Genomic DNA, 71,832 nt, shown 5'->3' with positions numbered 1-71,832 from the left:
TCAGGCATCATTTGTGTCTCGTTCACTTTTTGTCTGTTTATTTTGAACTTTAAGGAATACTAACTTCTTAACTACCTTCACTCTCAAACTCTTCCAGAAAACGTACTGTTGATGTTTCCACATGACAAGCAATACACACTTTCATAGCTCATCAGTTGGAAAGTAGTTTTCCATACACTTATCACCTGAACATAACACAGCACCTTAAAACACAGATTCTTTTCTACACTTAAATCCCCATATTCCTTATTCCAGTCCTTTCCTTCCTATTGCCAGTCCTTATCACATCTCTGCGGTATTTTACAAAAACTTCGAGGCCTTTCAGTTTCCACACCTCTATCGGTCCTCCACAGACAGTTCACATTTCACTATGTCAAGACAGATTTTTTTTCGGGGGGGAACTTAAAAGCTCAAGTGACTTACAAGATTCAATAGGAGGCTAAATAAGAGATATTCCACACACATGGAAATACAAACTACTTTAGCTCACTACGTTTTGCAAATTCTATGGGTTATTGAAAAAGCCTCCGGAAGACAAGACAGGTTCAGGTATCTCTTCAAATAGCACTGCTTTCTCCACGGAGTCTCAGAAGGAAGATATTCTACGTAGCTCACTATTCCTGGGCGTTACACATGCTGACCAACTCGGGCCATCAAACAGAACCCTTACCCTATGCCACAAACCAGTACAGCCAGCCACTTCAATGGGCACACAAAGCCTATTGCATTAACTGTAGCACACATGTTCTCCTGCAAACAAAGTTTCATGGTTGCTTCTTCCAGCGTGCACTAATAACCTATTTTCCTTACGGCATAGGAGGTTACAGCTAGTTCTGAAGACCAGAGTCTGGGAGCAACACAAAGTTATTAAAGGGAAACGCTTATAAATAATACCATTTATACAAATTGTACTTCTGTGGAGAAAGGTTATGCTCTAAAGCCTGGGCATTGGAATCTACTACATTTCAGGTCACAAGCACTCTATCTGAGAACACGTTCCAGTATCTTCTGCCAGCATGAAAACAACGAGCGCGTGAAACACAGGCAGTGTAAGCCAGGGTCCCGCACTAAGCGCAAGTCAACCTTTGGAAAAAAAGGTTGCCGATGGCAAAGCCAGTATTGCAGGACGCTGCTGCTGCAGCCAGCCAGCCTGACCACCCTGCCAGCATTCACAACTAGCACAGGTCAAGTTCCAAGTGGGACAACTCATTTGCAGTAGTTTTCTCGCGTTTGCTTTTTGGTACTTGTCAGCCTTTCACAGTGACAGCGGGATGAACTTTTGCACTGCATCCAGAGGCTCCAGAGAGTAAAAAGCCCCACAATTTGACCAGCCTTCCGGCTCAGTTTAATTGCAATGATTTAATCAATACGTTTTATGAGTAACCCATAATACCAAATACAAATACAGATCGATTGGGTCGGTGAATAGCATCTTTCAAAGGCCTTCAACGTCCAACTGTTTTGATAGGTGCCTTCAGCAATACCGTGACGCTGAATAAGAAAGGAGGAATGACCCGAGAAGATTATCACGAGAAGAAATTTCAGAGGAGGAAGAACAAGAGTCACCCTGCGTCACCCTGCCCTTGCCACTGCCTACCGGGACAGGCCAAGAGCACAGAACTTTGCGTGGCCAAATCGCACATCAAATTTTAAGATACTCTGCTGGGGAGAGTTGAGTGTAAAAACAAACCACTCACCACCCCAAACTCCCCACCAAATCAGAAAGAATTCTTCTCTGGTGGAAAGCTCACACCTTGACACAGGGTACTCCTGCCTACAGCACACATCAAATGTGCTTATCAGTCCCATACCACCGCTAAGAACCATCAAATACGTAACACTCCAACGCCCGGACCATTCATGGAACTTCAAATTTAATTCCGCTGCAGTTATTAACTGCGTATAAAAGCACGTGAAAACGCTAGACCATCAGCCATGCCCAGGTTTCCTCCAGTACGCCAATGGGCATTTGAAACATTTTGTTCCTAGACATCTGGCTTGGCAATACGGAACTAGGAAGATAAACTCCATAATAAAGCCTGAACTGTATATACGGTGACCTGGCTATTAAGATGTTTTACTCGCATCATTCTGCTAAGTCAAACCAAGGATTACTGGCAAATCCACACAGTGGGAAAATAGTTAGGTAGAACTAGCTTAAAGGCATGAAGCCTCTCCTTTAAGAGAGATATCCAACACTAACTGCATTTCTGCTCTCTTTGAAAACAACAACTACAGTCACATTCCTCCTTCTGCCTGGTAGAAAACAGATCAGTGCAAAACGCCACAGGCCTACTCCATCTTCAGGAGAAAGCCAGAATCCAACCTCCCAGCTGTATCCTACACCAAAGTGGTCTGCGTACAAGTTGCCAAAATTACCATTCTTCTTCACCCTTGCTACTTATGACCTCTAAACATCATGAACTGTTTCCAAAGAAAGGAACACGCCACAAGTCATAGACTGATGACAGATTTCTGGATTAAAAATCCCCAGGAAAAAGAAAAAAAAAAATTGAGAAATTACATGTTCAAGCGGAATCACATACAGCCAAGCTGAGTTCTGCGATGTCAGTTCTGACTGGTGGTAGTACAGGAAAATCAAAGGCCAACAATGTTACAGGCTTACTGAAGAAAAAGCTAAAAATACGCTCAGTCACAGAGGAAGATACGGTTTCACAAAACACGTTGCCTTCACTGCCACCAGGAGAGAGGCCTTGCTGCCGCCTCCCATCTCTCCATCTGCTCCTTTGTTCTACTGCTGTATTCCTGTGGCTTACCTTGCACTGACTTGAGCACTTTTTAGAGCACTTGCCTAAGCAGACGGGAAACGAACCCAGAAAAGTAGATAGTTTTCCAGCAGCTCAGAGAGTTAAACTGGCTTGCAGAGAGAACTAGCAAGCATGAAAGTTGGCACAAGGAAGGAGGCAGGACAGTGCATTGGGAAGAAGGAGAAGGAATTTGTCCGTCTCCATTTTGTGGCAGTAAGCCGTTATGCTAGCTCACACACGTGTGAAACTACACACGCAGTTTGCAAGGAGAGCTAAAGAACCCTTTCCTTTTAGAAAGGACACCCCCCGAGACACAGTCAGTCAACTTTTAACTCCCTCGTGCACGTAGAGACTCACTGTCTCACTGAGAAAGGCTGCAGCTGACAGGCGTCATTCTTTCATTCAGCCAGATGTGGAAGCTAAAGCGATTTCAGGGAAGTGCGACCTGAAATGGTGATCAGAGAACGGACAACAGTGTGCGACACGATTCAGGTCACATTTTCCAAGGAAACAGGACAAAGAGTGGGAAGAAGCCAAAGAAGAAGAAATGGAAGAAAAACTAAGTTCTTCTGAGAAAAACAGCATCCACTTTGTTGAATAACAGGTAACGATGACAATGACAGAATTCTTTGAATTATTATTAACGACTGGTTCAATGACATTTTCCCCAGAAAAGCAGGAGGCAGCTCACAAGCGCTGGAGGAGCAGTAGATGGAAAAGACACTTTCTGCACCTTAGCAGTCGGGTTCAGTGAATTTGCACTTTGCCATATTTTACTCCTGCCGAAAGAGGATTTAGTGAGTGAGTTAGCAGGTGATTTTGTGAGTACCACCGGGTCATTCCTTTCCCACTTAGGCAGAAACACACCCCCCCCGCCCCGATGCTTTAGGCAACAACCCTACATTTAATCCAAAGCCTAAGTTCTAGTCTAAAAAGCCACTAGCATAACAGAGACGGTCTGTATCGGAACTCCACAACCAGGCTCATTTCACTCAAGTGCAGCCTACAGATTCTCTTGCAGAGTTTGTACGGATGCTCCACAAGCCCAAATCTACAGCAGAAGGCGAGAAGAAGGAAGAATTTCAGCTCTCTGTCCCAACAACCCCCAACAGCTAAGACCACAGATTTGACTTCCCTTCAAATGAAAACACAAACAAAACCAACACAGCTCAGAATTTGACACTGGAGCCAGTTTACCCAGCCACCTCCTATGGTTATTCTCTAACACGACCATACTTTCATTCGAGAGTTGCAGCCCCTGTCTAACGTGCCTAAGCTAGCAAAAGTTCCTAAAGTCCCTTCTGAACTTATGCTCTTTTTACATCGCTTGGCGTACCTGGACAGACAGATGTAGGTGCTAAGTGTCTCAGTACAGAACACACACGCAGCCTTCCTAAGAGAGGGAGACAGCAGCTGACATTTCCAGCGTACTACACCGGTGTGCCATCGCACCGGTGCTTGCCCCTCCCAGCACAAATTCTAGAATCACAGAATCACAAGGAAGAGAACTTCCAGAAGTTCTCTTCTGGAAGAAGAAGGCCTTCCAGAATCACTGGAGGTCATCTGGTCCAACCCCCTGCTCAAGCAGGGTCACCTAGAGCAGCCTGCCCAGCACCACGTCCAGACGGCTTCTGAGTATCTAGCTCTGAAACATACTTGGACAAACCGCAACCTGACAAGCCGAACCGCAAAAACATTGGCAACACGTGCAACAGGCCCAGGCTTTTGGTGACTCTCTCCCACCAATTTAACTAATTCTCTCCACCACACAGGTGAAAAAATACCACACCAGCAAAGGCTTGTCACCATTACTTCTCTAAAACGGTATCCAACAGCTTGCTAGGGAGAAGACACAAAACTAATAGAAGCCCGATTAAGTTCATTTCACCGTCTTAAAAAAGCAAACCCCAGGCAAATCAATGCAGGAAAACGAGCTGACGCAGTAAGTGGATGAGGAGCTGTCCTCAGCAGAACAGGATACAGTCCTGTGTGCCCAAACACCTGTGACAGCTGCCAGCCAAGACTGATACCATCATCCAGACCGATGGGCCTAAGGCGGCACTTCAACTACCACCTTTAGCCGTACACCCTACACGCGGTTCAGCATTCCCGACAGAATTCAGCCCCTGAATTTCCCCTAGTTTTACCAAACACGATCAGCAAGCAATTACTAGAGCTGAAGGACTGACTCCACGCTTCCTTCTATTGGCAGAAGCTCCAGACCTCGAGTCAGGAAGAAATCAAGCACTTTTGTTTAAGTCAGCAACTTTGCTGCGTGATGCATGCTTCATGCAAAAATCAAGAGACCCCCACAAAACGCGCTGGATTCCTGTAAAGCTCTGCTCTCCCCATTAAACCCAGCCCTCTTCCCACGATCAATCGCCGCTCCATGCAGAGAGCCAATTTCCCGCCTCCTCCTGGAAAACGACACCGAAAAGGGGGGGAGGGGGTAAGAAAATCACTATAGAGAAAAGAAAAACCCTCCGAAAAAGTGACCGAAGGAGCGAGAGGCGGGGGCGTCCGCCGGCCGGGCGGCGGGTGTCCGGGCAGAAGAGAAGGCTCCCGGCGGCTGCCGCCCCATCTCCCACGCCCCCCAGCCTCTGACGGCCGCCTCCCGGCTGCGGAGCCTCGCACGCCGCCTCCGCCACCGCCGCCTCCCATGTGCGCTGCCCAGGCCGCGCCGCCGGCCGCCCCCGCCGCTGCCGGGCCACGTGCGGCGGGGCAAGGCGCCACCGGCCAGGGGGTCACTTACATAAGGGGCCGGCCGACGGCGGCCGGGCCCGCCCAGGGGCCCCACCGGGCCCGCGCTGCGCCAGCGGCGGCCGAGCCGGCCTAGCCGCCTCAGGAGCGGCCGGTATCTGCTGGTAGGGCGGGGGGGAAGGCAGGCAGGCCGGCCCGGAGGCCGGCCCGCCGGCCGGCCGGGGTCGCCACCGCCACCTCCGCCGCCTTCTCTCCGCGCCGCTCCCTCCTGCCCGCCCCCCCCCCAGCCCGTTTTTTCCCCCGTACGTGCCGATGAGGGCGGCGGCATCTCCCGCAGCGGCTGCGGTAGCCTCCGCCTGCCCGGCCGCGCCACACGGGGCTCCTGCGCCACAGAGTGCGCCCCGTTCCGCGCTCGGTTCCTGCTCTGCCGCGCGCGCGCCCCGTTCCGTGCCGCGCCGCTCCCCTCCCCCCACGCGCGGCACCCACCTCGCTCGCTCACCCGCCGCGCGGGGGGCGGGGCGGCGGAGTTCTCGCGAGACCTGCCGCGGCCACCGCGGGAATTTTCAAATTCTCGGGACACGGCCCCGGGCGGTGGCCGCCCCCGGACTACGTGTCCCAGCGTGCCGCCAGCCGCTTCCCGCCCCGGCTCCTTCCGGTGCGGGCCGGCCTCGCGCGGTGCACGCCGGGAACTGTAGTTTCTGGCCTAGTGGGGCGCCCGTCTCTTTAGCGGGTTGTAGCGGGGGCAGCAGTCTGCCTCGGGTCCCAGCGGCCACCTCAGCCGCCGGGGAGCCTGGAAGGGGGGCGATCCCACGGCCCACAGGGAGCACTCCCACCCACAGCAAAACCACATGCCCTGCAGAGCCCGCTCTCGGCCCCCAGCACCTCACCCTGTGGGGCCGGGCCCTGTCCCACTAAGAGGGAACTTACCATGGCAGGGAGATGGCCTGGTCGGGCCAGCCCTGCCTACGGGTGTCCCTCTCATCGCAGGGAGCACCTGTCCCCCTTGGGGCACTTGGTTGCTGCTGAAAATGGGTTTCAGAGGAGCTCGGTCTTCCCCAGGCATGAGGCCCTGCTGGCAGGGCAGCATCCCTCGCCACTGGGCTCCACTCTCGGCAAGCTTAGCCTGGAAATTGAACTCTTCACTAGTAGTTTGCAGGCTTCATTTGTGGTTTTTTACACCTCATTACACACTCTTGCCAGCACAGCTGTTTCAGCAACAACTACAATCTTGGCAGTGTCAGTGAAAACTCGGGAGAAGATGCAGCCATATTGCAGTGAAGCTTAAGCCTGGTACCAGCGTGTGAGGTGTCTGTAAAGGTGGTGGTTCTGTATTAACATCCTTCAGCAGTCTGAATGGGGTTTACACCAGAAGTATTTGCTCGTAGAACATGCTAAGTGCCAATGAGAAGAGGACTTTGTACATCTTGTAAATAAGCAGGTTTCCAGGCATGCTGGATTCCTGGTCTCCAGTGTATTTCAGTTGTTCCTACTTGATTGTAAAGGTCTAAACAGCAAGGAAGCAGAAACATAGCTAGACACTAATGAAATAATACTGGCAATTAAAAATACTTGAGGTAGTTTAGCTCTAGACATTAGACAAAATTTTAGCTAAAAAAATACCCATATGGCAGCATAAATAAGCATTTCTCTGCAAATAGAAACCATGATTATCTCATGCATTCACCACTGAAGAGAGGGCAGCAGGAGGTACTTACCTGTACAAAACTATTTACAACTGTCATGATGATAGTTCTTTGTGTCAATTTGCCAAGCTGAGTTGTGACCTTCTTTCCATTTACTTTGCAGCACAAGGTACATGTCACCATCACCTTGGCAAGATACTTACCCTTTCGGGTTTTGCCTCTTGGAGGTAGAACATCAGCGAGAGAGAAGTATCACTGTACTTGTGAATTACTGTTCACTGAATCCTAGTTCATGACTTTTGATGTTCTGGATGTTGTTTCAGTTAGGGTGAGACAGTGACAACAGGCTGATGTATCTCTTGAGCAACATTGTTTATGTACAAAGAAGGAGCAAAGTCGCACTTTCTTGTACTGAGCAAGAATTAGGTGACAGAAGATATTTCCAACCCCCTTTCCACCTAACAATTGCTGCTAAGACCACATCTTTTTCTCCAGGTAGCCAAGAACAAGGCATTTTGTTCTTTTTTATCATGTGTATTAAAATCTCCATCAACATGCAGAAGACAGTTTTTAATCAATCTGCACACGCCTGTTTAGAATATGGTACTCCTTTTTTTTCAGCTACCAAAAGAGCTCAATTTCTTTTATACTATCTTAAATCAAAGAAATCCAATAGCCATCCTAGCTTCAACAGAGCATAACGCAGCCACTAACACACTTAAATGGCAGCCACCTAATTTCTTTTACGTGAATGTTTTGCTGTTGTCACAAGTTAAGTAAAGCTCACTGAAGTGACAGTATTGCCTGCAGCATAATTTCTCTTCATCCCTCAGTTTAAACTAAGGAACTAAGTCTTCTGTTTTCAACTTTAAAAACAAAAGGAGAGAATTTTGGTGTTTGGCATTTTAACAGAATTTTCACTTCATGCTATTTTTTCTCCAACCCACATAGTATCCTTCACAAAGAGATTCATTGCACATCACATTCAAGATAATTTTCATTACAATTTACAAATTGTCCAGAAAATACCAGAGCTATTAAGTCTCACTCCAGCAGTTTAATACCTACCTTTTCTCTCACACTCCCACATGTATGTCCTAAAATACCCTACAAATGGTAAGAGTGAAAATCAGAATACAAGCCAGTTCTTGCATTCCAGACCTCTTCAGTGCATCCATAATGAGTTTAATTGATTTTAGAGCAAAGCAGCTAAACTTTGAGATGAATGTTTAAACCTGCAACACAGTAATACATGCTCAAAAAAGTTTACTGAAAAAAAAACAAACCAGGTAATAACACTAAATGATCCTACTTGAGATTCCTGTATACTCTTTCAGCACAATAGCTTCTTGTAAGTAAGGACTAATCTGTTTCCCATTACGGCAAGGACTCCCTGTTAGACTCAGAGTTTATTTAAGGACACAAATTTATTCAACACAAAATTCAGAAGAAAAAACCCTCAATATAAAACATTTCCACTGAACACTCTAGAATATAGTCTACATAAACCATCTAAGGTGCATGGTTCAAAGATGACTAGCAGACACCCACCTCTTTCTTCACCTCCCCTTTCCCAGACGAGGAAGCCCCTGCCAATATCCCAAATTTGTCTGATAACAGCTTGCCCTCCCCCCGCCAGTGCCTCTGGATTTTAAAGGGATAGGCTATTTAGCTGCAGTTTTCCTCTTATTTTTAATAAGAAAGCATACGTAAAAAACCAACACAGTTAACATAAAATTAAGGTTACACCGTTAGTCACTGAAAGAAGAGAAAGTAAATATGAAGCGAAAAGTGCAAGTCTAACGATACCCCTTTGAGTGTATGTATTGTAACATGGTCAAAACACTCTTGACTTTAAAACAGACATTTTCAGATATTAATAAACAAATCTGCAATGCTTCTAAGAAGTGGCAAGACCATCAAAGGAGTGACAAATAATGTTCAATTTCTCCCAGCACTATTAACAGTATACATTATCTTTACATTACACCTGTGCCTCTTAAGGTTAAGTCTACCATTCTTTATATTATTATGCAAATGCTGATCGTGACTCAGTGGCTGCTGTTTAGATCTATTAATTTGTAGCATATAATAGCACCAGTGTAGGACAAGTAGCCCACCGTGCCAAGGCAGTGAAGTTGCATGGAACAGCCCGGCTCCTGACCTAACAGGGGAGGCTGTGCACAGTCACAAGGCATTGGTGAGACAGCACAAAAGGAAGCCTAACCCTTGTCAAGTGTTTCTTGTGAGGAAAAGGGGCATTCTGAAGGTGCATTAGTTTTGCAACTGTGTGCAGGCAGCTCCTCCCAGACAAGCTGGGCAGCATGACACCCGTGGCACTGCGTATGAGAACGTACTGAGCCGGTGATACCACTGGCTGATGGGTGATGGCAGGGCTGACTCTGTTATGTGTGAGAGGCTGTGCCTGAGACAGGCAGAGTTGGGGTGGACTATGGAAGGTCTTGAAAGTGAGGACAAGTGGCTCTTATCTGATGTGACAGACAGTAGGGAGCTAGGGGAGAAATGCAAAGATAGGCACGGCAGCACTGGAGGACCAGTTAGAACCATAGCCTCTGCTGAGGCATTTAGAATGATTATGTGCAGGACAGGGCTGCATTTATTAAGGGCAGGACAAGCACTTTGGCAGTAAGCACGATTCAAAGTGGCAACGGCTTGGGTGAGAGCCTTATCTGTATGGATGAGACAGAAAGGCTTCATGTCAGGAATTATTTATAGAACAAACCTTGCAAGGCTCAGACATGGCCTGAATAAGGACACAAGGAGAGATCTGGACCAAATATGTCCCCCAGTTGTAGGCATACATGAACATTGGCCTAAACAGCGACTGAGGAGCAGCCTGATGAAGTGGTCTGGTTCAGTTGAGCTTGAGCTTGAGCTGACAGCGAGGCTTATCTGAGCAGGCATCAGAGAGGCAGGCAAGGCTGTGTTTGGAAAGAAGGTCTGCGATTCATCTTGCCCAGTTTTAAGTGTCTACGGTGCAGTCATCAGCATCAGCATCAGAGCCCCTCAGCTGGGCTCCCTTTTTAGGTAGAGTAGGGAAAAAGGTTTTTCCTGGGTGCCATTCATCTGACCTGCTTTAGATACCTCCTATAGGATTAGCTGTAAAGGGAGTCTAGACAGCGTTGCAGGTGGAGACACCTACACTGTACCCTTTATTTTTGGTCAGGTTAATCTCACCTTGAGAGACTGATCTGAATAGAGCACTGGATCTTTAAGTTGCTCAGCAGCTGGATTTATGTTTTCCGTTGGAATTACCCAGAGATAAGGCATAGGAGAGAAAGAGGACAAGGACAGAGCTTTATACCACCCGTGCTGGAGTCTGGCAAGCAACATAAAGAGGAACCTCCAAAATCCATGCTGGTTGAGTGAGGGAAGGAAAAGGGGAGGGCGGAGCTGTGAAAGACAGAGGGAATAACCTCTCAGCGAGAGAAGCTCAGTTGACTTGTGGCAAGTGCCTGACAGGTGAACAGAGATGTAGGGGAGAGCTGGAGCTACCTAAGAGGAGGTCATTCAAGGCTCCCACAAAAGCAATGCTGACTGAATGCAGGGGCAGAGGCCAGGTGAGGGAGAAGAAGCCGCAGTAGGAGGACTCCAGGCTTTCACTGAGCTTAAAAAGCAAAGAGAACTGAGTTGCATGTTTGTATTGGGTCTGCGTGGCCAGGTTTTGGCAGCAGGGGGGCTACAGGGGTGGCTTCTGTGAGAGGGTGCTAGAAGCTTCCACTATGTCTGGCAGAGCCAATGCCAGCAGCTCCAAGATGGACCCGCTGCTGGCCAAGGCTGAGCCCATCAGCGATGGTGGTAGCGCCGCTGTGATAACAGATTTAAGAAGGGAAAATAAACTGGTGCAGCTGGAGAGAGGAGTGAGAACATGTGAGAGAAACAACCCTGCAGACCCCCAGGTCGGTGAAGAAGGAGGGGGAGGAGGTGCTCCAGGTGCCGGAGCAGAGATTCCCCTGCAGCCCGTGGGGAAGACCGTGGTGAGGCAGGCTGTCCCCCTGCAGCCCATGGAGGTCCACGGTGGAGCAGATATCCACCTGCAGCCCGTGGAGGACCCCACGCTGGAGCAGGTGGATGCCCAAAGGAGGCTGTGACCCTGTGGGAAGCCCACGCTGGAGCAGGCTCCTGGCAGGACCTGTGGCCCCATGGAGAGAGGAGCCCACGCTGGAGCAGGTTTGCTGGCAGGGCTTGTGACCCCGTGGGGGACCCACGCTGGAGCAGTGTGTTCCTAAAGGACTGCAGCCCGTGGAAGGGACCCATGCTGGAGCAGTCCGTGAAGAACTGCAGCCCGAGGGAAGGACCCATGTTGGAGAAGTTCATGGAGGGCTGTCTCCCATTGGAGGGACCCCAGGCTGGAGCAGGGGAAGTGTGTGAGGAGTCCTGCCCCTGAGGAGGAAGGAGCAGCAGAGACAATGTGTGATACACTGACTACAACCCCCATTGCCCGTCCCTCTGTGCCGCTGGACAGGGAGGAGGTACAGAAAATCGGGAGTAAAGTTAAGCCTGGGAAGAAGGGAGGGGTGGGGGGAAGGTATTTTAAGATTCGCTTTTATTTCTCCTTATCCTACTCTGATTTGATTAGTAATAAATTAAATTAATTTTTCCCGAGTCAAGTCTGTTTTGCCTGTGACGGTAATTGGCGAGTGATCTCTCCCTGCCCTTACCTCGACCCACGAGCCTTTCATTATATTTTCTCTCCCCTGTCCAGTTGAGGAGGGGGAGTAATAGAGCAGCTTGGTGGGCACCTGGCGTCCGGCCAGGGTCAACCCACCACAATGTTGTTTAAAAGAAAGGGAAATGTATAAAGAGTAGTTACTGGGGGCAGGGGGGAGAGAGGGGAGAAGGTTGATTGGTTGTAAACAATAAGAGGATTAACAGATGCATTTATTGAAATGATAAAGAGCCAGAGAAGGGTGAGCAATTAAAGAGAGTGAGGCAATTAAGGAGATGAGAGAAAGTGGAACAGGAGCAAGCAGAGGAGCGGGAGGACAAAAACAAGGAAGAGAGCTCTGTGGCACCAGTAAAGAATTAGAGACAGATAAGTGGATGTGAGACAGTGTGGGGGGATCCAAAGTCAAAACACTGGAGGAAAGCAGTGAGATCTTGTGCAAACAGAGAAGGAAGGCAGGAACATGCAGTGAGGAGGGGAGATGCTGCAACTGAAATTGTATGCAAATTGTATGCAGATTGAAAATGTTCAGCTAAGATGGAAAAATCAGGCTGTTTGGCGTACAAAATGTCATTAGGCTTCATGCAGTTAAGATTGTTGAAAACCTAGTGGACAAGCTATATTTGAAAGCTAATGTTCCTATTTAGTTCAGTTAATGATTGCCAAATCTAAGTGTTGGGGCTGTGTAAGGAACAAGTGGAGTCAGAGCTGCAGCAGTACAGCAGCTCTGAAGCGGGGCCCCCGAGACCTGGGCACTAACTCAGCCGCTCACCGCCTGCTGCTGTACAGCTGCGGGTGCCTGAGCACCCGGTGCTGATGCAGCCCTCGGGGGTACCTGGCCCTGGCGATACCCCCTCCCCAGAGGACTGGGAAGCCTGGAGCACAGCGCTGGGTGCGGGGAAGGGCTCCAGCACTGCTGCCTTCCCCACTGAGACAGACCCTCTCCTTTGGGAGAGCTGGGGGAAGAGCCCAAAAGCAGTTTATGAGTTACAGGGAGCCAGAGGTGGGGCTCAGGCACCCCAGTGGTTCCTTCCAAGTCAATAAGTCGATATCTAATTATGGGTGAGACTCACTAGCACAGTCTGCTGCTTTGTGTCGTCCTGGCACTGCCTTGCGGCTGTCGCTCCGGTATAACCAGTCGGCATCTACTTTGCTTTTGTGTTGTATTCAAGTTTCTGCAAATCTACCTCAAAAAGCTAAAATGGAAAGTGGTGCAGGTTTGATAATACATTTTTCAAATCATTGTGAAGAGCATACAGTAGCATCCTCTACAAGCACTTCTTAGCTGGTGCTCACACTTTGGAATTTTCAGTAGGCTGTACCAAAATTAAGCCAATTGTCAGATGAAGAAAGCCCTGTGTTAAATGAAGTTCAGACTGTAAGCGTATATCAGGGACATAAAGGTGAAACAAAAAAAAAATGCTGCAGTGGTGTAATAATTATTTTCAAGCACCCAATTGTTTATAAACACAAGATGCTGAGAGATGTGGTTATACTTATCCAAATATGTAATTACAAGGATAGACGTTTAAAAACAAGAGTTAATGCTGCCTTTCAGTAATTACATAGGAGGAATCTATTTGGAAAACATATCCTGTGTCTTTAAAGAGAAATATTAAAAAGCCTAAGACACAACAGACAGGAGTTTGGGCTGTTTGAGAGGTTTCATTGTGAACTGTTTCAACTGAAATTATTTATTTAGTCTGTTTTTTGGTTTTTAAAAGACTAATCTTAATTTAATTTTCTGGATTCAGAAAGATGGGTTATGATATACTAGCAATTAGTTCTATATATTTTTTACTCATAAGTAATTTATAAATATTCTCAGCCTTTAATTCTACTATATATTTCATTGGGGATAAATATTTTCTATTTTTCCTTTAAAATTATATTAATTCAATTGTAGGGCATTACTAATATTACACATTAAAAGCATTAATTAGTGCTTTTCAATATCAAAACCAAAGTAATTAGAAACTTAATGAACCAAAAATGGTATAACGGGATCTCTTTTATTCTCCACTAGAGCAGCAATAATTTAATATAAAGAGAGGCACTCTGGAATTACCCAGAGAAAGAGAAAATTAAATGGTGGTTGGAACTGCAGTTGCTAAAGAGTCGTGCAGCCATTAAAAAAAAAGAGAGAGAAAAAAGTGTCTGCATTTCAGTTCAAGCAGAAAAAGGGACCTTACAAGACCTTGAAAACTGCTTTCTTAAGCAGCACACTGTGTATTGGTTGCACCTTGGTTTCATCTGTAAAAAATGTTACAGCTTGATTGTCAGAGCTACTCCCAGCTGCATTTTATGCATTACAAAGTTATGTATTACGAAGTTTTGATTTTTTTTTTTTCCCATTGGGAGCAATTGTTTGAAACCTAGACATCTTCCTCTTGCTGATTTAAAATGTGGCTTTTCTGTCCTTAAATCAAGTTGGGACAGGAAGGTGCTTTCTATATCTGATCCTCTGTCACTCCTCTGCTGTGCATGGCAATTGGGGAAGTACTGTCGTTAGCAGGTTTGGTGTGAGCTGTGGCACTGAGTCTTTGCTCTAACACTTAGTTTGCATACATGTGTTCCTAACTGAGCTAGTGCCATTCAGGCTTTTAATTTCATAATTTAGGGACACCATGTCATCTACTTAAAATCTACAAAAAGCTTTTGTAGTAGCTTAAAAGTGAGGAAATGAGGGATTTCAAATGTTTTGCATTGCCCACATAAGCAGGTTTTTTTTTCTCCTGAAGTACATGCATTTATTCACAATGCAATAACCTTCCTGTTAACCCAAAATTAATACTGTTGTGTCAACCACAAGGCTGAGAAGGAATGCAGATGTACCTTCAAGGGTTATGATTGCTTCTAGAAACAAACTGGTCATTATGACAGGACTGATCTCATGTAACTTTAGCCATATGAAAGATGACTATCTAGTTTAAGTGTGCCCAAAAGACTGTTTTTCTTCAGCTATGCTGACTGATCCGTAAGTCAGATTTCCCTCACTTACAACCCTGCAGTGCCCTGGACCTTACACCCTCCCACATACAGCACCACTGCCAATAAAATAAAAGAAGTCGTCTGGGTTCCCTCTGTAGCTGGAGGCAAGAGTATGCACTTCAGAAGACCTTGTTTGTCCCATTGCAGGAGCAGCTCCTGGGTCAGTCAGCATGAATGTCCCTCTGGGGTACCTGGGTACCTCTAACATCAGAGGGAACCTGGACAAGTTGCAGGGAAGGCTGCTTCCCTTTTAGATAGCTACGGATGGCTGGGAGGAATTGCTCTGTTCATCAAGGGTTGGGAAGCTGCTGCTGCTACACCTTGCTTAGTGCATAGCCAATTAAGTCTTAAAGCAAGCTTCTCCCATATGTTGTGCTTGTTAGACTGCTCTAAGACCTTCCAATTATCCATACTGGTGATGAAATGAAAGGCAAAATAAATCCCCAGATGCAGGAGTCTCTAATTATATATCGCAGTTCTTTATAGGGAAGTTCATGGCCCACATTTGTTTACCCTTCCTTTTATGTTTCTTTTTAGGTTCTTGCAGGTAAAGGTAGGTGGTTGCTTCAATGTGTCTAAAATGACCAACGTATCAAAACAAACTAACAGTAAGCTGTACTAATGTGGATATACCTTATACCAGTTAATTCAGAGCAGGCAGTTTCTTTCCTTTCAGTTTTTTTGTTACCTGACCACACAAGAAATTCCCAAGTTCTCCAGCAGCTTTACACTTGCCCAGCCTTTTTGATAATTGATGTCCCTCATTGTGCAACATGAAGGTCACACAATTAAAGTACCCACCAGTCAACGAAGTGGGACGTTCGCATTCCAGTAGTAGCACTTCGTTTGCATTGCACTTCTTGAGAAAACTGGGGTTTATACTTGATGGTGTGAACAACAGATACTCCTTTACATAGGAGAGGAATAGAAGTCCCTGCATAGCACGTGTGCAATGTGGCTGAATTAATTGTAGTGTTTGAGCGTGATGGGTTTTATCCCTACAATTCTACTGATAAATCTCAATGGTCATTAGTCCAAAATCAAACTTTTCCCACAAAATAAAAAAGAGAACTTATTCAGATCTGAGGTTGCATTTCTGGTGTCTCTTATGACTCTGACAAATCCTCATCACCTTCATATTGAAATGAAGGAATAATGAGTTTGCACATTGGGAAAAAAGTAAATTAATCCTAAAGAGTAAGATCTTAAAATCTAACTCCGACATACAGTCTCCCTGTGGTTTCTGGTGCAGAGGGATTTTTGAACTCAGTTTATGCAGCACAATAGCAACAGGCACTGCACTGGAACTGAGAAGTGGGTTGCTATGCTGAGGTGCTGCAAACTAGCCTGCAGATGCTTTCTGACTCTAAAGTAAAAATATTCCAATAACTAAGAGAGGGGTTGTTTCATTGGCACCAAAATCACTCTGCTGCCTTCAGTTCATTACCACTGTGCAAATACTGCATGTGTAAGGTGGTTTATACCATGTTCAAATTTGGAATGCCCTAATTTAACATAACGAGCTGGGGAGAGATCAATTTGAGATTGTTGGTATTAGGCATTTTCTTTGGTGGTTATAGTCTCCGTGTGACCTTAGGTCAAAATACCAAGAGGTGTAAACTAGAAAACTTGGAGGCACTCAAATCCAAACTTATGTAGTGAAAACCCGTATACTGGAATATACAACCTGAAAAAGGAAAATGAATCAGTCTGGCTTCTTTTGATAAGGAATGTGGTCATATATGTTGAAATGACTGTCAAGTACAGATTTTTAAAAAGCGTGCAGTAACCGGCAGTTCCTCTCTAAGCAGACAAAGCAAATTATAGAAGTTCCTCATGGCTGTGTGCAGGGGAGCGCAGGATATCTGTGCTTCCTCTGCAACAGACTGACTCTTGAAAGTATTTGAGAGAAAGAGTCATTTGCCTATGCAGGTAAGGTTTAATGTCAGTGTGCCCAGCTGTGCAGGAAGCGGTGCTGAGTGCAAGCAACTAATACATTTGCCAGCACACCAACTGCGATGTCTAATTTATTGCTGTGTGGGCTGTCTGTGTAGCTCAGCCCTGCAGCCTTTTATTCTGCCAGATGCTGATCACCTCCTGAGAGGTGCTAAGACATCTCATTTGTCAATGGGTGCTTGGCGCCTTGCAGAAAGTGATCAGCGTCTTGTTGGGTTTGACCCATGAGTACTGAAAAATAAAGGTTATCCATCCTCTTGCATACTGAGACAGCTAACACAAAGCCGGTGCCCTTGAAAGAGCCACTGTGACCTCTGGTGTGAGCAATTTAGAGGATGAGACATCACTCAGTCTGCTGAATCTGCTCATTAGCTGCTGGAACAAAGAATCACTGTGAATAAATAGTCCTTTTAGCTTCTCGTACTCCACCATTTTAAAGCTAGAAAATATTTTTCTGAAAGTGGCATAATGGAAATGAACTGAGTGCCACCAGCTTGAGGGTCTCCCTGGGTAGCCTCAGGCATGGGGCAATGCCCAGGTGGGCTCCAAGGGAGGCTGTGGAGATTCACCCTCATGCTTTGCCCTCCTGCCTGCCTGCATGCATGGGTTGGTTTGTGCTGGGGAGGGCTCTTTTTCCTGCCAGAGAGCCCCAGGTTGTATGTAGCACCAGCTCCATTGGAACACACCACCTGAGGCAGGGATCAGCTGGATAGTCTCCCCATCTTCACTAGAAACTACACCAGCAGCTTGTACCATGCTAATTAAACAAGTCAGTGCAGCTTTCAGGAAAAAAAACGGATGCTGATGTCCTACAAGGAGCATTTAAAATGACTTCATTTGCCAACCTGTGTTGCTGTTCCTTTGCTGATTGTAAGAAAAGTGCTTCTTTTAAGTGAACAAACAAACAAGTATATTTACTATTTTCTCCCTTCTGCTAGCAAACATTTCTGCTGCAGGTCGTATGGCTTTCAGCATCAGCCAGTGGGAAAACCATGGGGTTCCCTGAAAAAATGCTGACAAAGCAGCAATTTATTTTCTTGTTTCTTCGCCCTCTCCTTGCACTGTGAGCCTTAAACAGTGGATGAATCTAGAAATTATTTCCGTAGCTCAACAGGGACGCAGGGCAGGGTGCTGCCTCCCTGCCGTCAGCACCTCCAGCAGAGCCAGCTCCTCCTTCTGGGTGCCACCGCATGCAGCACATTTGCACGGGACCTGCCATGCTGCAGCACCATAGCTGGCACCCTGGTGCTGGGTGACTACATAGTATTTATCTTCTTCCCGTGGAGGGTTATTTCCACCCAGAATTTCATAGGACTTGGAAAGGGACTGAACATTTAAAGGATAGCAGGGGTTTCCAGAGCAAGGAAGAAAAGCCTGTACATGTGTGCTGTTAGATACATCACCAGTTGTGTGATCCACAACTGGTTGTGAGCAAGTTGTATGATTTCACTTACAATCATTTATATTACAGTAGTGTCTAAACCAGCACCAGTCAGTGAAAGGATTCCAGTCGGGGATCTCAGTGAAAGCAAGTTTTGCCTGGTTTCACTATGAGACTTGTCCTGCAGTCCTAGAGGAGATCCCAGATTTCTTTGCAGTCTCCCAGTCACTTCATTGTGCTCCTGGCTCTGCGGCTGCTGGCAAACAGGCTGCTGAGCCCTTCTTTTTTTTTTTTTTTTAATGTACCTAGCAAAAAAACATAGGTTCAACAAGTTTGGTCTAGATGCACTGGCTGAGATCAGAGTCCTGTTTCATTAGGCTTCATATAAAGACAGGATTATACTCAGCCTGTCTCACAACGTGCTTGCAACTTGACAAACTGGAAGGGAAACAGCTATAAAGAGAAATGCCTTGCCAAAATTCATGCAACAGATCAAATGCTGAGCCAGAAACATTAGCCAGGTAGAAACATTAGCCACAGACTGGGTAGCAGGTGGATCTGTGTATTTATTCATACCAGTGGCTGCTGCCTCTTAAGAAATGTTCTCAGAAAATTACACTGCTAAATTAAATATATTTCGGAGGAATTGCTGGCCCCTGGCTTAGCAGCACTTCAGCCAAGGAACAGCTCTAGCAGCAGCTGCTCGTGCTGGATGATTAACATCACCTTCCCTGAATTTTGCAAAGCTAACAGCATACAAGGACCTACCGAAGGGCCAGATGGCACCATTCACTTCTAGTCCACATTCACCCTTGATTTCAACAGAGAATTCTACCTAAAAATAATCTCTGTGACTTAGCCCTGGCTTTGGAGAATAAAGATGCATAGATTTTTCAAGCTATAAGAGACTAATTCAGTATTCTAACCTCTCGTTCTGCAGGAGAACAAATCACTGGATTTTACCTAGTCATTTCCACATCAAGATCGTGACTTTTGGTCATACGAAAAATTATACTGCTATAGTATGCATGCTAGCTGAGTGCCTCTCACTTCAGCTGCAATTAAACTGTGGGAGTGGAAGTCCTCCTCCCCAGCCCCCTGCCCTCCTGAGTGACTGTGGTTTGTCCCAAAGTATCACAAATTATTTTAGCTCCTTGTATATGTGATAGGTTCTAGCTGCTCTGGACCTTCCACTTTATTAATCAAAATCAGCTCCCTGTGAAGGAGGATTAGGTCTAGCATTTGCTTTTGACTGTGTTGCCCATTAGGTCTGCCAGAAAAAAAGTACTGCTGTAACTCAAGAAACATAACCCTGGAGAGGCATTGATACACTGGATCCCTGGACAGACACTTAGAATTATGTACTTAAGAGTTCTGTTGTGGTTAACCCGCTGCATTTTCAATAAGGGAATTCAAAGTCCTTAATACTAGTCAATCTCTTTTAAGACTATTTTGCAGTGAGCTGATCCAAATCATTTCACCTCAGCCTGAAGCCTTTTTGGACAGTACCAGGATATAGTGCAATGTGCCAGTGAGACAGACAGAGGGACAAAGGTGAGGTCCTCAGAATGAAAAGGAGGGAAACAAGGATCTGAACTACGGAGGTTACATATGGTGTTAAAACCCCACAGCCAACTGAGGGAAATCAGGGGTGATCCTGAAGATGATAAGTGAGCAGCTTGGCTGGAAAAAAAAGAAGAAAAATCAGAACTCGGGGGTTGCCTGTACTGAGAAGGTGATTTTTTTCTGTGATACATAGTAATAGGGATTGGGTTTGCTCAGCAAGGTTTAGCTGCCCTGTAGGGCTAGCTCTACATGGGTTGCTGGTTGCTGTACTACCCAGGCTGCCTTGACACAGCTTCCCCTGAGAAAACTGTTCTTGTGGCCATGGCACTGAACAGTTATAAGAAAAAGCTGTGTGCAGGACTAAAATGACGTGTTTCCATCTACTTCATCAGCTCAGGTAAGGAGATGTCGTATTTCTGAACCAGACAGAGTTTGCAAGTGTCTGCCAGGAGCAGAGAGCAGAGCAGGCAAGCAGCCACGTGCAGCGGAGCCCCACCATGCCGTTTAATTGTCATAAGGCGGGCACTTTCTCATGGCTCAAGTAGAACAAATAAAGTTTCTATCAAGAAAGCGACTTGCTGCCAAGAGGGAGGAGGAGCACAGTTGTTGATACAGCAACAGAAAAAGACTTGAGGGAAATCTAAGTCAGCACCCCACTGAGTGACAAGTGGTGATAATTTCTTCTGCTGCTGCCCTTCTTTCTAGGTTAGTGAAAGGGACAGGTCTGGTTTCAGGGCCATTACATCCTCATGTGGCCAGATTATTCTTTTTTCTTATTTGGGTGCCAACCATCAGAAACAAGTTCTATTCATTGCACAACTTTTACCATTTTTGGGTTCTTTTTGTTTGGTCTGTTATAAAATTCTGTATGGGATGAGCATCAATAGGGCAGGAATTACACTTGCCAGAGGCAACAGCTGTTATGATTCTGCTTGAAGAGGAAGAAAGAAAATCTTTTTCCGATGACTGCCAACAACTTCTTCATGCTTTTTGGATAAGTGAAACAACAGCTGGTGCAGACACGTGTTGCTCTCCCTCCTCATCTGGCATTATTAGCAACTGTTAGTGCAAGTCAAAGTAATAGTCATTTACTGGTAATAAGTAATTTTATCTGAAAATAGTTAATTCCCTACATGTGCGAACACATTCTCAAATAGAAAGGTACAAATTAGTCATGGTAATTTTATTGAAGTAAATGGCATTTTAGGCTGTTTGGACTGAAACTTGCGCAGCATCTGATGTTTATGGCTATAGCAATAAAAGAATCCTGATATTTTCATCAAATCATTTGAATGAGAGGTTAGAAACTTGTAATGCTCTGTCTGAGAAACTAGTAACGTGACAACACTCTGCATTAAGCAATTGCAGAATTGCAGTTGGTAGGAAGTGAGACTGTTGACATCTCCTCAGACTGAGGGACAAAAACATCACCAAAACACACTTTGCTGTGACTGAGAAATCCTTCTGGTGAAGTGAAATAAAAGACAATACCAAAGGGTTTCAAACCCAGCATCAAAAGCAGGTGACATGCAGCACTTGGCATGACTCAGGCAATGTGCTACTAATGAGCTGCTCCTCCAGCCACCTGCCTTCTTCACTCCTTGCTCCTCAGAGAGGAACAGGCCCAAAACACCTTTGCTTTCAATGATAATATATCATTGCTTCTGTTACCTTTCTCAACTCAAGCAAGAGGGGGGGGAAATAAATCCGTGTCCTATCTTGGGTGCCTATATTTTTTTTTTCCAGGGGAAGGAGTCTGCTTTACTCTTTGAGCTCTTCTGAATATGTTTCTTAGCCCTTCCTGCCATTTCCCATGGTAGCAGCTGGGCAACATGTTTTCACGCAGAAGGACTGTCTCCAGCAGGATGGGGAGGGCATTGCATCCACCTCAGGAGAGTGAGTGTGCATCTGGCTCTCACATCAGCTTCCCTATGACAGTCTGGCTGGAGGGTGGTACCAAGAGCTGCTTCTTGCAAGGATCAGCTGCTAAAGCTGAGGAGTTCTCCAGGCTGGACAAAGCCTCCACAGGAGGTCCTTCCAAGTTCCACAGAGATACCTTGAGCAGGTGTCATGGTGGTCACCATGGTGCATTAATCAACCACAGGACTATGATGAGTACCCAGTGTGATACGGACATGAAACAAGGTAAATACAGCTGTCGGATGTGTCAGGCTGGGCTTTGGTGCTATTGCATAAAGGCAGAGGTTAAGCCCTTGCCTGCAATCCCGTGACTAAACCTGGTCACTTGTGTTCAGGGAAGATTAAGTCAGATGGAAGCAGGTGAATATTTGGGACATTTTTTAGCAGAGAATGTGCTAAAGCTTGCCAAGAAGTCACTGCATCCTTTGTTGGGGTTGCTAGTGAGGAGAGTGTGCTGGGAGCTTCTCCAGCTCCAGCACTGCCTGAGTCAACCACGGCCGTCCTGTGATATAAGGCTGCAGCGGGCCTGTGAGCCAGCTCCACCACTGAGTCATTGCTGGGTCTCCAGCGTTGCCATGAGTCATCCCTCCTTGGCTGTTCCTCCTCTCAGAGTTTAAGCACGGCAGGAAACCCCAAACAAAAGGGTGTTGGGTAGAGGAAGCGTGGTGCTCTCGTCAGAAACCATCACACACTCGCTGCCCTCCTGAGGGATGCCCACACAGACTCGCTGCTGCGGTTAAGATCTTTCCCTCTCTGTAATGCACCAATTGCCCAGGGCATCTGGCATAATCAAAACCATTCCTTTGATTTACTCAAATTCCAGTTTACTCAGATCCCAGTCGCTGTTTCACCCAGGGGAGCAGGGATGGCTGGGGCTGGCGAAGAGCTTGTCATGTCCTCTGAGCAGCAGCAGTGACGTAGTTTCAGTAAGCCTCAGACGAGATGTGCTCACAGCTAGAAAAACTGATGAAACATGGTACTATGGCACCGGCTGGCCTGTAAAGCCAGGGCTTGGCCAGAAGGTGTGGATCAGTTTTACGGAATATTGGTTGCAAATTAATGATAATGATTAGTTAGATATTACCAGATGATGTCTGGATTACAAGAACAGAAGAAATTTAGACAAATGAGTAAGTTTGGGGCAGCATCAGAATGCACCTTATCTTATAAAGGAAGCCCAATTAGTAAACATTTTCTTGGTAGCCTTTCTAGCCAGGAGTCATTCTTCTAGTCTGGGATAAGTCAGAGAGAGACTGGCTCTAAACAGAGCCTTGGCCAACAGAGAGTCTGTTGTGGTTTAACCCCAGCCAGCAACTAAGCACCACGCAGCCACCGACTCACTCCCCTTCACCCAGTGGGAGGCAGTAGAGAATCTGAAGGAAAAAGGTAAAACTCATGGGTTGAGATAAGAACAGTTTAATATAACATAAAGGAAGAAAATAATTATGATAATAATAACAATAATAAAATGACAATAACAATAATAAAAGAATTGGAATATACAAAACAAGTGATGCACAATGCAATTGCTCACCATTCGCCGACCGATGCCCAGTTAGTTCCCAAGCAGCGATTCCTCCCATCCTCACTCCCCCCAGTTTATATACTAGGCATGACATCACATGGTGTGGAATACCCCTTTGGCCAGTTTGGGTCAGCTGCCCTGGCTGTGGCCCCTCCCAACTTCTTGTGCCCCTCCAACCTTCTTGCTGGCTGGGCATGAGAAGCTGAAAAATCCTTGACTTTAGACTAAACATTACTTAGCAACAACTGAAAACATCAGTGTGTTGTCAACATTCTTCTCATACTGAACCCAAAACACAGCACTATATCAGCTACTAGGAAGAAAGTTAACTCTATCCCAGCTGAAACGAGGACATAGTCCCAGGGGACTCGCAGCCCAGCATCGACCGCTAGCATCACCCCACTTCAGGGAACATAACAGCATGCTCAGAGCAAGGATGATGCCCTGAACACATGGAGCTGTCCACTGCTAGCCATCAAAGCTGATGTTAAAGGTGCTTCTTCGTCCTTAGCCTGAAGAGCTAAGTCTTGGGCTGACTTTTCTGGGCGGGGAGCACTGGCCCTACCATTGCCTTCACGCCATCCTGAACTCCCTTCTCAAGGTCCCCAGTGACCTTCCCAGCCACATGCATGTAGCTTTCCTGTTTCTTACTGTCATTGAACCTTATATGGAGCTCCTCATCTGACCTGGACTGACCTCCCAAGCAAGCCGATCCTGCCACGGCCCATCTGCCCTGGTCCGGGAGCTGACCGTTTTGTCCCTCCCAGGGGGTACAAGGAAGTGACCCCTGTGTTCGCCTCCTCCATGGCCTGCTGAAGGGTGGAAATACAGCTCTTTCATGGTCTCTTCCGACTTCGCTTCCTTTTAGAGCAGGAAACTCCATTAGTTTTCTTTCCTTCACTGGCTTATATTCAGCACCTGAGATTGCAGGCTGCATGCTGGGTAGGTGCATAACAGAAGTATGCAGGGTGCAGGCTTGCATTTCCCAGGGTGGCAAAATCCCAACTGCAGCATCCCAGAGAGCCTGAAACTCAAATCCTCCAAGTGGAGGGCAAATGCTGAGATCCATTTTAAAAGCAGCAGGGTGAGTGGCAAGAGGTGGCGGGGCATTGACCCCACAGAGCCAAGCCACAGCTCAGGGACTGCCAGCTCAGGTGGGGTCTGAAGGGTGACACTGGACTTGCTGACACAGACCCAAACAACACACCACGTATTTGCAAAGACTTCAGAAACCTTGGAAGGGATTGAGGGAGAGGAAACTCTTCAAGGAGGTTGTTCTTGGCACATGAACAAGAGAAAACCAATGCAAAATGTAAGTTAATCAAATAGGATCAAATGGTGCAAGGCTTTGCCATCACAGGATGCTGAGGGAGGAAGAGCTGTGTGGATTGGCCTCCACCCTGCCAGAAGGGCAGATACTCTCAGCTGGGTTACAGGAGTGGCAGTCTATACTTGAGCTGGTGGCTAAACCAGACTGGAAAGCATTACTCTGAAAACAAAAAGCAGGGGAAGTGTATTGGGTCTCTGTGGCCAGGTTTTGGTAGCAGGGGGCTACAGGGGTGGCTTCCACGAGAAGCTGCTGGAAGGTTCCACTATGGCCGGCAGAGCCAATGCCAGCCAGCTCCAAGATGGACCCGCCACTGGCCAAGGCTGAGCCCATCAGCGATGGTGGTAGTGCCGCTGTGATAACAGATTTAAGAAGGGAAAATAAACTGGTGCAGCTGGAGAGAGGAGTGAGAACATGTGAGAGAAACAACCCTGCAGACCCCCAGGTCGGTGAAGAAGGAGGGGGAGAAGATGCTCCAGGTGCCGGAGCAGAGATTCCCCTGCAGCCTGTGGGGAAGACCATGGTGAGGCAGGCTGTCCCCCTACAGCCCAGGGAGGTCCACAGTGGAGCAGATATCCACCTGCCGCCTGGAGGGGACCCCACGCCGGAGCAGGTGGGTGCCCGAAGGAGGCTGTGACCCTGTGGCAAGCCCACGCTGGAGCAGGCTCCTGGCAGGACCTGTGGCCCCATGGAGAGAGGAGCCCACGCTGGGACCCATGCTGGAGCAGTCCGTGAAGAACTGCAGCCCATGGGAAGGACCCACACTGGAGAAGTTCGTGGGGTCTCCTGTCTCCTATGGGAGGGACCCCAGGCTGGAGCAGGGGAAGAGTGTGAGGAGTCCTGCCCCTGAGGAGGAAGGAGCAGCGGAAACAACGTGTGATGAACTGACCCCGACCCCCATTCCCCGTCCCCCTGTGCTGCTGGAGGGGAGGAGGTAGAGAATTCAGGAGTGAAGCTGTGCCCAAGAAGAAGGGAGGAGTGGGGGCAAGGTGCTTTAAAATTTGGGTTTATTTCTCATTACCCTATGCTGGTTGCTTGGTAATAAATTAATTTTCCCCAAGTTGAGTCTGTTTTGCTCATGATGGTAATTAGTGAGTGATCTCTCCCTGTCCTTATCTCGACCCACGAGCCTTTTGTTATATTTTCTCTCCCCTGTCCAGTTGAGGGGAGTGACAGAGCGGCTTTGGTGGGCACCTGGAGTCTGGCCAGGGTCAACCCTACCACAGGAAGGCATAGGGGTACAAGCTCAGTCTATTCTACTCTCCCTTGTAGGTAATGCATTGAGAGCCCAAGACTTAGGCAGAGAAGAAATTCTGAAAATACCTGTAAAACAGCACCTCTGTCAGAAATGGGGGAAAATGGCAATATTGCTTTATGAAAAGAAGCTTGCCTGAGTTGCTATGGCTAACACATGGCTGGATGCTGGGTAGTAACAGTGCTGAAAATTACTGGCTACAGGCCACTAATATGTCTGAACAGAGAAAATGCGGGTAAAACCAGAGCCTTGGTGAAGTCAGGGAGAATTTCACCATTTGATGTGCTGCAAAGCACCGGTTGCCAAGCCTGAGTTCAGCCCAATGTTATTAGCACAGCTCCAGGGTGTCCATCTCAGTTTAGGGACACTCACTGTGTTTTGCTGTTTATGACTTTGTCTACAGATATGTTAATAACCACTTGGGCTCAGGCTCTAGCTTGCTGGCTGTGAAGCTGAAGTTGTATCACATATAAAAGGACGGCTGGACATAGGTCAGTTAACACCCCCAGAAACATTTCTCGGTGTGCGAGGCTGCCAGGACACACGAGGGTAAGGTTTCACCCCACTGCACAGAAGACAGGATTAGTACTTTCAGTGCTGAAATACACATTTTCCTATTTACTATCAGAGTGCCAGTTCTAAATTCCCAGCAGAGGGAAAAGAGGATTTAGATCAGGCAGCTCCATTGATGCAAATGTATTTTAACTCCTCCAAACCAGCTTTTTATCCCAAGAGTGATGTTTGCTGGTATTTTAAAATTATCTGTAGGCCTGCCAGAGCCAGCTTCCCACATCTCCAGAAATCCACTGTGTTCCTCTATGTGAATGCTTTCCAAGTTTGTAATTGGTGAAAGGACAGGTTTTCTGTTCCTACAGAGATCTGAAACACAGATTTTCTGGTCAAACAGCAGAGATACTATTTTGGCATAGGCAGATTTCCAAATCATCTTCAAGCTGCTCTCTTGCTGGGAAGACAGGAGTCGTTTCAGGAGCTTCCGTCACAGAAAATAAATTCACTCAGGGCTGCGTGCATGTACCTGGCTGTGCTGGGCAAGGAGGGCTTTGCTCTGATGTAACATCCCGAGCCGCAGCAGTCCCCTATTAGGGAGGACAAGGATGAGGAAGATGAGAATAAGGATGCAGATGAGGAGGAGGACTCTCCCGGGGTTACCAGAGAGCTGAGTTCCCCTTCACAGGTGTGATACCCAGCACTCTGTGGGCAGGGGGAGCCTGTGGCCAGCTCCTGAGGGCTGGTGGGCACAGGACGGGGGCACAGGGGGCTCATGGACCTGCTCCCCCTCTTATCACTTGGCCAGGCAGGGGAAACCCACTCCACCCAGACTCAGTTTAAGCCCAAGCAAGACTGCTGTGAACCTGTTAAAATGAACCCCTCAGCAGCCTCCTCATCTTTTACCACACAGCATAAAAATGCAACACATCACCATATAGTGAAGGACCTTTCCTCGTGGCAGCAACACTGCAGGGTGAAAAAAATTCAGCCCAAACAGACATGGTGTGTTTGATATAGTAGGGAAGTGTGGCTGTGACAATATTATGTGTAATCTCACATGCCAAACGTGGGAAAAGTAAGCAAGTAGACTGGAAGGCAACCGTGATGCTGGAGCTGATATGAGAAGTGTTCAAATAGGATAACTCAGGTTCTGGGAATGACACTGCAGGTCAGAGTGCCCAATACAGCTGTCTCCCACCTGGCCACAGGCACTGCATATGCCATTAATGGATGGATGTGGGCTCACTGGGGTGTACTTCTAGCATCCCTGTCTCCTATGTGGGATTGAAGGCTTCCAGCTTGGGTGTTGTGAATCACTGCATGGCAGAGCTAATGTCTCCACTGACTCTGCTGGGGGCAGAGGCCTCTGCACCTAGCTGAAAGGCATGGTGGTAGGATTATTCCAAACATTGCATCAGTTAAGGTCAGTCTGTTCTCTTCTGAATATGCAAAGGAACTAACTTAATGAACTTCTGAAAACTGTGTCTTTGTCTTTTACCTTTTAGACTTAGAGTGCTAAAGACAGGTTCATTGGAAAGGCACTTGTAACTTGTGGTAACATAAACCAGAACCAGACCTCAACATCTTCCTTTACTTTTCCAGGTGTTACCATTAGGCACTTCTTGATGTCTGCCCACCAACTTTGCTCCCACAGAGATCAAACTATCTACCTCTGTTTGTAGTGAATAATGACATATTCTTGAGCAGCTCAGTGGCCATCAATGCCTTTACTCACAGACTATGGTAGTACTCATGAGGAACCAGCAGGCCCTGGCCCTGAATTAGTATCAGATATTTGTCTTTCTTAGATCACATTACTCATGCAGGGACAGCAGTTTTTGGGTTTGAGAGGAGACGTCTCTAGAAAAGCCTGCTCTGAGAAATTAGACCAGTTCAGGAGGACCCCAGAGGTGGCAGGAGAGAGGATATGAGGCTTCCAGGACTATGCTTGGATTTAAATGAGACCCTATGGTGACTTGCATTAGAAATGAATTTGTTAATTTGACAAGTGAATCAAATACAAGCAGGCAATCCCTCTACTGCCAGCAAATGATCCTAAGGTTCAATGGGTGACATGTATTAGCCTTTTTCTGTGATGTAGTATCACGGAAATATCTCCTTAAGATGCATTTCAGTGCATTTGGATATCTTACATGTCTTTAGGATATTTTGCAATATTATAATAACTCTGTCTCCCTAAGAATATGCAACAGGCTGTATCTTATTTGTGTTCTATCAGTACCTACAGGCCTCAACTGAGTTTGGGACTGCTTTGCCAAGTACTATGAAAACAAATCCTGGCCTTCAAGACCATTTCCAGAGACAAGAAATAGAAAGGAAAATGACCCCAAAAGTGGTGAGTAACTTGCTGAGGTTCGTCAGTCCATCAGTGACACCGTCAAGAGTACAAAACAGATATTCTCGAGCCCAAGCCGTTAGAGCACTCTATCTGCCTAGGGAGAGTTCCTCAGTGTTTGTGGTTCCAGGACACACCGTTGTTTGGTATTTCTGCAGAAACATTCAGAGCTTCTGGCCAAGCATAAGAGGCTTCATGTTCCAGGTGAGTAAGGGAGCAGGAGTACAGCTCCCAGGTGAGTGCTTTTCCTAAAGACAGTCACTCAAGGGCCAAAATCAGTGGGTTTTTTGCCTTTTGTGTAAATATATTATGTAAAAAATGTACTTTAAAACAATAGCTACAAATGCCCTACATTGCCTGGAGCTGGTTTTCTATTGTCTTGAGTGACATCTCATCTGAAGCATGGACTAAAGCCACACGAAGGCTGAAGTGTGTGTGGCACATAGAGATGGGAATGAGGGCTGGCAAGTGCCATTGTTCTCCTCTTTGCCTCCCAGTGAACAGTGTTTAATTCTGGTTTTGGCTGTCAGAAGAGATTAGATATCTAAATCCTGGTATCAATAAGTGATCTGTCTGATCACTTAAGTGCAGAAAACACTTTTCACAGAAGAAACCATCAGATGCATGATTAAGCCATTTGTGTATTACCACAGCTGTATAGCGCAAGTTTACGGAAAGTCAGCTTTTGTAAAAAGCGCTCAAACAATACAAAAATAATTAAATTAACAAGAGTCCTGGGGCTAAAGGATTAATCTTCCCAGCAGGCTGTCAGTGAGGATGAAGGCTGGGTTACCAGCTCCATCTAAGAGAGGTCTTCCTAGCACAGTAGCAACACCCAGAGCTGTCCTGAGGAAGGCCCTCTCCAGGGGAACAGCACCCGAACATAAATGTTCCTCAAAGATAAATGAAAACTAAAATGTGAATGATGGGAGAAAATCAAACAGAAAAACAGTATTCCAAAAGGGGGAGAAAAGGAATGAGCTATTATTTTAAATGCTTACCAGCAGAGGACACTTCTGTTAGCTTTTGGCAGAGCAAAAGGACATTGCAAAGAAACTCAGACAAGTGCTGCTTTTCAAGGCACTGTACTGTCAACTCTGAAATCATATGTGTACATAGCCTCCAGAGGCTTGAGCAGAGGGATATGAAAATGTCTGCTGTGTTTTTTCTCCCAGAGGCAAAGGGAATATATTTTTCCTTATAAAAAAAGAAATTTCTCAGGAGCATTGTGGCCCCAGGTGTGCTGCCCTGGGGCATTCCTATGCACAGTGGGGCAGGCTGGTGTCTCTGCAGGGAGGGCAGCAGCCATCAGCCTCATGGGAGAACTTGGCATGGGGAGAGCCTGTGTCTCCTCTCCATCACAATTAACTGCAGTCATTGATTGTAGGGGGTTTAAAACACACGTGTGTTGCCTCTGCTCTCCAAAAATGACATGGGAGAGGGCAGAATGAAGATGTGCTCCTTTCCTCCCTGCAGCCCTTTTCCACGCAACATGTCCAAGGCCCATGACAGAGAGGAAGGAGTTGCTCCTGCAAGGCATCCAGCAACTCGAGGCACCCTGTGCTTGTCCGGTGCAGGGGTGACAGGCTCTGGGGCCCCCGCAGGCTGAAGACAGGCCATCTCCCACCTTGAGCCAGTACTGGTTCTCCCACCCTGATCCCCAGCTCCTCACAGTGGATATCTGGGCCTGGGACCGACAGTGACAATAACGGTCCATCTGGTGCAAATATTAAGCAAGAAAAAACAAATGCAGGGAATAGTCCTGTTATGATGGGAGGGGTATGTAGGAGGGACAAAGAAGTCTGCACAAGCCCTGTTCTGGTCCAAAGGGTGAGGAAAAGTTTGGTCCCTGCTCTCCCCCTGGCTCAGAAACAGATGGAGGAGACAGCAGCTAGAAACACTGGCACCCATGGGCTATTTGCTCTCTCATCACTTGCAAGGCTTTGGGGGGAAAAAAGCACAAGGAGGAATCGTCAAGGAGGGGCTCCTGAGGTGGGGAGCTCTGGTGAGCACAGCTGCTGCTCACACTCAGCATCCGCTCCCTGGGGAAGAGGCCATTCCCTCCCACCCAGCATCCTCGTCGCCTCCAGCCTTTCTGTCCCTAACTTCACACCCAGCAAGCCCCTTCCCAGTGTGTTTCTACACAGAGGATTTAAATAAAGAAACAAAAGGAAAATACGTTTGTGGTGCTGATGTGAAACTCACAGCCCGTGCAACAACAATTCTGCTTGCACCTTATTTCGTCCCTCCCTTACCTTTGCCTACACACGGCAAAGGGTCTGGCTCTCCTGTGCGCTGTACAGGGACTAGTGCAATGGGACCCAGCCTCAGCCAGCTGCTCTGCTCTTCGGTGATGAAGACAATTAATAACATGAGCAAAGAAGGGAGAGTTTGCCCAAAAGGAGGAAGCCAGCATGAGCAGGACCTGGTGAGCAATATCACAGAGACTTGTTTCGGCAAACAGTAAGTTATAGGCTAGCACGGGTCTGTGTTTTACATAAATTTTATTGTGTTTTGGAGAAAACGGTGTACAGTCAATCAGGTTACTCCAGCAGCAGGTAGTATGTTTAGTATGTGTGGTCTGGTCTTTTTCTTTCCAGCTATTCAGCATAATTCTTAGCAGGATTTTATGCTCTAAAGGGTAAATAAAACTACCAGCATCTGTGGGGATGTCTCTTCCTATTGGGATTAATGACATTTTTTGGAAAATTCCTAACTATATTCTGAAATAAAGAAGAGCCATCCTGTGTTTTTGTGAAAATTCAATAATATCTCTCTATCATTTTCTAATACAAGTATCTAAAAATGTTTTCCGTAGACAAAATGTACCGCCAGTGTTGGAGAACATTTTCTTCAACACAGAGCTTTTTATTTGTTGTAGTTTTTGTCATACATCACCATCTCAAGTCTTTTTATGAATAACAATTGGGTGGTTTCGAGTGGACAGGTTTTTTATTCTGAAAAGAGCTCTGGATTTGCAAGAGAAAAAAACTCCTAATGGAGCTGCAATTGCTTTAACAACGTAAATTTAAAAAAAAACCCTGATGGCTGAAGATTAATCATCTGACAGTGAGGAGAGTATTGCTTAAGGAAGGAACACAGACATTGTGCTTGTGAGTGCTGGCTTAAGATACATCCGTCTCCACGTACTTCGCATCGCCTCCGTACCATGGCACACTGCTCCCAGCCTTGTGCCAGCAGAACTATCCTCTTGTTGCATTATGGTTCTGGGAGCTAAGATGGCTTTTAGATGAAAAATAATGGGTTGAGTTATTTTCCTTGCAAAGGAGACCCCCTACTCTTTTAAATTGTGGCAAAACCTACAGCAGTGCCGGCAGAGCAAGGGCACATGTGCTATGGTATGGAGGCAGGAAGAAGCAGCTGCAGAAGTGCTATAAATTGGAGTGGCTGCTGAAGACTTCTTCTGAAGTCATGGTCTTACTTTCTACTTTTCTGCATCAGTTTTTAGCCAATGCTTTTTCTCTGATGTCAGTGCAGTTATATACCTATTTTCCATAGGCAGAACTCTGCTGACAAGCAAACATGTTTTTTGGGGAGTCCCTTTGCCCACAACTATCTGCAATTTCCCCTGTAATTCAAAACAAGAACTTCAGTTCCAGATTACCTTCTTGTCTGTTACAACCCCAGGTTATCATTTGTACAATTATTATAGTCAGACCTAACATTAAAACTAGGAATTGAAAAAAGCCCTATATAAACATAACACAGAGTCCATATTTCAATCATTAAAAAACAAAAGGAATCAAGGCTTTCCTTGATTTTGGATAGTCCGTAAATGTCTTGAGATAGTACCTGAAAGAAAATAAGCAAGAGAGTGAACCTGCATATACAAGGAAACTGCACAGTTTCAATACAGCTCAGCTGAGGAACCTTAAAACTCCTCCAAACTTCCTTGCTTTGTAACCTCTGTGTGTTACGCTGCAAAAGAGCGTTCTGAAACTATTTACACCAGGTTATTTAATTAAGTGAAAGCTGATAATACTGTTAAGGTTCTAGCAGACCTAAAGTAGAAACTTGAGGAATTCAGAGCAGGGGACCATACCTACTCCAAAGGACTGCAGAGGTTGCAAAGGAACCCTTAGGAAAGGTTCACATTTACAAGGCTCAATAAAAAGAGGCTATAACACAGCGGAAGCAGTGATGTAACTCATGTCAGATTAAATGACTGTCAGGCCCACTTAACTCAACATGGGCTCCAGCCAACTGCCTTACTTTCACCCAGTCACGAATAAACCGATACACTTCATGTACATCATATTAAATTTCAATTTTATCTTGAGTCCTGGCTCTGTTCCTCTGTCCCTCCCTGGTATTTTGCAAACAGCACTCCAAGAGCAAGCAGCAGCATATGGCAAGAAGCAGTTTGATACCTGTGGTGGTGATAAGCACGTGGCCCAATGCAGCAAAGAGTAAAAAAGGCAAAGGCGAAGGCTGGTAGGGACCAGGTTGCTATGGCAAAACCAAACCATTCCACAATTTCTCCAAAGTAGTTGGCTCCAGAAATGTAGGTGAACAGTCCCCCTGCATCAACAGACAAAATAGGTAATTTTTACAGTCATCTCGTGCACATGGAAAGTTCTTTCCCATAAAGTCAGCAGCAGAATATGCTACCTTTCTTATTCATAGCCCATAACAGCAACCTAAACCTACTGCCCTGAAGCCAGTGGGGCCATGCCAAAGGAGGATCTTGTACAAGATTCGTGTACAAGTACAAGAATCAAAGGTGATTCTAACCCAGAGGCTTTCAGCACTTTCACAATAATTTATTTTTATTTGGAAAAGGACTTAAGAAATCCCATTATTAGATTTAAATTAAAATTATTAACATTAGTCAGTTCTCTTCAGGCCCCAAAAATATTTTGCAACTCCACTACCTTTGCGGAATGCAAAATCTGGATCTCAGTTTTGCAGCTTAGCTTGCAAATCACAACATCTACAACAGGCAGGTAAGGATTGGAAGTGAGAAACTCTGGGGGAGAGATATTACCATCTGTAACAAGCCAGCAGAAGGAGTCAACACCAAAACCAGGAAACTCCTGGATCCCCGTCCATATTGCTCTACAGAGCTAGACATTTCCTGGTTCATGGCTCTGGCCCACAGCTACTCTTCCTCACCAAGCCCCACCTTGAAGGAGATGGAAAGGAAATTCTGCACCTTGCATCCTTAGTGTTATTTTTTTCCCCAATTTTTACAATTTGAACCTCCCTTTTGCAGTGTAAGAAGTCCCCTACTTCTTCTTCCTGGGCATGGAGAAGAATATTTCCTTCTTTGCAGTTGCTGTTTACAAGGCTAAAATCCCCTTCCTATGTCCCACTTCAATCTTCTCTAAATTACCCAGCCCATTTCCTAAAACCTCTCCTCACAGCTCATGTTTTCCAGATACTCTTGTTGCTTCTCATGGACTGTCTGCAGCCAGCTCACACTAGTCCTCGCAGCTCAGAGGGACACCTGAACTGAGTACCTGTGCGATACTGGCATCTCTGCTATTGTTGTTGCTTTGCTGTGAATTCAGTCAGAAAACATTATCTAACCTGCTGCCCTACTTTCTCCAAGGAGGTGGGGGATAAGAAGAATATACCTTGAGGAATCTTGTAAGTGACTTCCCCGGGTTTCCTCAGCTGGCGCAGCAGGAGATCACTGTGAATGTTGATCCCCATTCCCAGCAGAAATAAGAGGAGGCCTAAGAAACAAACAAGAAATGGATTAGAAAGACAGCTCTGCCTAGTTATCCCTACTCAGGCACATACGTGAGGTTTATCTTTGGAGCAGGCAGATAGGAGACCTAATGTGAAGTGGGTGGATTCTTTTTCAAGTCAAAAGATGCGCTGCTACTGAGAAGGCTACTGAACAGGAGAAGCATATGCGACTGGTGACAAATTACCGTGTATCTCTCTGTCAGTTTGGGGATCACAGTCCTGTCCTCCGGGAGCACCTGCATTGGATAGCTTCAGTGTGGGAAGCAACTCTGGACAAAATGATGACCATCCTGAGCACGCTGTTTTGCTGGTGAGATCAGAGCACTTTCAGCTGGTGTGAGAAAAAGCTGAACTTCCCAGCTGGCCATAGTCACCATTTATTGAACATCAAGGGAGGGGACAAAGTACCCAACTGACACTGCTGGCTGAGGCCAGCCCACCACAGTTGTGGACGTTACTGCAGAGTAACCACTGAGCTGTAGGCAAGTACCATTACTCCCATTTTACAGCTGGGCAAAGAGGAGCACAGGGAACACAAACTTATCCAGCACATCACCGGAGCCGGGAAGGGAACCTACATCTCAGCACAGCTCAGTCCACTGCCAGCAAGGCTGCTTGGACAGAGGTATGGGCATGCATATGGAGCAGTTACTCGCTGAAGGATGCTGACAGCTTCTGGCCAGAATAATTCATTGACCATACTCCATTTAGCTGAAAATCGAGAGGCATTTGATTGAGAAACTCTGCAGGTGACATGCCCTACATTTAACGCCACATTAGGCTCTGAGAAAACCACCTCTGATAATGACTGGGAAGCACAGAAAGAAATAGAGCTGGTATGTGCTATGAAGTATAGAAAAAAGACTAAGTGCTGATAAAACCTCAACAATTCCAGTAGCAACAGAAAGTTGGTAAGAGTGTAGAGCAAGAATATACCGTTTGCTTTTTCTTTAATATTTCAAGTACTGCTAAAGCTGATTTCCTTTTTTTTTTCATTAAATACATATTTTATTTATCATACAAATTATGTGATGTGGTGTTTTCTTTGTTGGGTATGGGAGCTCTTCCTAAACAATGTCCAGGATTTTTTAATATGTGATGCTGTCTGAAAAGACTGAACTTGCATCCACAGCCTGAAACAGGGTACAGAAAGTAGCTTGGTTATTTTGTACTTGTCATATCCAAAACATTTCCTCAGACCTCCATGTTAATCTTAATTTCTATATGTGCATTTAAAGAACATTCTCTGTGCTGCACCAAATGTGTAATGCCACCTAGCTGCTCTTGCTCAGTTATTCTCTCAGGGATTTTACAGGGTAAAATTCAGCTAGGCTATTAAGGAATATAAAGGAACCATATTAGCATACAACGAGGCTGTGCGTGATCTCTAATCTTCCCATGTGCCTTACATGAGAAAAAAGAGCCCTTTGTCTCTAAAGCCTCATTTATGCTGGGGTTTTGCCCTTCTTTTCACTCTCAGTCAGAATAGCTGCATCAAGTGCAAAGCTCCCTGGCAGGGAAAACCAAGCCACAGTTTGCCCTTGCACACAGCCACTGCTGGTGGACACTTCTGGCTGAGCAAGGGCACATCCCCATTCAGCTGAGGCCTGAGATCGCATCTCCGCAGCCTGTAGCAGCAGGAGACTCTGGAGCAGTGTGAGTAAAACCAAGGCTTGTGATTTGAGACTAACACATAACATCATAAGCCTTCAATGGTGGCTGCCTAGCAAAAAAAAAAAAGTCACTGCACGTTTATTTGTTTTATCTGGGCCAGCAGGCAGGTTTTATGCTGATTTCCATCACAACTGATTTGACTCACATGTTCAGTAAAGATTAGGACATAGTTCAAAATGCTTACAAATTGCTTGGAGATTAGATCTTGGGAATCCTGCAGCTGTAATTACCTGATGTAAATCTGATGTCGGTGCACCAATCGTTTGGATATTCAGCGCAGTAAATCAGGTAGTACCCCTGGAGGAAGCCATTATAGATACAGAATAACATGCCAAAGAAAAGCAATTGCAGTGGGAAAGGTCTGCCTCTAGTGAAGAAGGGGTAAATAAATGTCCTAAGGTAAATAAGAAAACAAAGTCAGCACATTACTCATGATAACATTGTATTTGCAATTTCTCTGCTGTAGGAAAAAAACTTTAACAAAACACAAAATATAAAAAAGGTCAATAAAGATAAAAAAAAAAAAGAAAACAACTGTAACAAAATAAGATCAGCAACTAATGGGAACAAAAAATACTGCAGATAGATACCCTCATTCTTCTGGTCCTTCAGGACTGAACACAAGCGGGGAAGCTAGAAATCTCGTCCAGAGTCACTGCCGCCTTGGAAATGTCTCTCTGCCTTCCTTCTCCCTTGTTGGCAAAATGAGGAACTTCTGCCCACAAACAGCATTTTTGTTTTAAGACCTTGGCTGCCTTTTGCTGTAATGCTGCAGAGGGCTGAGCAAAGGATGCTGTGGAGGCACATGCGCATGCTGATGTTCAAACCAAAGTATTGCAGGGCAGTACTAATTGCAATATTGATTCCCAAAATGAGCACTGCTATGCCACAAGCACTGTGGAGGAGCTTTGTTATGGAGAAGATGTTTCTGCTCCCACTACGAGGACCAATCACTGAGGGCTTTAGCCCATGGTGCCAGATGGAGTTGAAGGCAGTGTTGAGACCCCTCTGGCTCTCTCATCCCCTGCAGTGTATAGCCTGAGGTGTAATCCCCTTTCCCAGACTCTCCTGCTCCACCCAGAGACCTCTGCTCATCCCCAACACACAGCTGCTCTGTCCTGCTCCACTTGGACGCTTCAACGCAGAGGCAGAGCAATGTTGTTGGCTGCTTGGAGGAGCTGCTTTGCCTCCAGTCCCTGCCTCTCCCTCATGCTTTCAAACTTTTCTTTAAAATAAGAAGAGCTAAAAACCTAAGTTTAATATGGTAAACACCAAGATTTCCATGCCGTTCCAGCACCTAGGGCTTCCTTAGACAAAAGCTGTGCTAGCACTAGCATTAACATGTGTAGGAGCAAATAGTCTGTGCTTGTATAGTTTTAATTTTCACATATCTTTGGTTCAGGTGGGTGTATCCCTCTTGACACATTGGACAATCCATATCATCCCTGGGAGAGTGAAATGGAAAAGTTATATTCATATTTGTTAGGTGTTTTCTTACCTGGCCAATTAAGTTCTGCATGTTATAAAATCTACACTCTTAATTTCTTTCTTTTGCCCTGTTGGGCTTTGGATGGTGCTCATCATATCAGTATGTAAGCACTGTTGATAAGTAATCCACATTCCAGGTTGCCAATATCAACTTAAGCAAGCTGAGGCATAAAATTTCATCACATTATAAATCTAGATTAAATCGTACTGAGTGTGTCTGAAAGTGAGTAAGCAGAGTACAAGCAACAACATGTTAATGTATTCACTGCTTTCCAAAGCAAGGTAAGCCAGATTTCCAGCAATTAAGGCAGTTGTGGTGCAGAAGTTCTAAATATTTCTAAATATAGTGAAATCTAAGAGGTATGCAAAAATATTTTTTAGACAGTGGTATCACATTTGTCATATTTATTACAGTATAGAAAGGAATGCTTTTTGGAGTAATGTTACCAACAATTATCGGTTTTGCCCTTCGGGAATGGGATGCTGGAGTTACAAGTAGGCAAGGCCAGCTTTAGCAGTCCAACCTGCCTGTTGAAGTAATATTGACAAATTGGACCTGAACAGCCATGAGAAAAAGTGGGAAACTTGCTTATGGAAGCTTGGAAAAAGCAAATTGTATAGAAGAGAGAATAATATCAAACTGCACAAAGTTAATTTAGGAGGAAAATTTATACAGCAGATTGGAGTGGGACTCGCCCTGCTTTATCCTTTGTCAAAACCAGTTATGTTTGAGAGTCTCTTCATTTTTACACCTGATGCAAACAGAAGTTTCTAGCATGAGCTGGCATTTCTCAGCTCCCAGCAAAGTTGATTATTGCTGTGGTGCTTCCCAATGCTGCTGTTGCAGGATAAATGTTATAGGTCCTTGAAAGGTGACTTGTCCTGCAGTAACAGGAGGGCAAAAATCAGCCGTAGACCTATCTACCATGGATGCAGTGGATGCACGACAGAAAGAACCAGCATGCAAATTATAAGTACAATCATAGGGGAGCCAGGAGGCATTGCGGGAGGGGGTGGGGGGTGTTGAGGCAGTGAAATCCTGGCATTGCTGAAATCCTGCCTCATAGCAGTTTGAAAATCCAAGTCAGGAATTCATCCAAGAATCTTTGTTGTGGAACAACTTCTCCAAGGAAATCTGCTTGGGTCTGTAAATCCAGAGGCTGGATTCGTTTCTCTGTATCCAAAAAATGCCCTAAGTCTTTGTTTTAATACAGTGCTTGTCAGCTTGTACTACATAGCTACTTGAGGGTACACAAACTATTCCTGATGGGTTTTGAAAAAGCAGCTGAGATAAAGCAGGGACATTTAATAGGTTTAAATATTCCATGGAGGAGTCTGCATCTCTGCTAGAATTATTTTGCAGTGTGAAAATCAAAGGGGCACTGAAGGCCACCGTTTTAGAATAACAGAACAAAAACTGGCATTTTGGATTTAGACCAATGATAAATTTGACCTTTTTCTTTCAGTGCAGTATTGATGACTAATCCTTTATTCCTTTATTATTTTTGCTGGCCAAAGGCACTGCATCTGACTAAACCATTGCCAACAGCTTCTTTTAAATGAGTGAATAATAAATTATTAATCTTCTTTTCCATCATTTATTTTCCAGAAGAACAAGTTTTGAAGAGAAAATCATTTGACGTTGCATCAAATTTCATCTTAAAGGTATTAGTCCAGTTCCTTGAAAACTCCAGAGACCCTCACCCAAACTGGGGAAACTATAGGTTTGCTCTTCTTGCCACAGAAGGTGGAAATCTTTTCACAAATGTTACCGTAATCCACTAAGGGTGGGCTCTCAGTTCTCCTCCAACTGCTTGTTGATTGGAGATGTTTATGCTGCTGCTGTGTCTTCTCCTCTCCAGGCCCCAGATGCAGTAGTTCAGATAGTAGCAGCTCATGTTTTCCCATCTGGAAACTCGCGGTGTTTCCAGTGCTCATGAGGTGTTTTACACCTGGAGCAACTGGGTCAAGAGCTCAGGGCTGGCAGCTGGGGATGGGGGGCACCTGGCTCACTCCCACCCATGCACCACATCACCCTGTGGGACACCAGCCTACTGCTGTATCTGCCCATCTAGCCCTCTGCCACCAGGCCCTCTCCTGGGCCTAACTGGGATGAACTAGAGGCCAGGAATCAGAGATACTGCAATAGCAGGCAGGGCTGATGAGGTGTCTTTCCCTTTGAAGGAGGTGCTGGCCATAACCCAGCTTGTCCTACCCATGCCGGGGCACTGTCTGAATGCCTTGGCCCATCCCCTGTGATGCTGGCCAGCCTCCAGAAGAGAGTTATGGACTTCTGACCAGAGCTGCTCTGGGTCCCTGCTGGGATTTTTTCGGCTCCCCTTGGAGGAGGATCCCCTGGTGAGGATGAACCAACGTGCTGAATGGTGCCTGAGAACTGTTTCCACAGGGTCTGGACTCCACACGCTCCGGTTCCTCACTTGTCCCACTGTCCTGGGTTCAGCTGGGATAGAGTTAATTTTTACAGGAACCTGGGAGGTGGGGGGGCATAGCCGGGGCAGCTGACCTGAACTAGCCAAGGAGCTATTCCATACCATGTGACATCATGCTCAGTATATATATGGGGAGTGGGCTGGGGGGAGGGCTCTCCTGCTCTCTCTCTCTCTCGACTTTCGGTGGGGGAAGTGGCGGAGCGTCGGGTCCCGGGTGGTGAGCAGTTGCACTGTGCATCATTTTTTTTTTTTTTGTATACTCTTTCATTAGTACCGTCGTTGTTGTTGTAACTTTTTTTTGCGTTGTCCCAGTAAACTGCCCTTATCTCAACCCTCGAGGTTCCAGTTTTTTTCTTTTCTCTCCTCCGTCTCCCCCCTATCCCACCGGAGGGGGCGGGAGGAGTGAGCGAGCGGCTGCGTGGTCCTTTGTTACCGGCTGGGCTGAAACCACGACAGTCCTTTTTGGCGCCCGACACCCACCCAGATGTACAAAAGGTGAGGAGGGCTGGTGGTCCAAGGGGGACCCGGCAGCCAGGCCCCCGTGAGGGCGATGCCTTCAGGGCCCTCACAGCTCACGTGTACGCTGAGCTGACTCCCCGGCCGGCTGGGGATGTGCATTGGAAAACGCTCCGCTGAGCGGTGGGTACGGCCGCAATCATTCCAGGGGTCCTGCAGGGGGGCGAGCCGGGCCCCTCCTGCGGGGGAAAGGCATGGAGAGCACATGTCACAGCCCCTTCTCTTGCTTCCCAAAACCCCCTTGCTGAGGTGCCATCTGCACTTCTCACCACTTTGTTGGTACCTTCTCAACCAAAGGCCTCTCTAAGTCAGAGGGCACCCTCCCCAGCTCCTTCCCCCTCTGCGCCTGGCCTTGCCAGCTGTCCAGGGCTCCTGGAGAGGGAAGGCTGATGGGAACCACCCTGGTGGGCACAGGCCGGATTTCCTCTCCCTGTCCTGCCTCTGCCTGGTTGCTCCTTGGATGCTTTCAGGAAGGGATGGGTACTGTGGCAGGCACTCAGCTCTGATTTCACCTTTGGTGCTCTGTTTTTAGTTTTGACCCTTTGACTCACCCAGTCCTTCTTGTTGTCACTGCTTGGGACTATTATTATTTCCTCCATCATTATTTGGCCTCTCTCTAGACTCTGCTGCAGCTCCCTTCTTAGGGAGATGCTTTTGCTTTTCTTTGTTCAAATATCTGTACCGCAGGAGATAGATAAGCAAAACTATGTGATTTGTGTTACACTAACTACAGACCAGTCAGACCTGAAAGGATTTCCCTGGTATGAAACAGTGGAGTTCTCTTCAATCTGTCTTGTGAACAGGTTGGAAAGATTGCTGTCCAAACCTGGGGAGATTATACCAACCTCAAAACAGTTTTATTTGCACCGACAATTAACAGCATAGGAGTCTTTGCCATAGGTCGTCACAGGAATCACATTGCTGGGGAGCTGCTGGCACCCTTGGCATACCTGACCACTCGGATGAAGGCTCAAGATGTTCACAGACATGATGGACTTCTACCTGGGTGTCCTGGTTTCAGCTGGGATAGAGTTAATTGTCTTCCTAGTAGCTGGTACAGTGCTATGTTTTTGAGTTAGGTATGAGAAGACTGTTGATAACACTGATGTTTTCAGTTGTTGCTAAGTAATGTTTAGTCTAAAGTCAAGGATTTTTCAGCTTCTCATGCCCAGCCAGCGAGAAAGCTGCAGGGGCACAAGAAGTTGGCACAGGACACAGCCAGGGCAGCTGACCCAAAGTGGCCAACGGGGTATTCCATACCGTGTGACGCCACATCTAGTATAGGAACTGGGGGGTATGGGGGTGAGGGGATTGCCGCTCGGGGACTAACTGGGCATCGATCGGCGGGTGGTGAGTAATTGCATTGTGCATCACTTGTATATTCTAATCCTTTTATTATTACTGTTGTTCATTTTTTTAGTGTTATCATTATCATTATTAGTTTCTTCTTTTCTGTTCTATTAAACCGTTCTTATCTCAACCCACAAGTTTTACTTCTTTTCCCAATTTTCTCCCCCATCCCACTGGGTGGGGGGAGAAATGAGTGAGCAGCTGTGTGGTGCTTAGTTGCTGACTGGGGTTAAACCACGACACTGGGATATCTGTGATGTCCTGCACAAAGCCTCTAATTATTCTGGAGACTTACGGATATCATATGACATATCCCAAAGACGCCTGCTGCTGAAGAGTCTGTGCTAAAATCTGCACAAACTTTCTCTTTTTAAACCCAATCCTGTAGGCTATTTGTGGACTGCAGTCTGAGGTAATTTTTAACTTTTACTATTTTTGAGTTGTGTTACACTGACTCCCATTGAATACTTATAGAAGACGACTGTCAAGTCTATTCTCCATGTATAGTCAACACCAGGGCACAATCCGGCACCCAATTTTCCTGTGCCTAATTCAAAATTTTTCTATTATCCCAGATTGGGTTTAAACAAATGTAACAGTTAAGATGTCAGTTCCAAGCAGTAGGCCATCTTGCTATCAGTTGAAAGGGAAAGTGAAACAAAATATCCCAATATACTTTCAAAAGTGAAACAAAGCATTTTAACGCTCACTCATCACGACATCTACAGATGCCCTGGTGTCACAAAGTGGGGTAGAGCCTCCTCACCCCTCATATTCCTCTCCTCAAACATCTTACCCTGAGATGCTTTGCCCTTTCCCACTTATTCTTATAAACTCTGCACTAGCCCAAAAATGTCAACAAGCCAGGAGTATTTAAACAAGGAGAGCAAGTAGGTTATTAGTAGCCACTTGTACTCTGCAGGGTGGACCATGTCCCTCTTGCTAAGAAGGTGTGCACACAGACACATGCTCTGGCACAGCCTCAGGAACAAAATCTCAGCTACGACCCAGGTCACACACACACCAGCAATGCTGGCAGGCAGGAATGCCAGACTGACCGTTAAGCCTCTGGTAATACCAATTGTAGGTACAGGACAGATGACAGATCTCTTGACTGCAGTATTGCAGTTGTATCTCAGCTCCTGATGTAAGGAAGGCTCTAAATTCAGGAGCTGGGCTTCTTTCTGGAGTTGATGTCTAGCTGCAGCTGCCTGTGGAGCCGACCAGTGCAGAGGGTTCGCACTGGCTGTGCGTGCCCCTTGGTGACTGCCAGCTGCAGGGCACGTCTTCCTCGCTGGGGTGGGGGCCGCTCTGTGCCTGGTTTCTGCATTGCTGGGAGTGTATGAAACCATCAGATAACTGTAATCACTTGCTGGTCCAAGGCCCGGTTTGTAAACTCATCTTAAATCATTGTCTAGTGCCTGTGATGGGAGCAAGAGAACTCCCTTTTTATTTTAATCACACAGATTTACAGATCTAGCTATGACTTTCCAAACCACAAGCAGAACATCCTACTTCCATGTTCCTCCAAAGATCTTTGGACAAACTTCTGATGACTATAATTTAAGGAACAAGAAAGATATACATATTACTGAAAAGCTTACAATTCAGCTGTATAAAACAATAGTAAATCTGTCATGTCAGGTTCATTTCCAAGTATTCTGTCTAAAAAAATGTGCTCAGTCTACAGTCCTTGGGGTATTTGTGGCTCACTTATGAAATTCATCCAACCTGAAGCCTGTTTGTAGGGACACTCTTTCTTTGTGGTCTCTTAGTAGCAGGTTCAGGGTTGGATGAAGACTTCTGGCAAGAGCAGACTTATCTTTCCTGGGCAAAATATGCAGGCACACATCTGATCAAGGGATGGGAGAAGGACTGAGGAAACCCTGAGACGGACGGCACCATGCTTGGGTTTGAGGAGTTCTTGAGAAGAAGGGCAACGGTGAGCAGAAAGTCTGGGCAGCACTGATTTAAGGCAAAGATGGAAGAAATGCAGAAGCATTCAGTGCCAAAATAAGAAGAGGAATGGAAGAGACTGCCATACTGAACCACTGGGGCTGCTGAATTTGGACTGGAGATTAATAAGAACAGACATATTAGAGATGAAAAATAACATACAGTAATAGAAAATAATTTATTCAGGAGAGCTGAATAGCTGTGACCAAGAGTTTTCATGATACTGAACAGAAGTAAGTTTGAATGCAATGAAAAGAAATTTCTGTTAAATGTAATACAGAAACAACATTGAAGTAAAGAGCTTGGTAGGACTGGGAGAAGAAGGGGGATAACCACAGGTTACAGACACAGGCAGGTCCTTTAATAAAGAGAAGAAAAAGTCTAAAGGTTTGGAATGTGTATTCATTTTCGTATTTCAGGGGATAAATTGTATTCCATTTAAGAGAGGCAGAAGGTAGCAGCTGCCCTTGGCAACTGACCATCATTTACTGCACTTTCTTTTGAATGATCTGATATCAGCTTCAGCCAAAACAGAATGCTGACTGTGAAGGACCTCTGCTCTAATCCAGTACGATAACTTCAGGGTTTCATAATGTCTCACGAGTCATCTAACATTACACACAAACTGAACGAGTTAAAAATGATAAACTCCCTAGAACAGATAAGCAATAGCTTAACACCAGCATTTACGAGTGAAGCTCCAGAGTGATACTCTGTCCCAGGAAGGCTGACACCATGGATGACAGCACTTGCAGAAGCCAACTTCATCAAAGACTGACAGTCAAAGGGAATCAGCAACTGTGCTTGACTTCTGGCCACACAGTTAAATACAGACTTCAGATTGAATCCTTGGTGCCGGGTCAGAAAAGCTCAGTTGCTTACAACTGCATTTGAATAAAGTGCGATTATAGGAAAAAATATACAGATATTTGCAAAAGCATGTGTATCTGATGTGAATGGCTAGAAATAAAATGCTGCTTCTATATTACTGTCAATCATTGATGAAAAAAAAACCCATGCTGCATTTGACCTTGGATAAATTTAAGGAATCTGAGCTACATAACGCTCATTTCCAACACTATAAACACCTAAAGTCAGTCATTCTGATGATCTAGTACTAGTCAGTAATGCCTCATTGATTGCTACAAATTTTAGGCATGATACACAATTAGCAAAGTAAGAAGGACAAATACAGTTTAGGGACAAAAGTGAGTCCTCTTCACATTGCGTAGAGGAATTACTAGATGTGCTATACTTAATAAAATACAAGTGGTTGAAAAAAGGAAAGCAAAGGGAAGGGACAGGACCTAAGAATGGGTATTTGGTTTTACTTGGTAAAGAAGAACTGTGTAGGCTTGACTGCAAGGCAAAAATTTTTGCTTTTCTAAATTCACTACAATAGCAGGCAGGTTTCAAAAGTGTTTTGCAAGTTTGTTTATAAATTACTTCCTTACTCCTCTTGCTCTTCTTCCATTATTTCTGAACCTGTCACTGGAAAAATCTGGTATCTCCCAGTGATTACCAGCATCCAGTTAGAGCCAACAAAGGAGAATTCTTCCTTGTCACTGGTAAAAAAGGCATTGGATTGTGAAGAGCACTGATCTTTTCTACTGGCTTTAGCAGGTATAGGAACAAAACCCTATGCTTCAATTATTATGCATTTTCTAAAGGGAAATCAAGAACAAAATTGTTGAGTTTGGTGCATTAACAAGCTGCATCAGCAAGTCACAATAGTTCAGCAAGTTACACTCAATATGCATTTATATTGGTATATTTCTTTCTCAAATGTTTCAATTTTGGTGTACAAACACCAAATAGGTTTTAAACACCCTTAATTACAAAATATTATTTTATTTATATTTACAGTTAGCTAACCACTTATTTCTTCCTTTTTGTTTGTAATGTGGAAAGGAGATCTGAACAAGAGCTAAACTAAACACTGGGAAAAATTGATTGAATGCCCATAACCAAAGGCAACTAAAGCAAGAGCTTAGAACCAGCAGTTAGTGTCTTTCTCACCATCACCTGCCAAACTGGGAAAATTCATTGGAAAGATGGGGATTTGTTTTTAAAATATTTTGCTCTTTTATAGCCAAGAAGGTAAAGTGAAGCTAATAGAGCAAAGGAGAGATGTCCTCTGTACAGATCCCTGTTGAAATCAGTACCATCCCATACAGACCCACAGTTTGTCCTCAGACACTGCACAGCCAAGTATGGGAGTCCAGGATGTACAGCATGATAGACATTTTGTCTAAAAAGCCAAATACTAACACTTGTAACAGCCTCCTTGACTGGGAGTGCTATATATCTGCAACAGCAGGAGGCAGGACTCATATCTATATTTAACTTAGGTAATCCTATTTTCTTAAAATAGGTTTGTTGTGTGAAGGAATTAACATAAATTGGATATATTATACGATAGGGACAGTAGCAGCAGCAGGTGTCCCTCGTCTTGACCTTAGTAAGATTGTTTACACTGTCTCACCTGTTAATCTTATAAGTAACTTGGGGTTTCCTGGTTTAGAGGATGTTATTTTAAGTGGCTGCAAAAGTGATTGATAAATTATATCAAGGGATAATTAAAAATTGTTCACTATCAAACTAGAAGGATATTTTGAGAGAGGTTCTGCAAAAGACTTTTCTGATACTATTCAGGGTTTTTTTCATGACTGATATGCCTCTGGGGAAAAAAAATAATATTCCTGATGTTTGTGGCTGGCACAACTCTGGGAGATGCTGAGCACATCAAGAGTGAGGGCTAGAGTTTACAATAATCTTGAAGTATTGGTTTTGTAGTTTTAAAATAGTACATTTGATTCAGTAAAGACAATGGCATAATACTACACTTGGGTAAGACTGACCAAATGTAAAAGACAAGCTGGAGAACAGGCTGGATAGTAAAGGGAGTGCTGGTAGGTAGCAAACTGAGCATAAGCTAATGATGTAAGGCTGTTGTGAAAAAGGCAGAGGTTAAAATGTAATGGGGGAATGGGAGTGCTGTTGCAGACACCAGAAGTGATCTCTCCCGTTTGCATGGTGTTAATAGGAACTTAAATTATACTGTGTCCAGCTGAACTCTGCACTTCAAAGACAAGGACAAAGTGGAAGCAGCCCAGAGAAAAACAACTGTGGTCTAGGAAATGTGACATGTAAAAAGACTGAAGGACTCGGGGTTGTTTAAGCTAAGTGAAAACCAGTGAAAGACATTATAACAATGTACAACTGTACAAAAAGTTGCTGCAAAGAAGAAAGGAGTAGAACATTCTCCTTGTCTACTGGGAACAAAATAAGAAATAACAGGCCTAAACAGCTGTATAGAAAATGCAGCTTAGACATTAGGGAAGGACAGAGAAGCACTGGAACATACTAGCTGAAGGGTTGAAGGAATCTCTACCAATGGCAATTGCTAAGGACAGGCCAGACAAATGTCCATCAGGAATGAGAAGAAAATTTGAGGACTACACATGGCCAGGAACTGGCTGGGAATGGGAACTTGGAGGTATCTTGGTGAGAGAGAGGCTCTGACAAGAAGCCGGGGCACAGGAACAAGACCTGGAATTAGTTGAGAAAAAAAACTAGCACGAGCAAAACCTCTTGCTCAGGCTGCAGACTGAACTCAATGCCAGGCCAGCTATCTCAGTCGAAACCGTAACTAAACTTGGTCCAGATTTATACTTGTATGAGGATTAGAGGACAGGACAAGGGTCAACATGACTAGGTGGATTGTGGTGATGACAAATGTTTAGATCTCACGGTGCTTCATGATTACCTCTACTACTTGATAGTACCTGAAGGGCAGCAGTACTTAAAGATTATGAGAATATTTGTTGTTTTATCTAAGCAATGGTGTGTCAAAGGCTTAGCTAGCCAAAGCATATTTTTCAGCAAGGTATCTCACTCTTTTCTTCTCCAGAAATAACCACTTGATATTTATGAAGACAGATCATTTTGTTCCTATTGCTAAACTGTGGGTGTCTGCCAAAAGCATGAAACGTGTGCCAGAGTAACTTAACCAGACACTATGCTATGCACTTCAAAAAGCTCACTGCTCCACTGGAGCAGAGAGTTCAAAGAGTTCACAGAGGCTGAGAGTGTGAGGAGAACAAAAGGACGCATCTACATGAAAAATGGTACAAAATCCAAGGATGCACAAATGTGTGCTCTTACAGCTGCACTTATCAGAGAAAGGGTAATTATTTTCCAGAAGTGGTCCATGTGGGGCTGAGAAATGACCAAAGGAAGCCTGACATTTGGTAAGCTCTCCCTCTCCAAAGCTAAATCTTGGTCAGACCAACAGACACTAGACTCTAGAGTTGCAAGACGCATTGCTAATAATCTTTAAAATACTCTTAACTGGCTTTTTCTACTCCAGTAATTCCTTCTTTTCCTCTTTTATGCCTGAACTCCTACTCTGTCTCTATTTTGCTCTTCCAGCCTTCCGGACTTTGTCCTTTCTTTGTCCTTCCTTCTTCAGATTCTCACATCCTTTATGGCTCTTTATGTGTTTTTTTTCCAATTAGGAGTTGTCCTTGTCACTGCCCTACCACTGCACTCTGCCTCTCTTTCATTGTAGTTCTTTCACCTTTGTCCCTCTCCCTTTGCAGTTACGACTACGTATCTTTAGCAACAGGGCTCCTCTTGGGCTTCCTAACAGGTCTTTGTTCCCTCTGCAGCAGCTTTTCTGGATCCTGTAGCTGGACAGGACTCAGCAATGACACAGGATTAGTATGGTTTATATTGACCTGTACATGCATGAAAATACATCACACTTCCTCTACTATTTAACTCCACATTCTGTTGGCTTTGCACTGCCTCCATAGTGTCATGTTTCAATAAACTACAAACTCTTTGCATAGTTGGGACATATAACAGCATTGATCCACACAGTTGCTGCAATACAAGCTGGCTTTTTGTTCCAGAGCAATGTTGGGCACTTGTGGACGTCAGGGGAGGTGCAGACCTCCTGGGTTTCCTCTCTCCCAAGTGCCCATGCAATTGGTTTGTGTGAGGCAGGAACAGGCGAGGTACTTGGTGGTAGAGGGTTTCCAGTGCCAGTCTCTAGCTGGGGTGCATGTCCACCCTTGGGGACCTGTAAGCACGTGTTCAGGATCAGAGGCAGCATGCTCACTACTCCCACACACAGCAAGCGGGCTCCCAGCCTCTTTGCTGGTCAGCCCAAGCAGCCGTGTCTGGCAGAGGGGGTCACAGAGCAGGACCGATGATTTGGGGCTACAGGAGACTGAGATACACACCTAAGGACACGGACACATGAGGTGACAGCCAGCTACAGAAGTCTCACCCTCAACACGTGAGACTTGACACATCTGGGTTGTTTATTCTGCTACGTTAAGTAGTTTGAGATTGTAAACTATGTGTTGCTGTAAAAAAAAAAAAAAATCTGTGAGAAAACTGAGGTTATAAACTAAAGCAGTTTCTCTCTAGCTCTGTTTTATAGATGCTTGTGTCAAAAACAGTCTTAAGTCCTGCCTCTGCTGAGAACGCTTCCTTCACCATGCAGCAAGGTAATGGTAGAAGGATTTTTGACCATTTCACCACAGCCCACAGAGTTCAGAACTGCATCACTCGGTCATCTTCTTCCTTATTTGTTACTGTGCAAAGAAATGCTCTAAGAAACTGAAAGATTGAGCAATAAACCTCTGCAGCATTTTAGGCCTGTTGTGTGTTTGGAAAGTCTTCTTCACAACTGAAATGGCCAGAAACACTGCATACATTTTTTTCCAAAACAGTAAAAAATGTTAAAGCTGAAAATTATAATTTCTAAATCCTTAGGCTCACATTTCGAAGAACATTGGTTGAAATGTCTTACATTCGGAAAGGTAGTAATCCAAATTTCTTCTGAACCTGTATGAACTCATGGCATCCGTGGTAGTACATAGACACAGAGAGGAACAAAATTTGAATTGGCCAGGTCAGGTCCTGAGTTTGTGCTCACATTAAAATGATCAGAGGACTAAATGTCCTCTTTTTTTCTAAGGAAAACTACTACCATTGGCTGACTCTGAGTCACAGTCATCTTTGCTCCCTCCCAAAATGTGTCAAAAGATTTCCTAGCACTGAAAGTTGCTAAGTAAGACACTCAACACATAGAAAGTGGCAGTATTAAAGTGTCTCTTGATGTCTGGATACTGCCCTCTCACATCATCTCCTTTTCCCTTTCATTTCTTCTCACTCTTGCCCCACCTTCTGCCGTAGCTGTTTTTAACAGTTCTCCTACTTGTCCCTTCCTGTGCTACTCTCTTTCACCTGACCTTTTTATCTCTCCCCACCTTCTAGCCCTGACTGTAAGCCTCAAAGTGCTTTTTACTTCTCTGCATTCAAGACAACTTGTATTTTCCTAATCCATGCTGCCAGAACTCCAGCTAGGAGGCCACTTCTTCCCTGTTGAGTACCCTACCAGCCAGAAATACATGAAGAGTTCTGCTCTGCCCCTACAGTGCTGGCCTTGACAATACTTGGCTGGATTGCAGACTCACACACTGTGGTCCTGCTTATAGCCTCAGATGAACCAGAGGAACTGCTCTGCATGAGCAGACTCCAAAGATGTTAGCTGACAAACTTTATGTTTGAACAGATACAAATGCATTTTTCAGAAAAAACTCTGCCAAATTTAAATTGCTTTTCCTGGGAACAGCCAGAGACACATCTCTACACTTCAGTAACCTTAACCCAGGCCAAGTTTGAAAACATGAACACTTTAATGATTCCTTTTTTAAAAAAGGATTCTAAAGAGAAGCAAAAAACCACAAAGAACTCAATAGCATAATGTAAATACAACTATTTTTTCCTCTCCTTCATTGTTCTCAGGAGCCGCAAAAGTTTCAGAGATACACATGCATTGTTCTGCCCCAGATGTGTGACAGGAGTCACTGGAAGGTTTGCTTAGGACTACACTGTCCAGAGGTATTTTCAGGTGTATCTCTAGCACGAGACCACGCTAATGTGACTAGACTGCTCTGAGTAGCCCAGCTAGCTTATTCAGAGGTCTCTTTAGACTTACTGCCCCACGCCAAATGATGCCATGAAGGCCTAGCTCAAGGGGATTTGGCTTCCTAGGAAAGCCACCCAGCCAATCTTTACCAGTACATCAAAGCGCTGCAGGTCATCACTGCGCCCCAGGATCTGCTCCAGCATAGTCCTGCCTGGGAACTGAACTGTTTCTTAACATCTTTGATAGGCAAACCCTCTTTCTCTAGTAGACAACACATCTCTTTGCAGACAACCTTGATACAGTGACATTTTCCAAAGACATTTCTGTGAGGCAGTCTTCCAGCATGGGAAGTGTTGGATTAAGTTGGTTAACTCTAGCACAGTTGTAAGCAAAGCAGTATCTTATATATGGCAAAAGTTGACCGTGGGTGTTGCTACTCTATTATGTGTTTATAAAGAGTAATTAGGAAGGAGGAGCTCAAAACCAACTTCCTTCAAAGGTGACCTTTTTTCATTGTTATTGCAGGTCACATTTTGATGCACCTTTCTAGGAATGGTGAAACTTTCTGCCCATCCTTAGGTATTAATACAGCAGCAATTGATGTTTCAAAAGTTCACAGCTAGATAGAATTTAGCTGGGTCTTAAAATTAATTTGGGTCTATAGAAAAATATACACATTTTTCTTCTTATCAGTTGACTTTTCCCATCTTCCTGCACTGAATATTTTAATCCAGTTTTAGTATTAAATTTTTTTATGAAATGATTTAATTGCTATTGTTGTATCTACAAGATGTTATAAAAATAATTACAATATCAGCTGAGTGGTCAGCAAAGATTAACACAGCTCTTCTGTTCAAATGGTGTAGATGTACATGAATTTAATTATTTGATCAAACTCACTAAGGATCACCCTACCGACCAATTCACTTGCCACATTTAAATCAACATCTAGAGGGAGAGAAGGACACTTCAAGGTGTGTAACTTAAGAATAGTCTGTTGACTTACAGTTTGAAAGTATTTATCATAATTCTTCTTGACCAAAATGACTTTAATTTTGAGGGACATACCAAGAATATAACTTACACCGAGGGAAACAGGCGCAGTGTCTGGGATGGACATTTATCTATAATCATACTACTAGGAGGTTATTTCATAAATTTTTATTCTTAACTGAGCTCCCCAAAACTGGGAAATGGCCTAATTGTATAAGCTTTTGAGTACACAGAGGGGCTTGTGAAAATTTGTCCTTTTGTCAAACTATATTTATTGGCTTAGTAAAAAACTGCTGCCTCCCCCCACAATGGCTGCTTCTCTTACGATAGTAAGTCAAACAAATAGACTTGTGGACCTTGAAAGAGCAAGGTCCATAACAAATTTCCCACTGTGCATATGGAATGAACCCTAACACTTTCCCCTTGCTTTTTATATCCTACTTAAAAGAGCAACCCCAATAAGGGAATACTACAGATACCCCATGATTAAAACAAGTAATTTCCTTGTTTGGTAAAAGCATTATTATTTTTAAGTAAAAACATTTACTGAAGCTCCTGTATATAATTTAATCTTTTTTCTCTCTGTCTTAGTATAGCCCTTTATAACTCTGCTTTTCCCATATCAACAGCAGGAATCTGGTAATGCAAATCCAGATCTCTACATCCTCATCAATCTTAGCAATGCTCAGTGGAGTTCAGTGCTCAGAATGTATCTTCTAACAATGCTTTAAACTCCCAGGAGGTCAAGTGTTGTAACTTCCTCACTGGGCCCAAACCTCACATAGGTGAGGTCAGAGGGGCCTACTTGTGCCTTGGTGACAGCCTCCTGGCTGGGACTTCAGGTCTCTGCCCAGGGGCTGCAATTTGAACAGCTCTCTGCAGAGCAGCTGGGACTGAGCACCCACCAAGCCCTTCTGTATTTATCAGTGACAGGCAAATAGAAGTGACAGAGAAGTTTTGGAGCAAACATGAATACTCCTTTACCTATGGCCCTGCTCCAGGTAGCAGAAATGGAACAAAGAGAAAAAACTTCGGTGACATGCTCTGCGTGTACTGTGCAGCGTGTACTTTACTTCTGGAGGACAGAATAGACATTCCATGTATGGAGCTCAGGCCAGTGGACTGACTGCAAGACAACAAATGTCATCTGGAATCATAAATTGTAGTACTGTGCAGCACACAAGCACACAAAAGTTTCTTGAACAACCAGAGTAGGGAATTATGGCCTTAGGTGGCACAGTAGGAGCGGTTGGTATGATGGGGAATGGAGAGCAGGAGCATAGCACACAATAATGCTTATCTGGGAAGAAAACCTGGAGTATAGATACAAAACCAAAAAGGATTGTAAAGCTGCCTGGTAATGAAAAAATAGCACAAATGAATTGACATCAGATAGAAATATACTGTTAACAGGCATGTTGTCTTGAAAAGAAGTGAAGAAAGATAAAAGTCTTAAGCTATCTTGGCAGAAATTCTTCTAATCCAAGAGATAAAAGGAAAAATTATGTGGGTACACTTTGGGCTGGGCAAAACCCACAGGTTTCTGTAATGTCAGCCCACTTTCCAATGGGAAAGGAATGTAGTGCTAATAGCTAGGAAGGCAATCGGCTAGTATTCTATTTTGAGAGCATAATTAGGAAGGTATTTAATAATGCTAGAGGAGACTGCAAAGAAGCAAACTCCATACCAGCACTGGAAACATGAACATTTTACACTTCTGTGGCAAAGCATACAAAGAGATATTTTTGTTGACTATTCATACATTAATTTGAGGAACCTGAGTAAAAATAGCAATGAATCTAGTATTTTCAGTGAAGAGAAGAAATTAGATATTAGCATTACTGAAACACACTGGGATGAATCACAAAAAGTTAAACTCAGTGACTGGGGAGCAAGGAATGCATGAAAAAGGCAGAGCAAATGGCCAGCCTCTGTTGGGGATATCGCTACCAGACCTAGAGTTACTGCTAAGTCCAAAAGGGAGGAGAGAGGACACAAATGTATTACTGTGTAGCTGGTGAAGGCCAAAAGGAATCTGGTTAGGGTCTATTCCAAAGCATTGAGGTGGAGCAAAACAGAGAATAGCATTTGTTACTTGTCAAATACCTGCATGTTGTGTATTGGGAGATTAATGATAGAGGTTTCATGAGGCCAATATAAAAATGTCTTTAGTTATTGACACTTAATGATGGTAACACTCTAGGACAAAAGGATAAAATAACTATTTCTATGGGGGAGAAAAAATAATCTCTGGATTGAATCTGGTGATTATATGGTCTGATTATATTCACTATTAGCAAGGAGGCTACCACTTAGAAATATATAGCTACACTTCAAACTTAATCTAATCTCTCTGTTTATCCACTTCTTGTTTCAAAAAACATAACTAAAGCTCCTCATGAACTAATACAGAACACCTCTAAAATTATGAACAAATAAATGACTCACACATTTGGGGCCCACACCCATCTGCATTTCTCTGGAGGCTTGAGCTGCTTTTCTTACTGATCACAAGTAGGCACACCTATATAAAAAAATGACCAGCATATCCAGGTAAATGTTGCACCTGCCTGACCAAGCAGGCAGTACAGGTAGACTTAAAAAGGGACTACATTCTGCAGAGCCTGGGGAGAGGGAGTCTTTTTCTTTCTCCCCCCAACTTAGTTTTGGAGAGTGGGAAACTGGACAAAAGAAGTGTAAAAAACTTATGCAGGGATATTGTGTTCAAATGCTCCTGGTTTCCCATTCTTTTGCCATGAAAGCCTGCTTTCCCTGATCTTTTTAGAAAGATGTCAATTCGTAGAAAACCAAGTACAGGTACACCAAAAGTCACCTACAACCAAAGGGGTTTGGGGATCCAGCTGTGTCTGAAAGAGCAGCCTACTTAATGTCTGTCAGATTCACCTGAGCGCACTTCAGAAACTAAAACAGCAATTAATTTTTATATATATATACACTAACAGAGTAAAAGATTATAGTTTTGATTGGAAACAAAGTTGCAAGAGAAGAAAATAAATAACTAAATGTAATTCTAGGTGGTATTTGAAACTGAAATGCCTCTTTAAATTACTGGTGCCTCAGCTATTACGGGCAGCAGAGTGGGGAGCAAATGCAGCATCCTGCCTTTTTTACACGAGTATCTTCAGCATTAGCTTTGTAGGTCAGTGAGACAAGGCCTCAGACAGGGGGACCCCCTGCCACTGTGCATGGTGGCATCTCCTCTGCTCCCTCGCCACTCTTTCTCACTTCTAAGAGAAATGCAGCATTAAGGATCACATGGAATTTGATTGTAATGGCTTCCTCTCATCACCTTATATTTGTTTCCCACCTTGGGTTTTTGAAGCTGGACTGCAAAAGGGAAATGCAGCAAACTGGCTTCTCCCTGCCACCTGAGGGCTTCAGCTGGCATTCTCACTGTACTCCTTAACCGGCACAGCCCCTCTAGCAGGAAAGGCTGTATTACAAACTACATTTCAAAGCAAAATACTTCATAAGCCATTTATCACAAGAAGCACGTACATCTCATGCCACTCGTGATTTTCAGCTCATGGCCAGCTTTTCACAGAGATTGCATATACAGATGGCAGACTTGGCATTCAGTGGTTTTCTCACTTTCTTCCTCCTTTTCTCTGTCTACCCACCCCATCAGTGTTGGAGGCCCTACCACCACAGGCCCTACCTTATGAAAGTGAAGAAGCTATGAGCTTAACTAAACCAGATGTGACAAATTCATATTTTTATAGGATGTTTGCCTTAGCACCATAGAGCATTTGGATTTGATTAAATTCACACCATGCTCCAGTAATAAAGTGCACACTGAGACTTGAAGAGCTGGCTAAGGATAGCAAAGAGGCAGGGGGTGGGATTCGGGATTCCTCCCTTTCCTCCCCGAAGCAGCAGCGGCAGCAGCAATCTGCCTTCAGCCCTTCATGAAAGCCTCAAGCAATGCACCATCTTGTGCCTGCCACAAAGAGAAAGGCTGCTGCCTAGTGGTGGCAGAGAAAGATGGAGAGCATACTGCTGTCACAGTTCACCACAGGCTGCTGGACTGCTGCTCCTGGGCTCCTGGCTCCATCCACCTCCCTCTTGCATCCTCTCGGGCAGCAAATCCTTGTATTGGCCTGCACTAGGGGAGGGTTGGCTCTTTGGCCAGCAGTTGGTACCCAGATGACCATCTCCTTTCTCTTTCAGTAGCAGGCTGGATGGGAGCACACCACCTGCCAGACCTGGCTCACAGGGCTCCACTGGGCAAGCAGAGAGGTCCTACAAAGTCCTTGTCAATGAGGAGCCATCAGCATTAACCCAGGGAGTTTCCAGAAAAGGATTAGAGTGGTCCTTACAACACTGCAGCACATTCCTCAACAACCTGACAATAAAAACAAAATTACTACTGATAAAGCTGGCATATGGCACAAATTCTACACAACTGGTGAATATCAATGTGGGTAGGAAGCATTACTGAGCACTAAGCCCATGCAGAAAAGTTACTTTAAAACCAAACAAATATAGCCATACAAACACAAACCATTCCTAAGGAGTGGTAGATTGTAACCTTGGTTACAATTGTGGTTACACCAGCTCCAGGGTGCTCAAAGTAGCCTGGAAACACAGGGCTTCCTAGTGTGACTCCAAAACAAAAAGCACTCTTCCAATCTGTAAGCATGGAAGTAGCATATGACAACAGGAAGGTGATGTTGTCTCTAGATATGCTACAGCTCTGGTGTTGTATTCTACACCCAACACTCATGTCTTCATTTTAATATGGATATAGGAAAAGAGGAGAGGAAAAAAGCCACAGAAATTATCTGAGGACTGAGGGAAAAAAGTGTCTTGCATTGAGGGCCTCCAGCTGTGGTTCAGTGACGTTATAAGTCTGGTTTAGGATACCTCAGATCAAATAAAAAATGTTGCAGCTACTTGACACCATGTCCAAAAGCAGGACAAATTAATTTTGCTGGTTTAAACCTGTTCCTAAATTTATAAAAAGGTAATTTTATCCTAACCAACTTCATGCTGGATGAAGTATCATGTGTCTGCACCACTCTAATTCTATGTCACATCAGGTAATGTCTGTTCCCCTCTAGCTGGCATAAATCCACCATAAAAATATAAATTCAGCATAAACACCATATCATGTGCAGTAGCTAATTCATCAGAAATATGATCATGTGCTCCTATATTCTCTGGATCACACTAGTGCAGATGGAGGACCTGACAGCTCTGTAACAAGCAAATCAAAAGATGATATGATTACTGTATAAGTGACATCATGGTAAGAAAATACTAAAGGATACCAAGGAGGGCTTTAAATTAGGACAGAGTGAGAAACAGCAAGCACCACTGGGAGAAAATCAAGGCTAGTCAAATTCAAGCAAGACATTTTAAACACGTTGTTTAAGTGATAGTAAAAGAGTTCAGAATACTACACTACCAAAGAAAACAGTGGATTCTCCATAGAAAATGATGGATTCTTCATCTTCTGGGGTCTTCAGATCAAGACTTGAAGTTACTCTGAAATACATGCTTCAGTCAAACACAAGCTACTGGGGCAGCACAGCTGGTCATAACATATAGGAAGGCAGAATAGCTAGCATAGCAGTCCTTTAAAAATCTATGTTTCTCCATAATGGACTATATTGTCCTTCTGAGCATACCTCTAACCAAAACTTCCCTTCCGCATGCATGTTTGGTATAATAGATGAGACAAAATTTGGAATGAAAAAAGCTTCCCTGTGGAGAGAAAGAAGTCACTAAATTATGCAACAATATATGAAGAAACTTTTCTCTGTTTCATACAAACATAAAGGAACACTTAAATACAGGTGTCATGATCAGTTGTACAAGTAGGAGTGGATTAACAAAATACATTTTTAATTAAAAGTAGAACAGCTTTATTAAAAATTTTAAAGTCAGAAAAACTGCTACATCCATTAAGTAAACGCAATTTTATTATTGATCAATTGTGTGTTCTACACATTATACTTGCAGTCAAGTTTAATCACAAAAGTACTTAAAACTTGTCAGATTATTTCTAGTAAAGATAACAAATTGAAAAAAATATCAAGATAAAGTTTGGCTGTTATAGCAAAGTACTAAACCTCTTTTCAAATACTATATGCCAGTGAAATGCCCTAACCCAGTGTGACCAGCACCCCCTGCTTCAAACCCCTGGTAATATGGTTAGCATAACCAATGCCATTTTATAAGGCAAACAGCCATAATACATAAGCGCGCTGATCACATATCACTCCCTTCTTCTTTCTACTCCTTTTTCAACATTGCGATAAGACGGTTTGCCCACCAGCGCTGTCGCCGGCATGTGGTGGCACCTGTTATGGAGCAGGGAAGAGTAACAGCCCATGAGATACTGCCTATAAAATCCAGCAGCTGCAAGTGGGCTTAGATGGGAACCACTGCTGGACAGCAAACCTCGTGATGCCCCAGTGCTCAGGGACGCCTCCATCACCATCATATTCTTCCTCTGAGGACTGAGTAACTCATGTTCTTTTAGCTAAAAGTCTGAGTCCAGATTACAATTACTGTATCACGCACTGATTATTAAGAACTTGACCTGATCTGCAGAGGGTCTAGGTAGCTAAAAAGTCTAGGTAAATAAAAAATGTAGATAATAAGAAAGCTACGCAAATTATTAGAAATTCTGTTTAACTGTAAGCTACACTAATTACTAAAAATTCTGCGTAACAATAAGCTACGCTAACTGCTAGGAATTGTAAATAACAATAAGCTATGCTGATTGTTAAAATTTTTATGTAATAATAAAGCTCCGATTATAACCATAACCCTGTGGCCACTGGTCATTCTACCAAGGATACCTCAAAGAACCTGCCTGTCCCAATAGCTTCAGGTGACACCAAGAAAAACTCCTAATTTTTTATTTTTGTTGCTCTTTCACATAAAAATAGAGCACTAATATTTAATACAAAACATTTCAAATATTAATTGATTCAGTAGAATCTCAGAATAGCTTGCATGAGAAGAGGCTGCACACTGTAAGAATAATACTGGAGCAAGACGCAGTATTAGAAACAAAATTGTTTGTTATACAGACTTGGTTAAAATGAGGGCTTTTATTTTTACAAGGAAAAAGTATACTCCGCCCACAGATAAGACGACCCCCAAATTATTAGGAAAAGGAAATGTATGAAAACACAGTGCTTCTACCTAAGTCTAGCAGTAATGTTGAAAAAGAAGCCAAATATATATATATATATCACTAACATAGTGGTTTAGCACATTAAATCATTCTCCGTTTTAAATTTATCTACAACAGCCTAGAGTTTCTATCCCTAAATTGTCTGTAGAGATACTGGGGCTGGATTTTCAACATATTGATTTTGGTTGAGTTGCAAATAATAACTTCTGATCAATTATTACATGAATGTCTTCTATTTCTAGGAAGCAAAATAAAAAACAGGAATAGGAATTGGGGTAAAAAATGGCAAACCAAGTCAGAAAAAGTTTTGCCTCAGAAGCTACATAGCTCTTTACCACGTAATGGCATAACGTTGTCACATGCACGTGCCATTTGTGAAAAGCCAGTTTTTTCCATGAACAGAGAACCAAAAGGCAAATTCCTCATGAAAGAACTCCATAGAAAATGGAAGTGGAGCAGAAGATAAAACACACTCAGCTGACTATGTCAGAAGGTATATTCTGGTGATATACTCCAGAAGCAAGTCCCACTGACTGCAGAACCAGGGGACAATTGTAGAGCTATGTCACTTGAAAGGTATCACCAACAGTGGGTCAAAAGTCTACTTTTTCTTTGAGCTCCTGATTAGTAAATACAGAATTAATTAGAGTTACAGTGTTCATTGACATCTGATATGACAAAGTTTCTAAAAAAAAAAAAGAAAAAGAAATGAGAGAAGAGGGAAAGGGAAAGGATTTTCCCTACAAACACTACTTTGGTAGTGAAGTGGGAATGACGAATTGAGCGTAAAGAACGAACTTTTGCGTTGTGGTACAGAAAGCCTGCAGTGACTTTGGTTTTTCCTGTGCTAACTGCACAGCAGTGCGGCTCGTTCAGTCCTTGCTCTCTCACTGCTGTAGTGGTTTTGCATTCGGGCCATCCTCACGCGTGTTCCCACGGCTTGCTTTGGCGGCCGGCGCTGCTCCCGGCGCTGCAAGTGCTGCGCTTCTCCTGCCCGCAATAAGCGCTTCGCATGTCCCTTTATACAATATTTGGATTAGTTTCATCCAAAACTTTGTTCCATCTTAGCGAAACCTCGTTCTATTTTTTTTCTTCTAAGCTAGAAATCCAAAGCATACACCCTCTCCCCTGCTTCGAGTACCACCTGCTCCTTCCCCCGGCGGCCAGGACGGGGCGGGGGGGAGATGCCGACCCGACCGGCCCCCGCGTTTCGAGCAAAGCCCGCTGCAGCGGAGCAGCCGCTCCCGCGCCCTCCCGCCGGCGGTCATTAGAAGGACCGCGTCCGAGACGGAAGGGAGCGATGCTGCGAGCAAGACCTGCCCCAGCGCCACCACCTAGCCGGCCCCGGCCGCGCCCGTTCCCGCAGCTTCCCCCGTTTCCCGAGGAGAGGCCGCGGCTCTCCGCGGCCGCCGCTCGCCCCCGGAGCGCCGCGGGCCGGCGGCGGGGCGGGGGCGGGGGGAGCCCTGCCCGGCGGCGGTACCTGTAGAAGTAGTGCCAGCAGAAGAGGCAGCAGAGGAGGCGGCAGCCGAGCGGCTCGAGGCGGGGCGGGCTGCGCAGCGCCAGCAGCAGCGCGGGCACCAGGAAGGAGGGCAGCTCCTGCAGGAACCAGGCGCAGCGCGCCGGCAGCCGGCCCCGCGGCCGGCACAGCCGCTCCTCGTGCTTCCCGTAGCGGGACGGCACCCGGAGGTACAGCGAGAGCTGCAGCAGCGCCAGGGCGCCCAGCAGCGAGCTGAGGGCCAGCACCAGGCTGGGGAAGCACTGCATGCTCGGGGGCGGGCGAGGGCGCCGGGCAGCGCGGGGCACCGAGGCGAACAGCCCTCGGCCAAGCGCCGGCCCCGGCCTTTTTAGAGCCGCGGCGGACACCCCGCCCCGCCGCGCTGCCTCCCATCGCCCGGGCTCGTCAGAGGGCGCAGCCCCTCTCGCCGGCGCGGGCGAGGCGCCCCAGCCCGCCCCGAGGGGAGCTGCCCCCCGCCCCCCGCGGGGGCCCGCTCCGGCCCCTCCCTCAGCCGGCCCGGTTCGGCCCCGCGGCCCGGTGGCGGCCCCTCCGCCCGCGGCCCGCGCCGCGGCGGCGGCCGTTCGGCCAGCGCGGGGCGCGGCTGGCGCGCGGGGCGGCGCGGCGGGGCGGCTGAGGGGCGAAGGCGCAGGCCGGAGGTGTGCGTGCGGGACTCCCAGCGGGAGGCAGGTGCTCCCGGCAGGAGGGGGGCGGCGGCGTGTCCGTCCCTCTCCGCCCCGGGGAGGTGTTGCAAGGCTTGGCTCACCGGGGCCTGGCGGTCCCACCCCGGGTCGCCGCGCGACTTTTGGGTCACCGGGCACGAGGCTCTGTGCAGGCCGTGAAACGGTACCTCAGCCTGCAGTGCTTCTGTCACCGCAGATGCCACGCCGTGGCTCGCCCGGTGATCGGTGATGTACTGACCGAGCAGCCTTCGGGTAGCAGGGAGCGCCGCTCCGTTTGCGTGCCGGTGGAGAGTAAAGGCAGAGAGGTGCTGAACGCCAGATGAAGGTTAGCAAATGCAGATGCCTGCGGCGGGACTAGGGAAACCCAGTCCGAAACCTACTCGTCTGACGGCTCCAGCTCATATTTGGCACAACCGGACCATGCTTAAACTTTTTAAGTGCCCCGAGTTTTAGCGAAGATGGTCCTAATGTCAGCGCTAGCTTTGGGGTATGCTCAGAAACCCTTCAGTCTCAACAACGTGAAGCAGTTTTGACAACAGTTTGCCTAAAACTACAGTCCAGGAATTAGGCTTTTCTTTGCCTTTTCCTCAGGGATCTTCATTTGGTAAGGATTGTCAGGGTGTTGTTGAATTACTTCAGGAAGGCTAACAGAACATTAAACTCCGTATTGTTACTGGCCGTTACAGTCTATCACCTCAAGGCCATGAATTACGGTTGCATCCATGTCGTTTTGCAGCTTCACTGAGAAAGCAATTAGACCCAGCTCCATAAAGGATTGGACGCCACACAAAATGCTCTTGTGGAGCAGAGGTGGTAATTGTTTTTTATTCAAGGTCTGAGTGGTGAATGCACTAATCTAGGATGTGGGAGACTTGGGTTCAATTGCCTCCTCTGCTTAAGGGGACTCTCTTCCTGCAGAGGCTGACCAAACCACGAGGCTACAGACTACCCTGTAGTCCAGGAGGCACTTGTTCTGTTCTGCTGGCTATTCCATGGGGCAGTTACTTAAAACAGAGGAGCGGAGCTCTTTTAGCCATGGACAATTTCTCCCTTATCCTTGTAGAGTGCTGTAGTCACTAAGGTCATGTTTGTTGCAGTAAGCAAAACAGGTCGAGGCTTTTCTGGCCTCAGAGATGTGTGGCATATTATGGCTGTCAGCCACATGACAGAAGACTCTTCCCTCCCAGAAGATGCTTGTCTGCCTCCAGGCTGCCTGCTGGAGACAGTCTCTGGCACATGCCGTCTCCCAGCTGTGTATAAAAGAGGGCTAGCTGGGCTGGACCAGAACTGTGCCAGGCATGCTAGCTGTAAAACAGCATAGATGATAGCAGGCTAGTGGCGTCGGCACCTGTGTTCAAGCAACAGTTCCTGGCTGTGAACCATCAGTGGAGGAAGGTACCTGTAGGAAAGATTTTAGAAATCTGAGGCTGTATCTGAATTAGGAAGAAGTGCAGTCCAGAAGAAATGGCTCTGTAGCGAAACAGGTGGATATGAGGACCCAGTGTCAATAATATGCAAGTTTCATGGGGAATTACTTCAAACTACTTCTAGTCTGATCCCATGAATTGAACACACATTAGTGATAGAAGCACATTAGGGGCATTCATGGAGTGCATCTTCTGGCTTAGTTTCATCCGAAGCAGAACCAATGATGGACTCAGACTGTTTCATGAAGCAAAACAAAGCTTAGCAGTTAGCTGGGGATGACTGTGGGAATCACTTCAAAAGTATGCTTTGGATTCAAACTGAAATTCTAAAGGAGGCACAGCATAAAAACTAGAGGGGCGTGTGATCTCAAACACAGCACTGGTAGCTTCAGGTAGTCCCCTGCTCATTGTCCTAGTTGGTTGGATTCAAGCTGAAGGGGCCTAGTTCTACTCATTTACAGGGGCAGACAAATGGGGTGGGAATTCTAATGTTTAAACTGTGAGCTAGTCACATAGAAACCATTTCCAGTCTATGGAGAGAAGGAGGCACTTTTAAGGTGAGATTAATTTAATCCAAAGAGGTAATAAAATGAATAAATGAATCATAATGTAGAAAAGCCTGTTTCTCTCCATTGGCTCTAAAAGATGTCTAGGCAAATGTGTCAGGAGAACCAAATCCCACTCTTGCTCTGTAAGTTAGAGCTCTGAAGTAATTTCTGTGGACATACACTTCTCCAAGTTAAGTATCATGGTGTTTATGTTCATTGTTGGAAACAAACACTGCGTGATTATTCATCACATTCAGCCACTGAACAAATCTTCCCCTGAGAATTCCTTCTTCTTGCATAATGTCACATCAGGGATTGCGATGAGAAAGGTGAAAGTGGTGCTGCAGAAGCATTCTTTGTATACATCAGTGGGTTTTGAGAAGGTGTCAAGGTGCAGTGCTGAAAGAGTGTGGTCTGTATAGGATCACCAAAACTTTATTTTAAACCAAACTTTATTTCTCCCATGCATGCATATGTGGATGTTCATTTCACCAGCCCAAAGGAGCACCGGGCAGTAATGAATCTTGCCCTGAAATCGTCTTGAGCCAGCACGATCAAGCTATAAAACACAGACGATTTAATTCAGACTTTTTTCCTCCAGTAAATTACAGATATTCTGAATGCTTTTTTATGTCTCAACAGTAAATAATTCAGTGGGAGTATTTGTTGGAAAAAAATGCTTCAACAGTAAAGTGTTTGCAGGCCTTCTGAATTTGAAGGGAGAGGGGAAAAACATACAGTCTTAAGCCCTGTTTGCATATCTGATAAAACTTCAGAACTCTTGGCTTATTTTATCTTTGAAGAGAAAAATCTAACTCTTCTGAAGAATTGAATTGTACAAAATATACAGGACATACGAAATGAGGTATGTCATAGGTATAAATTTATAAATAGGAATCATCTGGAGAAAAACCATGGGTCATTCATAAATCTAGAGGTCTGTGGATTCAAGAAGCTTTTCAGAAGAAATTTATAGATGAAAATCAAGATGGTTTTGTACTGCTGCAGGTCTCTTCCCTGAGTTCAGGAAGTAGCCAAGAATCGGTATGGTCCACTGCAGAATCACAGAATGGCTGGAGTGTAGCATTCCCAAAGCACAGCCTGCCTTCTTCTGACACGTCTGTGGCTCGTCTGATCCCATGCTGTATGTCCCTGCTCTGGTAACTCTGGGTGAGAACAGAATGGCTCTGTTTGATTGCCTTTCTGCGGTCCAGGGAAACTTCTTATCTGAGAGAGCTCCTGTAAACCATAATCAGAGCACAGTGGAAGTAAGAAGTGGTCTGTCACTTTTACCAAAAGGACCTGGAGCTTGGGTGTAGAGAGTACCATTAGGTGTGTAGTCCTTGCAGTTGCACATATATAATCTTTAGGAAGGGCTGCAGGATTAGAATGAGAACACTCAATAAGATGAACAATTGCGTAAGGTTGTTCCTTAGATCTCCCAGAAGTTATATGTGCACTGGTGCAATTTTGAACAAATCTCCTTCCAGTGCTGACATGAATGTAGCTAGACTGAAGTTAAGAAACATTGGAAGCCATCAGCTGCTGTTGACACTTCGTTTTACATCATATATATCCTGTGCTGAATAAGAAGCTGTTCATCTCCTCATGGTTTATTTCCTATTGTGCTATCCTCATATAACTTTTAATGCTGCAAGAGCACAGAGTTAATAATTTGATGTAGACGTTTCCCTCTCAGTCACAAGCAGTCTTTTACTACTTAGCAGGAATTGTCATCTCCTGACATAAGAAGCTGCGTGACTATCACTTTGCATCGCATGTTAGATCCAGCAGGTGAAATTTAAAACATTTAAAAAAAGACAAAATTCTTTTCATTTTCCTTCAGTCAAAGATGTTGATGCATAGAAAGAGTAGGAACCAAACAACATGTGGTTAGTAAAATTACATTTCTAAAGGCCTGTTCTGTGACTTGTGCAAGCAACTATAGAAAAGCAATTAGAACTGCAGAAGTATGCATTAATTTGGCTTGAGAAATTTAATAAATGAGCTGCTGCTGTTGCTTGTACTCCTTACACTGATGGAAGTGTGAGAATAGATTTTGAGGAAGACAGGGCAGATTACTCCAGCATGCGTGAAGAAGGAGGAATAAATCTCTTGCAGGATTAGCTTTAACCTAGCGCACACAGACTTTTGCAGCAAGTTATTTTTAATAGTGTGTTTGCATCATGACTGGGATGAATATAAAAACTATGACAAACAAAACCCCACAAACAATAGGGAGAGAGTTAATATTTTAAGGCTGGCTTTCGTTTTACTTCAGTTTTTCTTGAACAGCATCTATATAAATCAGCCACGAGTTCAGAATCTGACCCCCAGTTCTCTCCTTTAATTTATCTTATTTTATCTAGTGACATTCTTGCTGTGTTGTCTGGTTTTTGTATTCTGATCCCTGAGAACACAGTTCTTTCAGCAGAGAAGGAAGATATCTTTACACCCACACTGCCCCACCTATTCCAGTTTGTTAGCACTAAAACATCCTAGCCACTGAATGTTACAAGAAGATGTGGAAATACACTCAACTCTCTGGCTCATTGAAGCTGAGCCAGAGAATCACAGAATGAAAAGCAGGGGGAGCTTGAGGAGCACAAGAGAATCTTCCTCATCTGGTGTCTGGTGTAAAGCATTGAGTCCACACAGCACAGAACTGCAGTTTCTGTGCTCACCGGAAGCTGGGATGTTGTCATTGCAGGGAGTTTCTCCCGGGAAATTAGCTATAAACTCTAACATGTTTCTCCTGATCATTGTAAACCACGTATTTTCAAAGATTTCTTGCTCGGCATGTCCCAGATGGGAAGGCCACCTCCTGACAAATTCCATGTGAACGCTGCAGAGCTTGGGGGTGCTAGTGCAGCTCAAAGAAAATGTCACTATTTTTTTTAATGTGGTTAGTTACTTTCTTTTCAGAAACAGTTGAATTGTTGGCTGACCTTTTCCAAAAACTTTGAGCTGGCACCAAACTTGGAAAACTGCAGACCGTATGGTTAGAGCTGGCAAAGTTATAAACAACGTAAGATGGGGCCTAACAATGGGAAATGCCAGGCATCGTTAATGATTTTTGTTATTTTTTCCCCCTTCCTGCCAGGTATTGAGGTAACAAATGAGGTAGAGCAGCCCCTGTGCTGCTGCGTTTCCCTGCCTGAATCCCAGCAGCAGGGGTTGCCCCTGTACCACTCTTGTTGCCTGCCCAGCCTATGACTCAGTGGCATGGGAGGTCTGAGCCAGCAGCACATGCACCCTGTGGAAACTCCAGCTGTGCTGGATGGCAGGGCAGATGCCTTCCCTGGAGGTCCTAGGCCCTTTCCTCTTAAAATCAGGGACCTGCCTGGAGTGTGCCACAGCTTCCTGCTGATGCAACTGGGTTTCTCCTCCGTGGAAATGGCTGGCATCCTTACATAGAGTTGGTTGGGTAGTAAATTCTGAGTACCCAGGTCCTGCAGATACATATTTATACCTCAGTTGCTTGTGTAGGGTCTGTTTCCAACCAAGTAAATTAGAGAGCTTTGGGGTTCTGAGCTCTTATGATGGTTAGCAAGTTCAGAAACCGGAAATTTGATGAATAGTTTAGGTCTGTGCCTTGCTTAACATCTAGCAATTGTTTTGTGTGACTGGGAGGCATGCAAAGTTTTCTTTTCTCACCAGCAAGCACCCACCTTCCTAGCTGGCTGTGCTGTTTCATTCTGCCTGTTTGCTCTGCACTGAGGCAGCAGTCCCACTTTGGCTTCTCAGCCACTCCAGTATCCAAATTACCTCCTGAAGGCTCTCTATATCTAAGGACACTCCACAGGTGGAGTCTGAACTGCAGCAATCCTCAGATGCTAGAAAACTGTAGGTAGCCTGCGACAAACCAGGGTAGACCAAGCCCTTACTCAGAGAAAGGCAGAATGGGCTGCTTGGGGTAATTCAGTGTGATGCACAAGACTAATGTCATGAGTATCTCCATATGATTGTCTGTTTGTATTATATATATAGTATCTTGAACTCTCAGAACTGTGAAAGCACAGCAGTATTAGAGTTCTGCCTGTCAGTACTGTATGGCAAGTCAGGTCTAAATTGGGCCCTTGCAGCCAAGAAGGCTGACGGTATGTATCCTAGGCTGCATTAGGAGTTGTGTTGCCAGCAGGTGGAGGGAGGTGGTCCTTCCCCTCTGTTCAGCACTGGTGAGGCCACATCTGGAGTGCTGTGTCCAGGTCTGGGCTCTCCAGTGTCATAGAGATGGAGTTACTGGACAGAGTCCAGCAAAGGGCCAGTAAGATGATGAAGGGACTGGCATACCTGTCGTGTGAGGACAGCCCAAGAGAGCTGGGACTGTTCAGCCTGGAGAAGAGAAGGCACAGGGGGATCTCATCAATGCATATAATATCTGAAGGGAGGATATAAAGAAGACGAAGCCAGGTACTTTCCAGTGGTGCCCAGTGCTAGGACCAGAGGCAATGGGCACAAACTGAAACATGGGAGGCTCTGTCTGAACATCAAGAAACACATTTTCACTGTGAGGGTGACTGAGCACCAGACAGGTTGCCCAGAAAGGTTGTGGAGATATCCATCCTTGGAGATAGATATTCAAAAGCCATCTGGACATGGTCCTGGGCAGCCTGCTCTAGGTGACCCTTCCTGAGCAGGAGGGGTTGAACCATATGACCTCCAGAGGTCCCTTCCAACCTCAACTATTCTATCATTCTGTTAAATTCTGTGGCAATTTCTTTTACACAGAGGTAGGGAAGTTACCAAGTGAACCATTTACTATTTGAATGTTGTTAACACACTTATTTTAGTAACTGGACGGATTTGTTTGTGCTTTCAGTGTATTTTCATTTTACCACAGATTTTGTGATTATAATCACAGTATATATAATACATTTACACATAAAGACTGGTAGTCTTTCACCGTATTTTGTTTTCCATTTCCAATTGTTTACTCTGCCAGAATTACAAGACTTGAATTAATGTCTTCATGTAATCTCTTGATCCTAATATTTAGGGCATTATGACAAACCTCGATTAAAGTAAAAGTTGCAATAAAATTAAGATGATAATCCTGTATCACTGGTATAAGTTGTTTAGTTTGGGCGAGTGCATAAGCCTCATCTAAATCAGGACTGAAACAACTATTAGTGAAGCAGCTGAGAATACTGGCATGTGAATTGCAGTCTCAAAGTATAGCTTGGAGTATGACCTGTCCCATTGAGAGGAATGGCATAGGTTGTATCTTTCAGTGATTATACTCCATGCAGTCTGCAGACTCCTGGACCTATTTTGCATGCAGGCTGTCTATAGGCAACAGACCCTTGCCAACACTAACTGCCAAAGCATGCATTATAATCCCAGCTGAGAGTTATTTGGTTTAGGCCAAAACTGTGCCAAGGTTCATTCTAGCAATTTAACAGTTGCCCTCTAGTGCCATTCATGGCATTCAGCAGAGTAGATGCAGCCAAAGATTGCCAGAATGTGTTTATTTTTAATGAAAGACTAAATTCCTCTACATCAATCTGAAGCCATTAACAGTTTCTAAAACAAATTTGATAGTCACTAAATCAACATGTTATTGTTTGTTATGTTTTTAAAGAGGTGGGACAATTGGCAATTTAGTAAGTCAAATCAGCAGAGTACAAATAGTAAAAGAGAAATTTCTCCTTGAACCATATCTCTGAGCAAGAAGAGTAATTACGGGTGTCTCTCATTCCAGCCTGAACTTCTGCAGAGCCACCGAGGCCCCATGTGTTAAGTTGACTCTTGGAACCTGGATATCTTCCCTCCTACCTGGCAGCATAGCTCCTTGCTGATTTTTGGCTTCTTATCATCTTTTGCAAGTTTGGTCTTCACAAGCTACGTAAGATCAGCACCTCACTTGTTTCTCTAAAGAAAATATAAACAACTGTTTCAAATAAATTTGCTTTCTCTTGGTTAGACCTAATGGGATGCCTTGTAAGGTGAGGACCTTTGTTTCCTGACCTCGCAGGAAACAGAGCAAAATTCTGTTTTCACCTTCTCAACTCTTTCCACCTTCCTCTGAGTTGCTTCGGGTACTTTTAAATCCAGATGGTACTTACAAGTGATTGTGCCAGTTACAAGGGGAATTCTGTTTCCAAATCTGTCATTAACATTATTATAAAGAATGTTTCCAAAAGTGCTGAAATAAGCTATAAAATGACTTTAGGACTGAAAAAAACATACAGCAATATTTTAAGATTACTTGGTTTTTAAGATTGAGAGGTGACTTTATACATGTGAAAGTACCTTCATAGAGGTAAAATAACTTGGTGCTAAATGGCTCTTTAGCTTATTAGAAAAATGTGTAACAAAAAACAGTATCTGGAATTAAAACCCAGCCAACTTCAATAAAAAAGTCATATATTTTTAAAGCTGGAGGTGGCTCTCATAGAATAAACTTCTAAAGAGAAGCAGTTGATTCTCCATTGTTTAAAGCTTTCCAAGTAAGACTGGCTGCATTTCCACAAGGTATGCTTCAGGTGAATATAATTACTGAGTTCAATATGTGAGTAGTTGGATAAAATAAAGTGGCCTTTGTTAGGTACTCAAATAAGGTGAATTACATTCTTTCTGGCCTTGAAATGAGTGAGTCTATGAGAAGCAAGAAGAAGCCATTGCTGGATCTAGTAAATCCACTTCTGTTCTGGTTATAAGCATGAGCTTATGAAGCTGTACTGCTCATACCAGAAACATTGTTCTTTGGCCATTCAAGAAGTCAGGATGCAGCCTAGAAATAAAGTGTTGTCCAGAACAGTGTGACATGCTAACAATACCCAGCCACCTCCACCTGTCATATGGAGCATGGATGAGTTTCTCCAGCAGAAACCAGAGAAAGTAAATAGAGGCACAAAGCCACCAATGCAACTACCAACACATACGCTTACCAGCCCAGCCTCTAGAGTTCAGCTTTTCACATACTGCATTGAATGGTTCAATTAGATTTGCAGCAACAGTAAAGATAATATGACATTAGATTATTTAAGGAAGTTTATGTGATGAAGTAATCAGGTGGATTGTTGCATGCTTACGGTTGTATACCTACTTGTAAATAATTGAATGTATTTAATTTAAATAGGGCAGTGGTGACAGTAAAGATTGTGTGATGCAGAAGATGGAAAAACAGTCTCATTTGACTTGGTCTCCTGGAGTCTGATACCCTTGATTATACCTCTAATTGTTTCGTTGTGTGTTTTTTTATCCTCACAGTTTGTTTTAATTTTGGCTCATTTACTCTTTGGCACTGATCTAGTAACAGGACACCACATGTTGCTGGGTTGTGACTTCTAAAAGCCTGGCTGGAGAATCACTATTTGCCAGTTTCTACTAACTTTCACTTCTGTCAATATAATAAGCAGTGGATAGACCCTAGATAGAAAGTATCATGCAGAATGAGAATCAGTTGTGTCTGGCAGTTACAGTAAGAATCTGGGTAACATGCCATCTGGATAATAAAAGGCACCCAGACCCTTGTGTCACCTTTATACAAAAATCTGGAAAAAGTAATTAGATTTCTGTCATTACAGCTAAAGACCTACAGTCCAGCATCTGAAGTGCCAGCAGGAACTGGAGAGGAGACACAAGGAGTGTTGGTCATGGACTGAGCAGAGAGCAGTGGCTGCTAGGTCTGCAAGGGGTAAATGTGAGGAAGGAAAGGTATGTGACATGGGGGCAAAGCATCTGTGTACTGAATGTATGATTAAATATGTTTGTGGATTCAAGCAGAACGTTTGAAGTACCTGGTATGAAGTGCTCAGTACAGGGTTACCAGGTGACATGATTTAGCCAAAAGGACTGTTTCCTGAACTGTAAGCTAGCACCAAACGCTAGGCTTTTTTTATGTACATGTCTGTGGTTTTCATAATTTAATCAGCATGGCATCTGTTTAACATGCGCTTAATCTCTGCTACATGCCTCCTCCCTGCCCCCGTAAATTCATTGAGATTACTTGGAAAGACTCCTCTTGACTTCAGAAAGGTTGGATATGGTCTTTTCTTAAATGTCAAGGGAATATTATAGTAGTCACTGGCTACCATTTTGTGTTAGATTTAATCAGTACCATTCAAGAGGAGACCCTGGGGACATGTATTTTCTCATATTGTTTCTTCAGACTTTGCTGTTGTCCTAAGTAAATGCTTGAGCAGACAATAGAAGTTTAGCAAGAGAAAGAATGGTTCAGTACTTTACCCAGCACTTGGGAGATCTACGTTTACTTCTCAGATCTACCAGAAATTCCCCAGGTAGTTTTGAGTAAGTTATTCAGTCGCTTTTTCCCTCAGTCCCTGTTTTGTGAAATGGCAATTATAGCACTCTATTAAGTCATGATTCCCTGGTTTATAGGAAGGCTAGTGTGTTCAGGACTATGAGTTTCAATACTATGAGCTTCTTGTTTAAGATAGACCACAAGGAACTAAAATGAAGGAAGTATGGATCACCAACCTTGCAAGACCTTGTCGTTAGCAGCAGTGCTTCATGGCACAGCCCATACACGTATCCTGGTGCACAAAGCAAGCTGTACTGGTGATGAAGCATTTCTGACTTCACAGTCTGTGAGGCTGACATATTCCTGGCACGACCTTAAACAACACAGGCCACACTGATTTTATGACTCTACTATTGAAACGTAATTCTTTTATTTTACCCCCAGCAGTATTCTTTTAGGAATAGTTTGTCATTTTTCTTATTTATGTTATGAGCAGCTTTGGTTGTTCTTCTATTTCAGCATTTCCCTTTTGTGTGCTTGCAAGCCGGGTACACAAGTACTGGTAACGGAAGGGCCATAATACTGTTTACCTGTTTTGCCCGGCTGCTCTGACTATCATA

The 71,832-nt window shown here is 44.8% G+C and overlaps 2 protein-coding genes across 8 annotated transcripts in view; both read right to left on the bottom strand.

Annotated features, from left to right (window-relative positions):
• The window catches only part of AHCTF1 (AT-hook containing transcription factor 1), a 51,092-nt gene extending 45,017 nt beyond the window's left edge, over nucleotides 1–6,075 (bottom strand). For 4 of the 7 annotated variants that reach the window (XM_030034590.2, XM_041128280.1, XM_030034593.2 and 1 more), the window contains exon 1: nucleotides 5,779–5,937. The gene's annotated coding sequence lies outside the window, so the exon portion shown is untranslated. The other 3 variants (XM_030034591.2, XM_030034592.2, XM_041128279.1) reach the window with 3 other exon arrangements.
• A 24,997-nt stretch (nucleotides 6,076–31,072) lies between these two features.
• Nucleotides 31,073–60,711, bottom strand: SRD5A2 (steroid 5 alpha-reductase 2). Its single transcript, XM_030036013.1, has 5 exons — nucleotides 60,334–60,711; nucleotides 36,208–36,371; nucleotides 34,186–34,287; nucleotides 32,977–33,127; nucleotides 31,073–32,398 (listed from the first exon to the last, which is right to left on the bottom strand). The coding sequence occupies exons 1-5, from the start codon at nucleotides 60,615–60,617 to the stop codon at nucleotides 32,332–32,334; spliced, it is 768 nt and encodes a 255-aa protein (XP_029891873.1). The 5' UTR covers nucleotides 60,618–60,711; the 3' UTR covers nucleotides 31,073–32,331.
• Nucleotides 60,712–71,832: the final 11,121 nt, after the last annotated feature.

This window comes from Aquila chrysaetos, chromosome 13, assembly GCF_900496995.4.
Source record: "Aquila chrysaetos chrysaetos chromosome 13, bAquChr1.4, whole genome shotgun sequence".
Classification (NCBI taxonomy): domain Eukaryota; kingdom Metazoa; phylum Chordata; class Aves; order Accipitriformes; family Accipitridae; genus Aquila; species Aquila chrysaetos.
Note: the sequence above shows the minus strand (reverse complement) of the source record. Positions and strands in the feature narration are given on the sequence as shown.

Excerpts from the sequence above, each read along its gene's own strand:
- SRD5A2 (XM_030036013.1), bottom strand. The coding sequence starts at position 60,617 with ATGCAGTGCTTCCCCAGCCTGGTGCTGGCCCTCAGCTCGCTGCTGGGC. Across the intron at positions 36,372-60,333 it reads TGCTGGCACTACTTCTACAG|GACATTTATTTACCCCTTCT; the intron begins GTACCGCCGCCG and ends TATTTACCTTAG. Across the intron at positions 34,288-36,207 it reads CGACATCAGATTTACATCAG|GCCTCCTCTTATTTCTGCTG; the intron begins GTAATTACAGCT and ends TTTGTTTCTTAG.